The sequence below is a fragment of the Neoarius graeffei genome, chromosome 22, assembly GCF_027579695.1.
Source record: "Neoarius graeffei isolate fNeoGra1 chromosome 22, fNeoGra1.pri, whole genome shotgun sequence".
Taxonomy (NCBI): domain Eukaryota; kingdom Metazoa; phylum Chordata; class Actinopteri; order Siluriformes; family Ariidae; genus Neoarius; species Neoarius graeffei.
Window position 1 is genome coordinate 41,503,680 of NC_083590.1, and position 72,089 is coordinate 41,575,768.

The following is a 72,089-nucleotide window of genomic DNA, read 5'->3' on the forward strand; positions in this document are numbered from 1 at the left end:
TCCTAGGGTTTTCACTCCCTGGTGGTCTAGTGGCTAGGATTCGGTGCTTTCACCGCTGTGGCCCGGGTTCGATTCCCGGTCAGGGAAAAGTCATGTTGCTTATGACAGTCCATTTCATTTTCATGCTCTTTTAACAAGACATTGTTGCAAAGCAGCTTTACAGAAAATTAAAGGCTTTAAAAATCAGCTAATTCTATCACTAATTAACGAAAATACTGTTCCCTCTTACCCAGGGCGAACATTATTATTAAAATGTCAAAACAAACACATTCAAACCAGTGACCTAACGATGGCCATCAAAAGCACCTACAGTTCTCCATGCTACCAAATGAGCTGTCAAAGGAGTGAAGGAGTAAAGGTATCAATGCGCTGTTGAAGCGTGCAGAAGGTGTTAGTATGCCTGTCATTATAGTGCGGACTTTCCATAGCATAGAAAATCGCCACGTTTCAATTTGTGTAACTGAACTTTGTTTCATGTCACTGGTCATATAAACCTATGTAAACAGGAAAAACGTGGAAGAGTTTGGTCGCATCTAACTACAGCCCCAAAAAATACCATTGGCCATGCTGAGCCTAGCTACATTGCTAACAGGAGTAACAGCGCATCTGACTGACTGGGAGGTCGCACAAAGCTCGGAGAGGTACGGATCAGCTCGTCTCAATTCACAGAAGAACATATTTCATTATGGAAGTACGGTGGACTGTTCCTTTAAATTCTCCACTATTTTTTTTCCTGCTTCACCATGACGCAATACAAAATACTACGTCATGCATCACGTGGTGGTTTTTTTCCGTTCGTGCAAGGCATTGTGGGATACAAATTTGAAACAGGAGAGAAAAATGTTGGACGTGAGTGTGCGAATGAAACGTGAAAGACTCACTACAGTAACGGAAAGCGAGACGACGTTATGTTGCGAAAGAAATGCGGGACCAAACTAATAAATATCTGCGCTCAGCGAGCACCTCAGTGTGGTCAACTGTTCATTTAGTGACAGAATGATGGAACCGTCAACGCGCGGTCAAAGTAAACCTGCACATGTGCACACGGCCTTCCTCTGTCTGCTTGACTGCACGAAGCGAGCGATTTCATGCACGTTATTTGCTCAGGAATCCTCTCAAATTAAATAACTTCCCAGCCACAGAACAGTCTGGGTTTTGTTTTGTTAGATATTACAGAAATGTACATCACAATGACCAAATTTCAGAGGGAACTAAATTTCACTGATTTTATGAAATTGAAAGGCCGTCTACTTTTAATATAAACCTGAAACATAATCAGCACCTTCAGTGCTGTGGTATAACTCAAGTTAAGATGGGCGAGTTCTCATCATAAAGGGTTCTTTAACTACTGTTTATTACTAAAGAGTTGGTGTAATTAACCTTAAGTTATAATTGCATGCCCAGGTGGATTGGTTAAAATCCTTAACTAAAATTCAAAATTGCGTCAACTCATGTGAATACTAGATGACTTCATTTTGGACAGCTCATCTGTTTGTGATGTGTCCAGCAGACTTCCCAGCCAATCATGTCTACTCAGAGGTCAACATTAAAGGGCAGAGCAGAGATGACCCCATACCGGCTTCTCCGACACGCCGGGCCGGTACAACACTTACCTCTATCCCGTCCTCCACAAGACCTGTTCCAAGACTGCGACCAAGGTCTGCCCCTAGACCTGCCCATGCTCCAGTACGACCCGAGAGCAGTACTCAGGTATGACTCCACCTAGTCATCTCACACAAACAATAATACTCAGACCCAGTGGTTTAAACCGAGTCCAGAAAACAGACCAATGCCACCATTGAACTATTTTTCCACAGAATATCAGTGTTTCATCAATGAAGAATCCACCCCTCTAATCCGCGCAGCCGCTGGTGCAAAACTCCGAGTTTTCCATATATGAACAGATTCCAGAAAGGCCAAACAAATCCAGACCTCCACTGCCACCACCTCCGAACTCCAAATGCTGACTCCAGGTCACCACCAGCTGACGTCTAACCCTTTCTACTAACAAATACACCCGTTTTACACTGGATAAGACAGCTACTCACAGAAAGCGATAAATACCGATACCAAAAGCCTACAGGAATCATTCCATGTGATGCATATGGTACTGTACATTGCAAAGCTTACCTTATCCTGCACAGGTGCCACTTCAGCATTCTTTTATATTTTATTATTTTTTGATAGTTGACAAAGGTTGGATAGCATGTTTGGTGGCACAAAATATTCAGTATGAACTTTAATCTCTTGGATTGACAGCATGCCGAGTCTGATTCACCACTGTCTCTGACACAGACCTGTGTATAAAGAGGATTTATACTGTATCTACTATACAATGGAATTAATCAGTTGGAACATTAATAAACATTTTAAATGAGTTGTTATGGGTATTAAATTTTCAACTAGTCCATCTCAAAAAACAAACAAACAAACAAAAAAACCCTTTGACTCTTCTAATCAACTATGGGGTGGCACGGTGGTGTAGTAGTTCACACTGTCGCGTCATAGCAAGAAGGTTCCAGGCTCGAACCTCACAGCTGAGCGGGGCCTTTCTGTGTAGAGTTTGCATGTTATCCCCATGCCTGCATGGGTTTCTTCCAGGTGCTCCGGTCTCCTCCAAAGGCATGGTGAATCTTATCTTTGGCTCTCTCAGCCAGCACTGCCGCGGGCGAGCGGGGAGACTTGGGACAAGTTTTAATCAAACCAGAGCTAATCAAACGCAACTTCAGAAGTTGCACAGGTGCTTTACTCAGAGTTTCCTACAGCAGATTTTGCATCTAAATACACTGACATGTCAGAAAATTCTATTTTCTGGTTGTTAAATAATTTCTATTTACACAGGAGGCTGGGAAAGCCCTGCTTTTGGTCGTTACGTTTAGACCCTTCCATCTGTGTGTGTATAATAACACAAGTTGTAGAAGAGGGAAGACAAAAAAAAATCTTACTTTTAGCAGCAATACAAAACGATTTTATCATTTTGGCTCAATTAAAAATAAGTAAATAAACATATGTGTTAAGATAATACAACAGCTTTATTACATTTTCTTTATTGCTTATAAAATTCTGCACAAATCTGTACAATGACCCTTCAAAAGCCGAAGATTTTCTAAAAGAAACATGGCTTCCTTTGGCATTGAGAGGAATGAGGACTGGAATAATGTTTTTTAACCAACAGAGTTTGGACATTTTGGCTGGTCCTCACGTCTTCAAAGGGCTGTTTGAGGGTCAAGACTTAGTTTTAGGAATCAATTTAAGCATTTAGTTGTCACGGTTAGGGTAAGGGGTGAAGGAATGCATTAAGTCAATGAGAGTCACCACAAAGACAGAAAGATAGAGGAACGAACGAGTGTGCGTGTGTGGGGTAATCTTTGACATGATGTTTCAACACAGTGACTTGAGACACGCTTAAAGTGGAATGCATAAATGAATGAGTGGGTTTACAGAGTCTTATAGTGACTAAAGGTTAAGGCTAGTGCCCTTACCAAATTTACATTAAAAAATAATAATAAAGTGGACATTTCCAAAACACCAACTATATTCTAAAGGCACATTCAAAACCAACTAATTATGAAATTTCAGCTTATTACAACACGATCCATAATATGTAAAGGTTATCTGGATAGCAGCGAATGTGGCTCCAGTCATACCTGGTGCCCACATTGTAGAGGTTGTACTGCAGCGTGAGGTCTCGGCCCTCCACGGCGTACCGATTTAGTAGGGACTTGGAGGTGAGCAGGCGAGCTCCTTCCTCCCCCATCGCCGCCAGAGCCAGCGAGGCAAACACACAGCACCCTCATCTGTGGGGTAAGTGAGAAACAGAGAGAGAGAGAGAGACACAGACAGACAGAGACACAGTTCTTATACATTGCTCCAAGTTTAGACAATTTATGAAGGAAGATCTATAATCTAGCACTCAATATTCTCAAAGCAGTAGAGGTGTGACGATTAGATCAGGGCTCTATTATCGATCCACTTCAATCTGTGATTCAAAAATCGATTAAAATTTAATGAATCATGACTCACCAACAATACCTAATTTCATCCCGATAACCCTAGATGCATAACAAATTTCGACAAACGGCATAATTTTGATATTAAAAATTGATTCGGTGTCCGGAGCTGTACGTGGGCGCAACCATGTTTATGGCTGCTATAGCAATCTCACAAGAGCACATGTTGCTTTGTGAACAACATGGTAGACGACTCGGACTTCCTGAAGCCACCGGCTTTTAAAAGCCCAGTTTGGCGGCATTTCTTACTGCCTCGTGACAGAAAACAAGTGCTGTGTAAGCTGAGAGTCTAAGTCTCCTCATCGTGGCAATAAATTATTGCTATCTGTGAAAAATGACGAGGGATTGTAGCGCCATTTTTCACGGACATTTTTCACTATATGCATTCACGTACACTCAGACACTGCCCGACATTCAGAGACTCACTCATGCGCTAACACATACGCACACACGCAGCCGAGACATCTGTTAGTCCAAACATTCACATATTGGAACTTTTTTTGATGATGAATTTCACTGTGCTTGAAGTGTGCATGTGACAAATAAAGGTTTCTTCTTCTAAGCTGACAGTTAACATAATATTGACGACAATTTGCATCCGTTATAAAATAGAGGACCAAAAAAAAAGTGAATCGTGATTCAAATTGAATCAGAAGGTCAAATTGTAAAGAAATTGAACCGTCACACCTCAACAAAGCAGGGTCTGAGAAGCTTACCTTGACAGCTGCTTTAACTCTACCCTTTAATGACGACCCCGTGTATATCCCATAACGACGACATACGACGCCGGCGTGTATGCACCATAATGACGACATTTGACGACTCTGAATTTGCCTCTACATACAGTACGTATTTTACCCTTTTACAGGTATCCCAGGTGAATATTTATGATAAAATGTATGATTTTTGAAATGATAATTGAACGTTATATAAAGCATCTTTGTAAAGTTGCAGTAATCATTTATCGTACACCATTTGACATGAATTCTTCATGTAAAATGTGAAGATTGCTTTTCACACAGGTATTACTCACCTTTCAGAGTTGGTGAATGTTGAAACATAACTTTGACTGATTTTTGTATTCTGTGTCATGCCCTCTTTTCAAAAATGATATGAACAATTGATGGAGAAAACTGATACGAACAAAACCTTGTCTTTAGACTTTTTTCTTGTAAATATGTTCGAAGGGTGAACTGTATATACATATACAAGGGTGGCTGTAGCAACTGCTTTAAGGGGTAAAGAGCTTAAAAACAAACAAAAAAAAAACTAGTCATATTATCAAAAAAGTTATGAGTTTTTTTTTTAAATTAGTATCTTGCCCACACGGTGGTGTAGTGGTTAGCGCTGTTGCGTCACAGTAAGAAGGTCCGGGTTCGAGCCCCATGGCCAGCGAGGGCCTTTCTGTGTGGAGTTTGCATGTTCTCCCTGTGTCTGTGTGGGTTTCCTCCGGGTGCTCTGGTTTCCCCCACAGTCCAAAGACATGCAGATTAGGTTAACTGGTGACTCTAAATTGACCGTGAGTGTGAATGGTTGTCTGTGTCTGTGTCAGCCCTGTGATGACCTGGCGACTTGTCCAGGATGTACCCCACCTTTTGCCCGTAGTCAGCTGGGATAGGCTTCAGCTTGCCTGCGACCCTGTAGAACAGGATAAAGGAGATGAGATCTTGCCCACCTCTTTAACTGAATTGAATCCAAAGATCAATTAATCCAAGAAATAACCTATAAATAACAGCATTTTAATGCATTTTGTGGCTGGATAGTTTAACAAAAAAAAAAAAAAACTTTTGGCTTTTATTGGAGCCATAAGATCACTGTATAGATTTAAATGTCATTGAAAATTTGAACAGCTGGATCATGCACATCAAATTTATTTGTGCTGAGGAGGTCTTGGAATTATTATTATTAATTTTCTTAAGATGGGCAAAGCAAATGTCTTAGTGCCTAATAGGAACAGATCATTTAAACGACATTCAAGATATGTTAATTTACCAAGATGTCTTTTGTGCAGTGTATAGAGTTAAAATATATTTAAAATATAACCAAGATATTTATATTTCCACTTGGAGTTTGACACTGTGATTAGCAGCACCAGAGCACCCCAGGGCACGGCCCCTCTTCTCTTCACTCTGTACACCGCAGACTTCTGCTACAACTCGGAGCTGTGTCACATTCAGAAGTTTGCCGATGACACAGCCATCGTTGGGTGTATCAGTGACGACAGAGAGGAGGAGTATAGGAGCCTGGTGAGGGACTTTGCTGTTTGGTGCAACAGGAACCATCTGCAGCTCAACACCTTGAAGACCAAGGAGCTGGTCATTGACTTTGGGAGGTCCAGACCAAGGTCATGACCAGTTCTGATCGAGGGAGTCGAGGTGGAGGCTGTGAATTCCTACAAGTACCTCGGGCTGTGGCTGGACAGCAAGCTGGACTGGACTTGCAACATCAGCCAGCTGTACAGGAAGGGACAGAGCAGGCTGTACTTCCTGAGGAGGCTGCGGTCCATTAACATCTGCAGGAAACTCCTGTGGATGTTCCATCAGTCTGTGGTCGCCAGTGTCTTGTTTTACACCGTGATGTGCTGGGGGGGCAGCACATCCAAGAAGGACACATTCAGGCTGGACAAACTGATCAGGCGGGCCGGCTCTGTGGTCGGCATGAAGCTGGATTCTCAGAAGTCTACATTGGCTGATACAACCAATAAGAACTACATTTTAGTGAAAATACTTTGACTGGGACATTACTTAGCGAATAGAAGATAATATTGTGAAGGAAATAATCTTATAGAACACAATTTTAAACAGAGTTTCAACCATAAGTTTTAGTTGCAGCTCGAATAAAATAAACTTTTTCTAACTTTTTGTCTATGAAAGAAAAGGGGGAAATAGTCACATGTGAAATAACTTATTGGACAACATATAACTATAGAGCCCAATTCTATACTGGGTTACACTAACTGATGCAGTGAGTAGCTTCTCATTTCTTAACCGAACTTGTCGGAAGCCGTATCCCATGCTCATGGAAAAGATATCACTGTGTTTCAGAAGGTCAAATTATTGGTCTGCATCAAGCAAAGAAAACAACTAAGGAGATTGCTGAAATGACTGCAATTGGGTTAACAACTATGCAACACATTATAAATCTTGGCGGGATAGTGGTGAACCGTCAACTTCATGGAAAGAATGTGGTTGGAAAAAGATCCTGGCTGATCATGATTAGAGATCACTTAAACTAGATTAGATTAGATTTAGATTAGATAAAACTTTATTGATCCCTTTGGGCGGGTTCCCTCATGGAAATTAAGAAATGCTTGGTGAAATATAATCATAAAAAAAAAAGAGAGTAGAACTCACAGCTATGTTTAATAGTGAAGTTAAGAGCATTTCCACGCTCACAATGTGACAAGAACTCACGGGATTGGGATTAAACTGCTGTGTGGCCATAAGAAAACCACTTGTTAATGAGACTACTCAGGAGAAAAGGCTTTGATTTGTTAGGGAGCATAAAGATTGGACTCTGGAGCAATGGAAAATGATCATGTGTTTTGATGAGTCCAGATTGACCCTATTCCTGAGTGATGGGTGTGTCAGGGTAAGAAAAGAAGCACATGAAGTGATGCATAGTGTCCACTGTACAAGCCACTGGAGGCAGAGTTATGATCTGTGGTTGCTTCAGTTGGTCAGGTTGAGGTTCAGCAAAATTATGGGGCAATAAAATGAAGTCAGTTGATGACCTGAATGTACTGAATGACCAGGTTATCACATTAATGGATTTTTTCTTACCTGATGGCACAGGCATAACATTTGAGCTCAGAGTGTGAAAGAGTGGTTCAGAAAGCATGAGGATTCATTTTCACACATGAATTAACCACCACAGAGTCCTGACCTTAACCCTGTTGAGAATCTTTGGGATGTGCTGAAGAAGACTTCAGCAGTGGTTCAACTCTCCCATCGTCAATACAAATTAATACAACTCTGCACTGAAATAAAGGCCATGACATTACAGAAGTTTACTGAAACAATGCCACAGTGAATGCATGCCATAATTAAAGCTAAAGGCGATTCAACTACATATTAGAGTCCAAGACTTTTATTTATTTATTTATTTATTTATTTATTTAATATTTATTTATTTATTTATTTATTGGGGGAGGGGGGCAGTGTATATAATGTCTTTAAAAATGTGGCTTATAAGAACCTGAGTTCTAAGCATCGTGGTTACGATGCTTAGAACTCAGGTTCTTATTTTTGGCTTGGCTCATTAACCATAAAAGACATATGGTAAACCCAAGTAGGTTTTGGTTTGCCTAGGGGGTTCCCTAGGCAAACCAAAACCTACTTGGGTTTACCATATGTCTTTTATGGTTAATGAGCCAAGCCAAAAATAAACCACAGAACATCCTTATGACATCAGCAAGTGTCTATAAAAGGAATGGAAGCATTCTTATTTAATCCTTAACATCTTTGGCAAGACAGGCTAAATATAGTTCTTATTCTGCAAGACAGGCTAAATATGTCTCTTTTTGTGCAAGGCAGGCGAAATACATTTCTTTACCCATAATCCCTAACTTTGTTGACACATGTGAGACACTCTTCTTTCTCATCAGCCAAAGATGCAGGTGCAGGGGGGATTTCCCCATTCCAAACCAGTTTAAGTACAAAACACAAAGTTCACAGTCGAGCAGACAAAGCTTCAGTTTCCTAAGTCAGCCTGAGGAGTCGCTGGTGATCGTTGAGCTCCATGAGATTCTGCTGGTTGTCCTCACAAAGTGTCCTAAGATCCCTTCTTCTATTTCTGCGACACTTTCTGGGATGCTTCTCGGCTTCTCCTTTCTCCTACCTTTCTTCCTGCTTTTGGATCTAAATGCACACAATTCATGACAATAGTAATAATGTTCCCATGGGAAAGAGGTAAAAGTCTTCTTCCTGACTGAGAATCAAACCTGGGCTGTGGCAGTGAGGGTGCCTCTGAGTACTACTGAGGCCCATTAGTGGCTGGGTGCAATACTGTTAAGGCTCTGAAGAGAAATCACTATTTATAACAGATTTTCTAACTTATTTTATTGCGTTGTATATTATGACCGTGAGTTAGCCTAGTGTTCTTTAAATTCATTTATTAAGACAAGGAACTTGTCCTTGTCTTAAGAAACGAATTTAAAGAATAGTTTCAATAGGTAGACATAATGAACTTTCACTACATAGTTAGCCTAGTGTTAGCGTGTCTGCCTCCTGACTGGGAGATCATGATTTCTACTTGTGGTCGGACCAAAGACCATCATTAAAATGGTACCTACTACAGTCTGGCAAGGCACGCTGCAATACAGATGCAAGTGGGGAAGTCAAAGTGACCAGAGGACCAACCCCCACTGTAATCCTGGCTGTATACATGAGAGGCTGAGGGCTATCGAAATGGAGATTGGTGCTGCACCCATACACCTAGTACTGGGACAGGAGACTGCCTGGGAAGACCAGATTCTGGCATGAGAGGGACTTTGACTTTGTTGTATATTACATGTGCACATGAAATGGATTTGTACGTGAAGCCAGCTTGTGGGAAACAACTTTTCTAACCTAGGAAATAGTTTTGGTGTACAGCAATTTATATGCAATATATTAGAACAACGAGTTTTTCAAGTTTTTTTTTTTTTTTTTTTTGCTCATTTATCAAACATGCTCTTTGAGGCCCTCCTTTGACAGCTCATTTGGTAGCGTGGAGGACTGTAGGTGCTTTTGATGGCTGTCGTTAGGTCACTGGTTTGAATGTGCCTTGAAGAATGTGTTTGTTTTGACATTTTAATAATAATGTTCCCCCTGGGTAAGAGGGAACAGTATTTTCTTTAATTAGTGATAGAATTAGCTGATTTTTAAAGCCTTTAATTTTCTGTAAAGCTGCTTTGCAACAATGTCAATTGTTAAAAGAGCATGAAAAAGAAATGGACTATCATAAAGCAACATAGCTTTTCCCTGACCGGAAATCGAACACGAGCCGCGGCGGTGAGAGCGCCGAATCCTAGCCACTAGACAGCGAGAACCCTAGACTGTAGGCAAATTCTTTGCAGTACCACTGAGAGCCACCAGAGGTTGTGGGAAATATTTTCGAATTTGTCTGCCGAAAGTACCTCTGTGGTCCTCTAGTGGCTTGGTGCAGTATTTGTGAGGCATCTGCAAAAATAAAATGAGCCGACATTTTTTGTTACATCTTCACAAATTATTCTCGGGGAGAATCATAGTGTTCTGTCATGTTTACAAGTTTGATTGGCCTTGATATCTCGCCCAGTATTACTGTACTTTCTCTGATATGTTGCTCTTTCAGCCAGCTTATTGTACTGATATTATAACTCGCAAACAAATGAGTTCAGTGATGGCATTAACCACGGCAACTAACCCGAACTAAATTTCATACCAGTTGCCTATGGACTGCATGTCCTTATCTAACCCTCAAAGCACTAACTAACCTCAGCGAACGCTCAGAGAACCTAGCCGGAACATTGTCATCACATCACACACATCACATTATCTCTAGCCGCTTTATCCTTCTACAGGGTCGCAGGCAAGCTGGAGCCTATCCCAGCTGACTACGGGCGAAAGGCGGGGTACACCCTGGACAAGTCGCCAGGTCATCACAGGGCTGACACATAGACACAGACAACCATTCACACTCACATTCACACCTACGGTCAATTTAGAGTCACCAGTTAACCTAACCTGCATGTCTTTGGACTGTGGGGGAAACCGGAGCACCCGGAGGAAACCCACGCGGACACGGGGAGAACATGCAAACTCCGCACAGAAAGGCCCTCGCCGGCCCCGGGGCTCGAACCCAGGACCTTCTTGCTGTGAGGCGACAGCGCTAACCACTACACCACCGTGCCACCCGAACATTGTCATAGGTTTTCCAAAGTTTTCTTGTGTTGCAATAGCGAGGGGAACTTTAATACAACCAAACAGGAACATTCTCCAAAGGCTCTCCGAAGGTTCCTACTTTACAAATGTTCGAAGAACGTTCCATCAACCAACACGTGCAATCAAAAACTAACGTTATAGACACATAAAACTTCCTGTAAAGCCCAAGGACAACCAAACAAACCTTCTTTACTGAGTATGACAGTAATTATTGATCTGACTGTGTAAATCACAATGGTCATAATCGTGATATGCTGTCATGTGGTTATTCAGCAGTTAAAAGAAAAGTGTTAACATTTAAACTGTATGTCACTTCATTACCAGCAAAAGCTGACATCAATTTTCAGATCTTGATGATAATATTTGGGTATAATTACACGATTTGGCCACAAGATGTCAGTAAAATACCACAAGATGCTCCTGCGCTTGCACTGTGCCCTGACTGAGGAATCCTCTTCATGCTCTCATCTCTGTGAAAGCCACTGGGAAATATGTGTCGACAAAGGCTACAGCTTTTTACCATTTGAATCAGTCGGAATAGGAAATAAAACATCAAAGTCCGAAATACTAAGAAACCTTCTTCTGGCTGCTCCCGATTAGGGGTCGCCACAGCAGATCTTTCATCACCATTGCTCCCTGTCTTCCACATCCTTCTCTACCATACCTGCCACTTTCATGTCCTCTCTCACCACCTCCATCAGCCCTGTGATGACCTGGTGACTTGTCCAGGGTGTACCCCGCCTTTTGCCTGTAGTCAGCTGGGATAGGCTCCAGGTTGCCTGCGACCCTGTAGAACAGGAGTTCTACAGGGTCGCAGGCAACCTGGAGCCTATCCCAGCTGACTACAGGCAAAAGGCGGGGTACACCCTGGACAAGTCACCAGGTCATCACAGGGCTGATATGTAGACACAGACAACCATCTCATCTCATCTCATCTCATTATCTCTAGCCGCTTTATCCTTCTACAGGGTCGCAGGCAAGCTGGAGCCTATCCCAGCTGACTACAGGCAAAAGGCGGGGTACACCCTGGACAAGTCACCAGGTCATCACAGGGCTGATATGTAGACACAGACAACCATTCACGGTCAATTTAGAGTTACCAGTTAACCTAACCTGCATGTCTTTAGACTGTGGGGGAAACCAGAGCACCTGGAGGAAACCCACACAGACAACATGCAAACTCCACACAGAAGGCCCTCGCCAGCCATGGGGCTCGAACCCAGACCTTCTTGAGGCGACAGCACTACCCACTACACCACCATGCTGCCCCCAATGTGAACATAATGTAGTAAATTCAGCTATGTATTATTTTCATGGCTGAAGGAACAGCCTATTTTTTTTACATTTCCAACATTATTTATATTGAATTGAGGAGAACAGAGGAAATAAAGGGTTTGAAAGTCAACATTTTCAGGAGATTTTTCTGAGTGAGAATGAGAGATTAGTCATGTAACATTGTGCAATTTAATTTTTTTTTAGATAAGTAGTTCTTTAACAGTGTCTTAGAACGGAAAAAAATAATAATTTAAAATCAACTTTTGTGTTTGCTGTTAATTACAGCTCCAGTGAAAGAAAATCAAAAAACACAGAAATTGGAATTGGCTAATGAAACTGGAAATTGAATAATATTGTTAACGAGGGACACTCAAGTTACCATTAACCTTACAGGTGAGCAGGCTTGTGGTGATATCATGATGCTAACAGTGTTAGCTTCATGATATCACCACAAAACCAATGAGAACATTTTTATTGACAAGTTTTCTGAAAATGACTTAAAATATGCTAACAGGACATTGTCTTATTTAAATGTGCTAATTTACATACATTCAGAGCAAAAAAAAAAATATTGGATAAAGGCACAATCCTTGTTTTATTTTGTTCATATATTTGTGTCATAGTTATTTAATGAGGAAATTTTGGATATCTCTTATTGTTACACTGGAAAAAAAGACCTAGCAGCCATAAAAGTAACTTTTCTTTTTGGAATGAAATGTTGTTTAAATTGCGTTGTGAAATATTTTAACAAAAACATATCTGCCCCAGTGTTGGTTTGTTTTATTGGCAGTTATTCACTTTGACATTTTATCTTCACCAGGTGGTTCTTGAATCTCCACAAGAAGGCTACACTGAATGAAGGTATGTTCAAACATTTGGTTAATTGAGGTGGGGAAAGTGGGGCAACAGGTAGATTCATTCAGTTAGCTTATCAGCCAGAAGATGCGTCATACTTTCAGATGTCAAAGGTTTTGTTGTCCTGGATTTACTTTATGAAGCTCCGATGAATGAATATAAATTCTAATTCAATCCTGTTACCTGTGGCAAATTATCAGTATGTTTCCCTCATGAGGTTGAGCAGATACAGTGGTGCCTGAAAGTTTGTGAACCCTTTAGAATTTTCTATATTTCTGCATAAATATGACATAAAACATCAAGTCCTAAAAGAAGATAAAGAGAACCCGGTTAAACAAACGAGACAAAAATATTATACTTGGTCATTTATTTATTGAGGAAAATGATCCAATATTACATATCTGTGAGTGGCAAAAGTATGTTAACCTTTGCTTTCAGTATCTGGTGTGACCCCCTTGTGCAGCAATAACTGCAACTAAACATTTCCGATAACTGTTGATCAGTCCTGCACACCGGCTTGGAGGAATTTTAGCCCATTCCTCCATACAGAACAGCTTCAACTCTGGGATGTTGGTGGGTTTCCTCACATGAACTGCTCGCTTCAGGTCCTTCCACAACATTTCCATTGGATTAAGGTCAGGACTTTGACTTGGCCATTCCAAAACAGTAACTTTATTCTTCTTTAACCATTCTTTGGTAAAACGACTTGTGTGCTTAGGGTCATTGTCTTGCTGCATGAAGCACCTTCTCTTAAGCTTCAGTTCATGGACAGATGTCCTGACATTTTCCTTTAGAATTCGCTGGCATAATTCAGAATTCATTGTTCCATCAATGATGGCAAGCCGTCTTGGCCCAGATGCAGCAAAACAGGTCCAAACCATGATACTACCACCACCATGTTTCACAGATGGGATAAGGTTCTTATGCTGGAATGCAGTCTTTTCCTTTCTCCAAACATAACGCTTCTCATTTAAACCAAAAAGTTCTATTTTGGTCTCATCTGTCCACAAAACATCTTTCCAATAGCCTTCTGGCTTGTCGTGATCTTTAGCAAACTGCAGATGAGCAGCAATGTTCTTTTTGGAGAACAGTGGCTTTTTCCTTGCAACCCTGCCATGCACACCATTGTTGTTCAGTGTTCTCCTGATGGTGGACTCATTAACATTAGCCAACATGAGAGAGGCCTTCAGTTGTTTAAAGTTACCCTGGGGTCCTTTGTGACCTCGCCGACTATTACATGCCTTGCTCTTGGAGTGATCTTTGTTGGTCGACCACTCCTGGGGAGGGTAATAATGGTCTTGAATTTTCCTCCATTTGTACACAGTCTGTGTGGCTGTGGATTGGAGTCCAAACTCTTTAGAGATGGTTTTGTAACCTTTTCCAGCCTGATGAGCATCAACAATGCTTTTTCTCAGGTCCTCACAAATCTCCTTTGTTCGTGCCATGATACACTTCCACAAACATGTGTTGTGACAGACTTTGATCGATCCCTCTTCTTTAAGTAAAACAGGGTGCCCACTCACACCTGACTGTCATCCCATTGATTGAAAACATCTGACTCTAATTTCACCTTCAAATTAACTGCTCATGCTAGAGGGTCACATACTTTTGCCACTCACAGATATGTAATATTGGATCATTTTCCTCCATGAATAAATGACCAAGTATAATATTTGTGTCTCATTTGTTTAACTGGGTTCTCTTTATCTACTTTTAGGACTTGTGTGAAAATCTGATGATGTTTTAGGTCATATTTATGCAGAAATATAGAAAATTCTAAAGGGTTCACAAACTTTCAAGCACCACTGTACATTTCATAACTCACCTCAAAGGTTGTCAAATTTAAACTGTTTTATTTTCTCAGTTCCTGAGTCTCATATGCTCCAGCAAATCAAATCATTTGTGTTTTTGAGTTTTCTTTCATATTTGCATATAGGGAACTGTTTAAATAACACAAATATCCCATTGTATAAGTGTTCTGAAATCCTGATTAATCAACATAGATATGGTTGATAAGTGTTTTTGTTTTTTTGTTTCAGGCTCCAAGTGCATTTAGGCATTGAACTTTGCACAAGTGAAGTGTTTGGAAAAGGTCCTGTCAATTTGGTTTCGTCAGAGGAAGGAAACAGCTGATAAAGTTTGATTTTTGGCTGGGCTATGCCGTTAAGATATTTTTTAAATTTTAATTTTTTTTATTTGTTGTTGTTGTTATTTGCTTCCAGTTAAATTTAACTTTGAAGTGGTCATTCACATTTTGTATCCAAGCCAGTTTTTGTGATATTTTTTTTTCAACATAATAAAGCAAGATGTGGTACATCATAAAGTGAGACTCTTTGGCATCTTTTTTTTTTCCACTTTTACTATTATGCTGTAGTATCCACAGCCCCAGGAACACCAGGTAATGGCTTTGTGCTTGTTCACTGGTATTGCTATGGGAATGCACATGTAAATAGTAGGGTGCATCAGTTGCCCTCACTTTCATAAAATCTGATGCATTTTTGTTTGGGTGTTCCTTTTCACCAATAAAGACATCCTGTAAAATTTTTTGACCATATTCAAAAGTCTAATGGTGGCACCATGAGGTTCATTTTTTGCCAAAAAAATGCTTATTTTATGTTATTTTATGTTTTTTGGTTTGAATCACAATGTTGGACTCCATTTATTGATTTCTTGTGACCCAGAGATCATGTTAAGAACCTTTGCAAGGGATTGAGAAGCATTAATGTGATTCATAATACATTTGTATTGTTTAAAAGTAGTTGAACAATGATTCAATGAACAGCTAGAACTCAAACTGTGCTTGATAATATATTTAGAATATGTACTAAAAATGTGTATCTAAGATATTTGGTATACTCTATAAGGTGCCATAATGTTTCATGAAAAGTGATCGAAATTTTGTCATAAAAGTCATAAAATAGCAGCTTTTTCCATAACTTTGAGCTCCTGGTGCCACCATTAAACTTTTGAATTTTGTCAAAATATTTCACCCAGTGTGTTTTCTTACCAAAAAGAACATAAAAACAAAAATGCATCATGATCGGAGGAACTTTTCATTTTTAGGGGGCAACTGATGCACCCTAATGTTGGTACTACGTATATTGTAATTTTGTTCAATTCGGTCACATTTTACCTGAGTTACAGCCCTTGATTAACAAAATTATAATTTGACAATTTCATGAGAGAGAGTGTGTTTTCCTTCTGAAATCAACTCCTCCCACAATTTTTGGAGGAATTTCACGAAACTTGGTGTAGGTACACAGCCCGTCTCTTTAAGAAACTACATTTCCCATCAGCCAACTTCCGCGTTGACCTGTGTCACGCCGGGGCGGGATCACCAACATCACGTCCTCCATGAAAGCATAAATAACGGAACAACGCTTCCGCTCTCTCTCTTTTGGCGCCGTGATTTCAACACGGACACAGGGAGAAATCGTTCGCTCCACGAGTGAACCCAAAAAGACGTCTTTTTCTTTCTTTCTTGCAAGATCCACGAGTTAGCGCGATTTCTTTGTTTACCACTGGCCACAGTAGACTCTAAGATCGCGCGATTTTAAACTCAGTGAGTTACAACCGGTTTTGTTCATTAAGTACGTACGACTGCAGCTCAAAGCAGTTAATTTATAATTAGGAGCGACCAGAATTCCTCCTGATTGAAGTGCTGTGCACATTGTTTAATCAGAGACTTTCTTTTCATCACGAGCGACCACGAGCCGGACCAGGAAGTTCTCTGCGCTTTCTACAGAAGCGACTCACGTGTTTCACAACGGTGAAACTCCTAAAGTCTCGGAACATCTCTTCATAATCTTGCTAGAGGCAGGATACTAAGTAAGACTTGGCATTTTTGGTGTATAATTAAAGCTAGTCTTAGGAATTTGCTTTTATTGAAGTAGTGTGAATTTAAACTCAGGTTTAATTCTTTACACTGTTCGACATGCAGCGTGTTGAATTGTTGATTGTTCTGTTTTGTTTAATCTCTCAATTGTTTTATTAGATAGGCTGTGCATGCTTCTTTATTCCTCACTAACACTTTAATTTCCTTATCATACATCTTGATCTCATCAAGATTTCAGTGGATTTAGTAGTGCTATGAGCTAGCATTCCTTTGTCTTAGCTTAGCCACACGAGGTTAATCTTAAGGCCAATTTATGCTGACAACCCAGTCCTCGCAGACGGTGTCGCAGACAGCATCTGCGTAGCCCCCCCACCTTCGCAGACGCTCTGCGCGCACCTCCCAAAAATTGTGACCACCGCAGAAGCCTCACAGACAGCGTCGCAGACAAGAGGGCTCTGATTGGTCCACTCTACATCCGCTGTACACGCACTTTCGCTTCCCTACTTTCCCGGTTTGTTTTGTTTTCACGACCGCCATTTTTAAAAACATGAGCGAAGATGGAGCAGCATGAAGAGCTGTTGATTGAGGAAGTACGTACATCTATACTACTCCAGTTCTAGTCATTATATAAAAAAAAAGTTCTAGTCATTATAAGTAACCAGAGGATAAACACTCCACTAACCACACCCACCAACTACTCCTAGCGACTTCGCGCCCCCTTGCGTTGTGGCTGTGAATAACATCGCGCACGCCTATACTCCCCGCTCAACAATAAATTACAACTGTCTGCGAAAAGCTATCTGCGAAAGCCTTGTTGCAAGAGCATGCAGAGGCCTTAAGCCCACACACATGTGGTCACAGCCCCCACCAGGCCTGATAAACCACACCCTACTTAGCAACACAAAGCTAATCTAGGCCTCACCATGTGCTCAAACACACCTCAGTTAGCATCCCATGCTAGCTTCTTTCTTTTGCTTAACCACGTGGTCAACACCTCCCCCACAAACACACCTTTAGCTAGCAACCAGAGCTAAATCATTTGTTCTCAACCCACACGTGGTGACACACACACACCTTAGCTAGCATTCCTTTGTCTTAGCTTAGCCACACGAGGCTAATCTAGGGCCTTTCACACACACAGGCCACACACACAAGCACACATTAGCAACACGTGCTAATCCTTTTGTTCTACTGAGATAACATTCCTTTGTCTCAGCTAGCAACCAAGCTAGGCCTCCACCACGTACACATGCACACACACACACACACACACACACACACACCATATCATATTTGTATATAATGATTCCATCTGCTATTATCCATTTTTTATCTTTGTTATAATAAATTCATTTATTTTTGAAACTGTGTGTATTTATTTGTGTTCCAATATTTATGAAGTCACACAATCTCCCAAAGAATTCAGAAAGGTGCATATAAGTTATGTAATACGGTAAGTGATCATAATAATTTGGAATATACCATAATTTAGTTGTTTGGTAATTTATTATTAAGCACAAATTAATGGTATTAATTAATGAGACTGATTCCATGAGTGATTTATTGATAATATGAGACTGATTCAATTTAAACGATTCAAATGAGACTGATTCAATTTAATTATTAACCTTCAAATTTAATGAGACTGATTTAATGAGATTGATCACTTAATAATTACCAAATGTACCTACATTGGCATAAGGCATTGTTATATGGCGGTACTATGCGTATTGTTATTTTGTTAAATTTGGTTGCATTTTACCAAGTCAAGTCAGTTTATTTGTGTAGCGCTTTTAACAATAAACGTTGTCACAAAGCAGCTTTACAGAATTTGAATGACTTAAAACATGAGCTAATTTTATCCCTTATCTATCCCCAATGAGCAAGCCTGTGGTGACAGACGACATGAGGAAGAAACCTCGAGAGGAACCAGACTCAAAAGGGAACCCATCCTTATATGGGCAACAACAGACAACATGACTATAACATTAACAGTTTTAACATGAAGTCAGTTTCATTGATGTTATAACTGTTTACTGACGGAAACTTGAGTGCAAAACTGTTCATGACAACTGCAGTCCTAAAGTTAGCAAGTCAACTGTAGTCAGCCATAAAAGCATAACTGTAAGTGTCCAGAGCGTCTTCCAAGTGTGACTTTCAACTGTCCATATGGGGCAGTCCTCCACGGGAGCGATGTGATGAGACTCTGACCAGACATAGGGCATCAGGATGGATCAGGCAGGTCCAAGGAGCAGAAGAGGTCAGCATCTCGATCTCAGGATTGATATGTAACTCCGAGGGACAGATGGGGGGCACAGGTTGTTAGGTATGCCCAATGTCAACTGAATAAGTAGAAACAGTATACATTTTGCACTGAATAGAAGCAGGGACTCCGACAAAACTAACTAAGACAGCATAACTAAAAGGGGAGAGCCAGAAGGTAACACAGGCATGATGGAGCCCTGGGACATAAAGCAGCCAGCCACGACACCGTCAACAAACTCGAGTGAGCAAGTGAGTGGGGGACTGACAGCATCCATACATCCCAGTTTACCAAAACACTAGGGTGCATCAGTTGCCCTCACTTTCATGAAATCTGATGTATTTTTGTTTGGGTGTTCCTTTTCACCAATAAAGACATCCTGTAAAATTTTTTGACCATATTCAAAAGTCTAATGGTGGGACCATGAGGTTCATTTTTTGCCAAAAAATGCTTATTTTATGTTTTTTGGTTTGAATCACAATGTTGGACTCCATTTATTGATTTCTTGTGACCCAGAGATCAGGTTAAGAACCTTTGCAAGGGACTGAGAAGCATTAATGTGATTCATAATACATTTGTATTGTTTAAAAGTAGTTGAACAATGATTCAATGAGCAGCTAAAACTCAAACTGTGCTTGATATATTTAGAATATGTACTAAAAATGTGTATCTAGGATATTTGGTATACTCTATAAGGTGCCATAATGTTTCATGAAAAGTGATCAAAATTTTGTCATAAAAGTCATAAAATAGCAGCTTTTTCCATAACTTTGAGCTCCTGGTGCCACCATTAAACTTTTGAATTTTGTCAAAATATTTCACCCAGTGCGTTTTCTTACCAAAAGGAACATAAAAACAAAAATGCATCATGATTGGAGGAACTTTTCATTTTTAGGGGGCAACTGATGCACCCTAGTAAATAGTAAGTTAAGAATAACTACATGTTTGAATAATAACGATATCGCACATACAAGGAAAGTTCTTGATATAACTAATTAAGCTGTATCTATAGAAACCAGCTAACTTTGCAGATTTTATTTTAAATATAAAAAAGTAATTCATATTTTAATATTATGTTTGATGTGCAGAATAAAATAAAGTTGATCTTACATGCAAATGTCATTAATTATGTTAAAAAAATTAAAAAAGTATTTTTTAAACAAAATAGTTTTGTTTGATCTGCATTATACAACCAAGTTGGTTTTACTTTCAAATTTAATTTATAAAATTAAAAATTAAGTAATTCATACAAAGACAAACTTTGTTGAATCTAAAAAACAAAATTAAGTTCATATTACTTGGATTTTTTTTCATGTACACAAACAAATGAGTAGTTTATACAAAGAATAATCTGCTGTGATATACATCAATAAATTCTGCAAAAAGTTGCCTCAATTTGACACTTTATTTTTATCAGTGGCTGCTATTTATTTCAATATTTCCGAAAACAACTTATCTTGACAGCACGGTGGTGTAGTGGTTAGCGCTGTCGCCTCACAGCAAGAAGGTCCGGGTTCGAGCCCCGTGGCCAGCAAGGGCCTTTCTGTGTGGAGCTTGCATGTTCTGTACGTGTCCACGTGGGTTTCCTCCGTGTGCTCCGGTTTCCCCCACAGTCCAAAGACATGCAGGTTAGGTTAACTGGTGACTCTAAATTGACCGTAGGTGTGAATGTGAGGGTGAATGGTTGTCTGTGTCTATGTGTCAGCCCTGTGATGACCTGGTGACTTGTCCAGGGTGTACCCCGCCTTTCGCCCGTAGTCAGCTGGGATAGGCTCCAGCTTGCCTGTGACCCTGTAGAACAGGATGAAGCGGTTAGAGATAATGAGATGAGATATTTTATCTTAAAAATACCCCACATGTTAAATCTCCATTAGAAATGCGGTGCTCTTTATTAAAAATCAGAATGATGTCAATTCTACACATAAAAACCGCCTGCATTTGGAGCGCGCGCACCTCAGACCTGCAGCGCCGCGCTTGAGCTCATTAGGATTAATTGCCCACACGTGCCACTGACTCAGTGCACAGTCAAAGCTCGCGCATATAAGGCCATGTCTATCTGTATATATATGTGTGTGTCTGGATCAATAAAGATCACGCATAAAAGGCCATGTCTATCTGTATATATATGTGTGTCTGTATCAATAAAGCTCGCACATATAAGGCCATGTCTATCTGTATATATATGTGTGTCTGTATCAATAAAGCTCGCGCGTATAAGGCCATGTCTATCTGTATATATATGTGTGTCTGTATCAATAAAGCTCGCACATATAAGGCCATGTCTATCTGTATATATATGTGTGTCTGTATCAATAAAGCTCGCACATATAAGGGCATGTCTATCTGTATATATATGTGTGTCTGTATCAATAAAGCTCGCACATATAAGGCCATGTCTATCTGTATATATATATGTGTGTCTGTATCAATAAAGCTCGCACATATGAGGCCATGTCTATCTGTATATATATGTGTGTCTGTATCAATAAAGCTCGCGCGTATAAGGCCATGTCTATCTGTATATATATGTGTCTGTATCAATAAAGCTCGCACATATAAGGCCATGTCTATCTGTATATATATGTGTGTCTGTATCAATAAAGCTCGCACATATAAGGCCATGTCTATCTGTATATATATATGTGTGTCTGTATCAATAAAGCTCGCACATATAAGGCCATGTCTATCTGTATATATATGTGTGTCTGTATCAATAAAGCTCGCACATATAAGGCCATGTCTATCTGTATATATATGTGTGTCTGTATCAATAAAGCTCGCGCGTATAAGGCCATGTCTATCTGTATATATATATGTGTGTCTGTATCAATAAAGCTCACACATATAAGGCCATGTCAATCTGTATATATGTGTGTGTCTGTATCAATAAAGCTAGCGCATATAAGGCCATGTCTATCTGTATATATATGTGTGTCTGTATCAATAAAGTTCGCGCATATAAGGCCATGTCTATCTGTATATATATGTGTGTCTGTATCAATAAAGCACGCACATATAAGGCCATGTCTATCTGTATATATATGTGTGTCTGTATCAATAAAGCTCGCACATATAAGGCCATGTCTATCTGTATATATATATGTGTCTGTATCAATAAAGCTCGCGCGTATAAGGCAATGTCTACCTGTATTTATATGTGTGTCTGTATCAATAAAGCTCGCACATATAAGGCCATGTCTATCTGTATATATATGTGTGTCTGTATTAATAAAGCTCACACATATAAGGCTATGTCTATCTATATGTATGTCTGTATCAATAAAGCTCGCGGGTATAAGGCCATGTCTATCTGTATATATGTGTGTGTCTGTATCAATAAAGCTCGCGCATATAAGGCCATGTCTATCTGTATATATATGTGGGTCTGTATCAAAAAAGCTCGCGCATATAAGGCCATGTCTATCTGTATATATATATCTGTATCAATAAAGCTCGCTCATATAAGGCCATGTCTATCTGTATATATGTGTGTGCCTGTATCAATAAAGCTCGCGCATATAAGGCCATGTCTATCTGTATATATATGTGTGTCTGTATCAATAAAGCACGCACATATAAGGCCATGTCTATCTGTATATATATGTGTGTCTGTATCAATAAAGCTCGCACATATAAGGCCATGTCTATCTGTATATATATGTGTGTCTGTATCAATAAAGCTCGCGCGTATAAGGCCATGTCTATCTGTATTTATATGTGTGTCTGTATCAATAAAGCTCGCACATATAAGGCCATGTCTATCTGTATATATATGTGTGTCTGTATCAATAAAGCTCACACATATAAGGCTATGTCTATCTATATGAATGTCTGTATCAATAAAGCTCGCGGGTATAAGGCCATGTCTATCTGTATATATATGTGTGTGTCTGTATCAGTAAAGCTCGCGCATATAAGGCCATGTCTATCTGGATATATATGTGGGTCTGTATCAATAAAGCTCGCGCATATAAAGCCATGTCTATCTGTATATATATGTGTGTCTGTATCAATAAAGCTCGCACATATAAGGCCATGTCTATCTGTATATATATGTGTGTCTGTATCAATAAAGCTCGCACATATAAGTCCATGTCTATCTGTATATATATGTGTGTGTCTGTATCAATAAAGCTCGCGCGTATAAGGCCATGTCTATCTGTATATATATGTGTGTCTGTATCAATAAAGCTCACACATATAAGGCCATGTCAATCTGTATATATATGTGTGTCTGTATCAATAAAGCTCGCACATATAAGGTCATGTCTATCTGTATATATGTGTCTGTATCAATAAAGCTCGCACATATAAGGCCATGTCTATCTGAATATATGTGTGTGTCTGTATCAATAAAGGTCGCGCATATAAGGCCATGTCTATCTGTATATATATATATATGTGTGTGTCTGTATCAAAAAAAACTCGCGCATATAAGGCCATGTCTATCTGTATATTTGTGTGTGTGTATCTGTATCAATAAAGCACGCACATATAAGGCCATGTCTATCTGTATATATATGTCTGTGTCTGTATCAATAAAGCTTGCGCATATAAGGCCATGTCTATCTGTATATATATGTGTGTGTCTGTATCAATAAATCTCGCGCATATAAGGCCATGTCTATCTGTATATATATGTGTGTGTCTGTATCAATAAAGCTCGCGCATATAAGGCCATATCGATCTGTATATATATGTGTGTCTGTATCAATAAAGCTCGCGCATATAAGGCCATGTCGATCTGTATATATATGTGTGTGTCTCTATCAATAAAGCTCGTGCATTTAAGGCCATGTCTATCTGTATATATATGTGTGTCTGTATCAATAAAGCTCGCACATATAAGGCCATGTCTATCTGTATATATATGTGTGTCTGTATCAATAAAGCTCGCACATATGAGGCCATGTCTATCTGTATATATATGTGTGTCTGTATCAATAAAGCTCGCGCGTATAAGGCCATGTCTATCTGTATATATATGTGTGTCTGTATCAATAAAGCTCGCACATATAAGGCCATGTCTATCTGTATATATATGTGTGTCTGTATCAATAAAGCTCGCACATATAAGGCCATGTCTATCTGTATATATATATGTGTGTCTGTATCAATAAAGCTCGCACATATAAGGCCATGTCTATCTGTATATATATGTGTCTGTATCAATAAAGCTCGCACATATAAGGCCATGTCTATCTGTATATATATGTGTGTCTGTATCAATAAAGCTCGCGCGTATAAGGCCATGTCTATCTGTATATATATATGTGTGTCTGTATCAATAAAGCTCACACATATAAGGCCATGTCAATCTGTATATATGTGTGTGTCTGTATCAATAAAGCTAGCGCATATAAGGCCATGTCTATCTGTATATATATGTGTGTCTGTATCAATAAAGTTCGCGCATATAAGGCCATGTCTATCTGTATATATATGTGTGTCTGTATCAATAAAGCACGCACATATAAGGCCATGTCTATCTGTATATATATATGTGTCTGTATCAATAAAGCTCGCGCGTATAAGGCAATGTCTATCTGTATTTATATGTGTGTCTGTATCAATAAAGCTCGCACATATAAGGCCATGTCTATCTGTATATATATGTGTGTCTGTATTAATAAAGCTCACACATATAAGGCTATGTCTATCTATATGTATGTCTGTATCAATAAAGCTCGCGGGTATAAGGCCATGTCTATCTGTATATATGTGTGTGTCTGTATCAATAAAGCTCGCGCATATAAGGCCATGTCTATCTGTATATATATGTGGGTCTGTATCAAAAAAGCTCGCGCATATAAGGCCATGTCTATCTGTATATATATATCTGTATCAATAAAGCTCGCTCATATAAGGCCATGTCTATCTGTATATATGTGTGTGCCTGTATCAATAAAGCTCGCGCATATAAAGCCATGTCTATCTGTATATATGTGTGTGTGTCTGTATCAATAAAGCTCGCGCATATAAGGCCATGTCTATCTGTATATATATGTGTGTCTGTATCAATAAAGCACGCACATATAAGGCCATGTCTATCTGTATATATATGTGTGTCTGTATCAATAAAGCTCGCACATATAAGGCCATGTCTATCTGTATATATATGTGTGTCTGTATCAATAAAGCTCGCGCGTATAAGGCCATGTCTATCTGTATTTATATGTGTGTCTGTATCAATAAAGCTCGCACATATAAGGCCATGTCTATCTGTATATATATGTGTGTCTGTATCAATAAAGCTCACACATATAAGGCTATGTCTATCTATATGAATGTCTGTATCAATAAAGCTCGCGGGTATAAGGCCATGTCTATCTGTATATATATGTGTGTGTCTGTATCAGTAAAGCTCGCGCATATAAGGCCATGTCTATCTGGATATATATGTGGGTCTGTATCAATAAAGCTCGCGCATATAAAGCCATGTCTATCTGTATATATATGTGTGTCTGTATCAATAAAGCTCGCACATATAAGGCCATGTCTATCTGTATATATATGTGTGTCTGTATCAATAAAGCTCGCACATATAAGTCCATGTCTATCTGTATATATATGTGTGTGTCTGTATCAATAAAGCTCGCGCGTATAAGGCCATGTCTATCTGTATATATATGTGTGTCTGTATCAATAAAGCTCACACATATAAGGCCATGTCAATCTGTATATATATGTGTGTCTGTATCAATAAAGCTCGCACATATAAGGTCATGTCTATCTGTATATATGTGTCTGTATCAATAAAGCTCGCACATATAAGGCCATGTCTATCTGAATATATGTGTGTGTCTGTATCAATAAAGGTCGCGCATATAAGGCCATGTATATCTGTATATTTATATATATGTGTGTGTCTGTATCAAAAAAACTCGGGCATATAAGGCCATGTCTATCTGTATATTTGTGTGTGTGTATCTGTATCAATAAAGCACGCACATATAAGGCCATGTCTATCTGTATATATATGTCTGTGTCTGTATCAATAAAGCTTGCGCATATAAGGCCATGTCTATCTGTATATATATGTGTGTGTCTGTATCAATAAATCTCGCGCATATAAGGCCATGTCTATCTGTATATATATGTGTGTGTCTGTATCAATAAAGCTCGCGCATATAAGGCCATGTCGATCTGTATATATATGTGTGTCTGTATCAATAAAGCTCGCGCATATAAGGCCATGTCGATCTGTATATATATGTGTGTGTCTCTATCAATAAAGCTCGTGCATTTAAGGCCATGTCTATCTGTATATATATGTGTGTCTGTATCAATAAAGCTCGCACATATAAGGCCATGTCTATCTGTATATATATGTGTGTCTGTATCAATAAAGCTCGCACATATGAGGCCATGTCTATCTGTATATATATGTGTGTCTGTATCAATAAAGCTCGCGCGTATAAGGCCATGTCTATCTGTATATATATGTGTGTCTGTATCAATAAAGCTCGCACATATAAGGCCATGTCTATCTGTATATATATGTGTGTCTGTATCAATAAAGCTCGCACATATAAGGCCATGTCTATCTGTATATATATATGTGTGTCTGTATCAATAAAGCTCGCACATATAAGGCCATGTCTATCTGTATATATATGTGTCTGTATCAATAAAGCTCGCACATATAAGGCCATGTCTATCTGTATATATATGTGTGTCTGTATCAATAAAGCTCGCGCGTATAAGGCCATGTCTATCTGTATATATATATGTGTGTCTGTATCAATAAAGCTCACACATATAAGGCCATGTCAATCTGTATATATGTGTGTGTCTGTATCAATAAAGCTAGCGCATATAAGGCCATGTCTATCTGTATATATATATGTGTGTCTGTATCAATAAAGCTCACACATATAAGGCCATGTCAATCTGTATATATGTGTGTGTCTGTATCAATAAAGCTAGCGCATATAAGGCCATGTCTATCTGTATATATATGTGTGTCTGTATCAATAAAGTTCGCGCATATAAGGCCATGTCTATCTGTATATATATGTGTGTCTGTATCAATAAAGCACGCACATATAAGGCCATGTCTATCTGTATATATATGTGTGTCTGTATCAATAAAGCTCGCACATATAAGGCCATGTCTATCTGTATATATATATGTGTCTGTATCAATAAAGCTCGCGCGTATAAGGCAATGTCTACCTGTATTTATATGTGTGTCTGTATCAATAAAGCTCGCACATATAAGGCCATGTCTATCTGTATATATATGTGTGTCTGTATTAATAAAGCTCACACATATAAGGCTATGTCTATCTATATGTATGTCTGTATCAATAAAGCTCGCGGGTATAAGGCCATGTCTATCTGTATATATGTGTGTGTCTGTATCAATAAAGCTCGCGCATATAAGGCCATGTCTATCTGTATATATATGTGGGTCTGTATCAAAAAAGCTCGCGCATATAAGGCCATGTCTATCTGTATATATATATCTGTATCAATAAAGCTCGCTCATATAAGGCCATGTCTATCTGTATATATGTGTGTGCCTGTATCAATAAAGCTCGCGCATATAAGGCCATGTCTATCTGTATATATATGTGTGTCTGTATCAATAAAGCACGCACATATAAGGCCATGTCTATCTGTATATATATGTGTGTCTGTATCAATAAAGCTCGCACATATAAGGCCATGTCTATCTGTATATATATGTGTGTCTGTATCAATAAAGCTCGCGCGTATAAGGCCATGTCTATCTGTATTTATATGTGTGTCTGTATCAATAAAGCTCGCACATATAAGGCCATGTCTATCTGTATATATATGTGTGTCTGTATCAATAAAGCTCACACATATAAGGCTATGTCTATCTATATGAATGTCTGTATCAATAAAGCTCGCGGGTATAAGGCCATGTCTATCTGTATATATATGTGTGTGTCTGTATCAGTAAAGCTCGCGCATATAAGGCCATGTCTATCTGGATATATATGTGGGTCTGTATCAATAAAGCTCGCGCATATAAAGCCATGTCTATCTGTATATATATGTGTGTCTGTATCAATAAAGCTCGCACATATAAGGCCATGTCTATCTGTATATATATGTGTGTCTGTATCAATAAAGCTCGCACATATAAGTCCATGTCTATCTGTATATATATGTGTGTGTCTGTATCAATAAAGCTCGCGCGTATAAGGCCATGTCTATCTGTATATATATGTGTGTCTGTATCAATAAAGCTCACACATATAAGGCCATGTCAATCTGTATATATATGTGTGTCTGTATCAATAAAGCTCGCACATATAAGGTCATGTCTATCTGTATATATGTGTCTGTATCAATAAAGCTCGCACATATAAGGCCATGTCTATCTGAATATATGTGTGTGTCTGTATCAATAAAGGTCGCGCATATAAGGCCATGTCTATCTGTATATATATATATATGTGTGTGTCTGTATCAAAAAAAACTCGCGCATATAAGGCCATGTCTATCTGTATATTTGTGTGTGTGTATCTGTATCAATAAAGCACGCACATATAAGGCCATGTCTATCTGTATATATATGTCTGTGTCTGTATCAATAAAGCTTGCGCATATAAGGCCATGTCTATCTGTATATATATGTGTGTGTCTGTATCAATAAATCTCGCGCATATAAGGCCATGTCTATCTGTATATATATGTGTGTGTCTGTATCAATAAAGCTCGCGCATATAAGGCCATATCGATCTGTATATATATGTGTGTCTGTATCAATAAAGCTCGCGCATATAAGGCCATGTCGATCTGTATATATATGTGTGTGTCTCTATCAATAAAGCTCGTGCATTTAAGGCCATGTCTATCTGTATATATATGTGTGTCTGTATCAATAAAGCTCGCACATATAAGGCCATGTCTATCTGTATATATATGTGTGTCTGTATCAATAAAGCTCGCACATATGAGGCCATGTCTATCTGTATATATATGTGTGTCTGTATCAATAAAGCTCGCGCGTATAAGGCCATGTCTATCTGTATATATATGTGTGTCTGTATCAATAAAGCTCGCACATATAAGGCCATGTCTATCTGTATATATATGTGTGTCTGTATCAATAAAGCTCGCACATATAAGGCCATGTCTATCTGTATATATATATGTGTGTCTGTATCAATAAAGCTCGCACATATAAGGCCATGTCTATCTGTATATATATGTGTCTGTATCAATAAAGCTCGCACATATAAGGCCATGTCTATCTGTATATATATGTGTGTCTGTATCAATAAAGCTCGCGCGTATAAGGCCATGTCTATCTGTATATATATATGTGTGTCTGTATCAATAAAGCTCACACATATAAGGCCATGTCAATCTGTATATATGTGTGTGTCTGTATCAATAAAGCTAGCGCATATAAGGCCATGTCTATCTGTATATATATGTGTGTCTGTATCAATAAAGTTCGCGCATATAAGGCCATGTCTATCTGTATATATATGTGTGTCTGTATCAATAAAGCACGCACATATAAGGCCATGTCTATCTGTATATATATATGTGTCTGTATCAATAAAGCTCGCGCGTATAAGGCAATGTCTATCTGTATTTATATGTGTGTCTGTATCAATAAAGCTCGCACATATAAGGCCATGTCTATCTGTATATATATGTGTGTCTGTATTAATAAAGCTCACACATATAAGGCTATGTCTATCTATATGTATGTCTGTATCAATAAAGCTCGCGGGTATAAGGCCATGTCTATCTGTATATATGTGTGTGTCTGTATCAATAAAGCTCGCGCATATAAGGCCATGTCTATCTGTATATATATGTGGGTCTGTATCAAAAAAGCTCGCGCATATAAGGCCATGTCTATCTGTATATATATATCTGTATCAATAAAGCTCGCTCATATAAGGCCATGTCTATCTGTATATATGTGTGTGCCTGTATCAATAAAGCTCGCGCATATAAAGCCATGTCTATCTGTATATATGTGTGTGTGTCTGTATCAATAAAGCTCGCGCATATAAGGCCATGTCTATCTGTATATATATGTGTGTCTGTATCAATAAAGCACGCACATATAAGGCCATGTCTATCTGTATATATATGTGTGTCTGTATCAATAAAGCTCGCACATATAAGGCCATGTCTATCTGTATATATATGTGTGTCTGTATCAATAAAGCTCGCGCGTATAAGGCCATGTCTATCTGTATTTATATGTGTGTCTGTATCAATAAAGCTCGCACATATAAGGCCATGTCTATCTGTATATATATGTGTGTCTGTATCAATAAAGCTCACACATATAAGGCTATGTCTATCTATATGAATGTCTGTATCAATAAAGCTCGCGGGTATAAGGCCATGTCTATCTGTATATATATGTGTGTGTCTGTATCAGTAAAGCTCGCGCATATAAGGCCATGTCTATCTGGATATATATGTGGGTCTGTATCAATAAAGCTCGCGCATATAAAGCCATGTCTATCTGTATATATATGTGTGTCTGTATCAATAAAGCTCGCACATATAAGGCCATGTCTATCTGTATATATATGTGTGTCTGTATCAATAAAGCTCGCACATATAAGTCCATGTCTATCTGTATATATATGTGTGTGTCTGTATCAATAAAGCTCGCGCGTATAAGGCCATGTCTATCTGTATATATATGTGTGTCTGTATCAATAAAGCTCACACATATAAGGCCATGTCAATCTGTATATATATGTGTGTCTGTATCAATAAAGCTCGCACATATAAGGTCATGTCTATCTGTATATATGTGTCTGTATCAATAAAGCTCGCACATATAAGGCCATGTCTATCTGAATATATGTGTGTGTCTGTATCAATAAAGGTCGCGCATATAAGGCCATGTATATCTGTATATTTATATATATGTGTGTGTCTGTATCAAAAAAACTCGGGCATATAAGGCCATGTCTATCTGTATATTTGTGTGTGTGTATCTGTATCAATAAAGCACGCACATATAAGGCCATGTCTATCTGTATATATATGTCTGTGTCTGTATCAATAAAGCTTGCGCATATAAGGCCATGTCTATCTGTATATATATGTGTGTGTCTGTATCAATAAATCTCGCGCATATAAGGCCATGTCTATCTGTATATATATGTGTGTGTCTGTATCAATAAAGCTCGCGCATATAAGGCCATGTCGATCTGTATATATATGTGTGTCTGTATCAATAAAGCTCGCGCATATAAGGCCATGTCGATCTGTATATATATGTGTGTGTCTCTATCAATAAAGCTCGTGCATTTAAGGCCATGTCTATCTGTATATATATGTGTGTCTGTATCAATAAAGCTCGCACATATAAGGCCATGTCTATCTGTATATATATGTGTGTCTGTATCAATAAAGCTCGCACATATGAGGCCATGTCTATCTGTATATATATGTGTGTCTGTATCAATAAAGCTCGCGCGTATAAGGCCATGTCTATCTGTATATATATGTGTGTCTGTATCAATAAAGCTCGCACATATAAGGCCATGTCTATCTGTATATATATGTGTGTCTGTATCAATAAAGCTCGCACATATAAGGCCATGTCTATCTGTATATATATATGTGTGTCTGTATCAATAAAGCTCGCACATATAAGGCCATGTCTATCTGTATATATATGTGTCTGTATCAATAAAGCTCGCACATATAAGGCCATGTCTATCTGTATATATATGTGTGTCTGTATCAATAAAGCTCGCGCGTATAAGGCCATGTCTATCTGTATATATATATGTGTGTCTGTATCAATAAAGCTCACACATATAAGGCCATGTCAATCTGTATATATGTGTGTGTCTGTATCAATAAAGCTAGCGCATATAAGGCCATGTCTATCTGTATATATATGTGTGTCTGTATCAATAAAGTTCGCGCATATAAGGCCATGTCTATCTGTATATATATGTGTGTCTGTATCAATAAAGCACGCACATATAAGGCCATGTCTATCTGTATATATATATGTGTCTGTATCAATAAAGCTCGCGCGTATAAGGCAATGTCTATCTGTATTTATATGTGTGTCTGTATCAATAAAGCTCGCACATATAAGGCCATGTCTATCTGTATATATATGTGTGTCTGTATTAATAAAGCTCACACATATAAGGCTATGTCTATCTATATGTATGTCTGTATCAATAAAGCTCGCGGGTATAAGGCCATGTCTATCTGTATATATGTGTGTGTCTGTATCAATAAAGCTCGCGCATATAAGGCCATGTCTATCTGTATATATATGTGGGTCTGTATCAAAAAAGCTCGCGCATATAAGGCCATGTCTATCTGTATATATATATCTGTATCAATAAAGCTCGCTCATATAAGGCCATGTCTATCTGTATATATGTGTGTGCCTGTATCAATAAAGCTCGCGCATATAAAGCCATGTCTATCTGTATATATGTGTGTGTGTCTGTATCAATAAAGCTCGCGCATATAAGGCCATGTCTATCTGTATATATATGTGTGTCTGTATCAATAAAGCACGCACATATAAGGCCATGTCTATCTGTATATATATGTGTGTCTGTATCAATAAAGCTCGCACATATAAGGCCATGTCTATCTGTATATATATGTGTGTCTGTATCAATAAAGCTCGCGCGTATAAGGCCATGTCTATCTGTATTTATATGTGTGTCTGTATCAATAAAGCTCGCACATATAAGGCCATGTCTATCTGTATATATATGTGTGTCTGTATCAATAAAGCTCACACATATAAGGCTATGTCTATCTATATGAATGTCTGTATCAATAAAGCTCGCGGGTATAAGGCCATGTCTATCTGTATATATATGTGTGTGTCTGTATCAGTAAAGCTCGCGCATATAAGGCCATGTCTATCTGGATATATATGTGGGTCTGTATCAATAAAGCTCGCGCATATAAAGCCATGTCTATCTGTATATATATGTGTGTCTGTATCAATAAAGCTCGCACATATAAGGCCATGTCTATCTGTATATATATGTGTGTCTGTATCAATAAAGCTCGCACATATAAGTCCATGTCTATCTGTATATATATGTGTGTGTCTGTATCAATAAAGCTCGCGCGTATAAGGCCATGTCTATCTGTATATATATGTGTGTCTGTATCAATAAAGCTCACACATATAAGGCCATGTCAATCTGTATATATATGTGTGTCTGTATCAATAAAGCTCGCACATATAAGGTCATGTCTATCTGTATATATGTGTCTGTATCAATAAAGCTCGCACATATAAGGCCATGTCTATCTGAATATATGTGTGTGTCTGTATCAATAAAGGTCGCGCATATAAGGCCATGTATATCTGTATATATATATATATGTGTGTGTCTGTATCAAAAAAACTCGGGCATATAAGGCCATGTCTATCTGTATATTTGTGTGTGTGTATCTGTATCAATAAAGCACGCACATATAAGGCCATGTCTATCTGTATATATATGTCTGTGTCTGTATCAATAAAGCTTGCGCATATAAGGCCATGTCTATCTGTATATATATGTGTGTGTCTGTATCAATAAATCTCGCGCATATAAGGCCATGTCTATCTGTATATATATGTGTGTGTCTGTATCAATAAAGCTCGCGCATATAAGGCCATGTCGATCTGTATATATATGTGTGTCTGTATCAATAAAGCTCGCGCATATAAGGCCATGTCGATCTGTATATATATGTGTGTGTCTCTATCAATAAAGCTCGTGCATTTAAGGCTATGTCTATCTGTATATGTGTGTGTGTCTGTATCAATAAAGCTCGCGCATATAAGGCCATGTCTATCTGTATATATATGTGTGTGTCTCTATCAATAAAGCTCGCGCATATAAGGCCATGTCTATCTGTATATATGTGTGTGTGTCTGTATCAATAAAGCTCGCGCATATAAGGCCATGTCTATCTGTATATATGTGTGTGTGTCTGTAAGAGTAAAGCTTGCGCATATAAGGCCATGTCGATCTGTATATATATGTGTGTGTCTCTATCAATAAAGCTCGTGCATTTAAGGCTATGTCTATCTGTATATATATGTCTGTGTCTGTATCAATAAAGCTCGCGCATATAAGGCCATGTCGATCTGTATATATGTGTGTGTGTCTGTATCAATAAAGCTCGCGCATATAAGGCCATGTCTATCTGTATATATGTGTGTGTGTCTGTAAGAGTAAAGCTTGCGCATATAAGGCCATGTCTATCTGTATATATATGTGTGTGTCTGTATCAATAAAGCTCACGCATATAAGGCCATGTCTATCTGTATATATATGTGTGTGTCTGTATCAATAAAGCTCGGGCATATAAGGCCATGTCTATCTGTATATATATGTGTGTCTGTATCAATAAAGCTCGCGCATATAAGGCCATGTCGATCTGTATATATATGTGTGTGTCTATCAATAAAGCTCGCGCATATAAGGCCATGTCTATCTGTATATATATGTGTGTCTGTATCAATAAAGCTCGCACATATAAGGCCATGTCTATCAGTATATATATGTGTGTCTGTATCAATATGGCTCGCACATATAAGGCTATGTCTATCTATATGTGTGTCTGTATAAATAAATCTCGCGCATATAAGGCCATGTCTATCTGTATATATATATGTGTCTGTATCAATAAAGCTCGCTCATATAAGGCCATGTCTATCTGTATATATGTGTGGGTCTGTATCAATAAAGCTCGTGCATATAAAGCCATGTCTCTCTGTATATATGTGTGTGTCTGGATCAATAAAGCTCGCGCATATAAGGCCATGTCTATCTGTATATACTATATGTGTGTCTGTATCAATAAAGTTCGCGCATATAAGGCCATGTCTATCTGTATATATGTGTGTGCCTGTATCAATAAAGCTCGCGCATATAAAGGCATGTCTATCTGTATATATGTGTGGGTCTGTATCAATAAAGCTCGCGCATATAAGGCCATGTCTATCTGTATATACTATATGTGTGTCTGTATCAATAAAGTTCGCGCATATAAGGCCATGTCTATCTGTATATATATGTGTGTCTGTATCAATAAAGCTCGCACATATAAGGCCATGTCTATCTGTATATATATGTGTGTCTGTATCAATAAAGCTCGCGCGTATAAGGCCATGTCTATCTGTATTTATATGTGTGTCTGTATCAATAAAGCTCGCACATATAAGGCCATGTCTATCTGTATATATATGTGTGTCTGTATCAATAAAGCTCGCACATATAAGGGCATGTCTATCTGTATATATATGTGTGTCTGTATCAATAAAGCTCGCACATATAAGGCCATGTCTATCTGTATATATATGTGTGTCTGTATCAATAAAGCTCGCACATATAAGGCCATGTCTATCTGTATATATATGTGTGTCTGTAACAATAAAGCTCGCGCGTATAAGGCCATGTCTATCTGTATATATATGTGTGTCTGTATCAATAAAGTTCGCACATATAAGGCCATGTCTATCTGTATATATATGTGTGTCTGTATCAATAAATCTCGCACATATAAGGCCATGTCTATCTGTATATATATGTGTGTCTGTATCAATAAAGCTCGCACATATAAGGCCATGTCTATCTGTATATATATGTGTGTCTGTATCAATAAAGCTCGCACATATAAGGCCATGTCTATCTGTATATATATGTGTGTCTGTATCAATAAAGCTCGCGCGTATAAGGCCATGTCTATCTGTATATATATGTGTGTCTGTATCAATAAAGCTCACACATTTAAGGCCATGTCAATCTGTATATATATGTGTGTCTGTATCAATAAAGCTCACACAAATAAGGCTATGTCTATCTATATGTATGTCTGTATCAATAAAGCTCGCGGGTATAAGGCCATGTCTATCTGTATTTATATGTGTGTCTGTATCAATAAAGCTCGCACATATAAGGCCATGTCTATCTGTATATATATGTGTGTCTGTATCAATAAAGCTCACACAAATAAGGCTATGTCTATCTATATGTATGTCTGTATCAATAAAGCTCGCGCGTATAAGGCAATGTCTATCTGTATTTATATGTGTGTCTGTATCAATAAAGCTCGCACATATAAGGCCATGTCTATCTGTATATATATGTGTGTCTGTATCAATAAAGCTCACACAAATAAGGCTATGTCTATCTATATGTATGTCTGTATCAATAAAGCTCGCGGGTATAAGGCCATGTCTATCTGTATATATGTGTGTGTCTGTATCAATAAAGCTCGCGCATATAAGGCCATGTCTATCTGTATATATATGTGGGTCTGTATCAAAAAAGCTCGCGCATATAAGGCCATGTCTATCTGTATATATATCTGTATCAATAAAGCTCGCTCATATAAGGCCATGTCTATCTGTATATATGTGTGTGCCTGTATCAATAAAGCTCGCGCATATAAAGCCATGTCTATCTGTATATATGTGTGTGTGTCTGTATCAATAAAGCTCGCGCATATAAGGTCATGTCTATCTGTATATATATGTGTGTCTGTATCAATAAAGCTCGCACATATAAGGCCATGTCTATCTGTATATATATGTGTGTCTGTATCAATAAAGCTCGCGCGTATAAGGCCATGTCTATCTGTATATATGTGTGTGCCTGTATCAATAAAGCTCGCGCATATAAAGCCATGTCTATCTGTATATATGTGTGTGTGTCTGTATCAATAAAGCTCGCGCATATAAGGTCATGTCTATCTGTATATATATGTGTGTCTGTATCAATAAAGCACGCACATATAAGGCCATGTCTATCTGTATATATATGTGTGTCTGTATCAATAAAGCACGCACATATAAGGCCATGTCTATCTGTATATATATGTGTGTCTGTATCAATAAAGCTCGCACATATAAGGCCATGTCTATCTGTATATATATATGTGTGTCTGTATCAATAAAGCTCACACATATAAGGCTATGTCTATCTATATGAATGTCTGTATCAATAAAGCTCGCGGATATAAGGCCATGTCTATCTGTATATATATGTGTGTGTCTGTATCAATAAAGCTCGCGCATATAAGGCCATGTCTATCTGGATATATATGTGGGTCTGTATCAATAAAGCTCGCGCATATAAAGCCATGTCTATCTGTATATATATGTGTGTCTGTATCAATAAAGCTCGCACATATAAGGCCATGTCTATCTGTATATATATGTGTGTCTGAATCAATAAAGCTCGCACATATAAGTCCATGTCTATCTGTATATATATGTGTGTGTCTGTATCAATAAAGCTCGCGCGTATAAGGCCATGTCTATCTGTATATATATGTGGGTCTGTATCAATAAAGCTCACACATATAAGGCCATGTCAATCTGTATATATATGTGTGTCTGTATCAATAAAGCTCGCACATATAAGGCCATGTCTATCTGTATATATATGTGTGTCTGTATCAATAAAGCTCGCGCGTATAAGGCCATGTCTATCTGAATATATGTGTGTGTCTGTATCAATAAAGGTCGCGCATATAAGGCCATGTCTATCTGTATATATATATGTGTGTGTCTGTATCAAAAAAACTCGCGCATATAAGGCCATGTCTATCTGTATATTTGTGTGTGTGTATCTGTATCAATAAAGCACGCACATATAAGGCCATGTCTATCTGTATATATATATCTGTGTCTGTATCAATAAAGCTTGCGCATATAAGGCCATGTCTATCTGTATATATATGTGTGTGTGTCTGTATCAATAAATCTCGCGCATATAAGGCCATGTCTATCTGTATATATATGTGTGTCTGTATCAATAAAGCTCGCGCATATAAGGCCATGTCGATCTGTATATATATGTGTGTGTCTCTATCAATAAAGCTCGTGCATTTAAGGCTATGTCAATCTGTATACAGTAAATCCTCTAATACTGGCCTGTATTCCATTACTGGCCGGGACTCTAATATTGGCCGGTCTCGCTGTCGGAGGAGGTAAATAATGGCCGGACTCTAATACAGGCCGGGGCTATAACCAACGATGTTTCTGAGATCATAGTGGCCTTACACAATCGTTCCGATCTGAAAGACAATTGTGATCAGTGGCGCCGCCAGGCGTATGGCCGTACGCACTAGGCGTACCTTTGGGAGAGAGATTTTTTTTTTTTTAATTATAATTGTTACCTGAATGCTTTGGCAATGCAACATAATTTGAGAAAGAGAGAGAGAGAGAGACGTGTGTGTGCCGGCGCATTTGTGTGCTTCAGGAGTGGGCGGGGTGTGCGTGACCAAGAAAGCTCATTGGTCAATGCAGATATACTTTTCTTGCACCACTGAGATTCTCTCCAGTTTTGAGAAACAGAGACGGACAATCGTCAGTAGTCAGAGCTTGTGCGAGAATTTATTGAGAAGCGAGTCAAAAATGAGTAAACGAACCCTGAAACAAACGAGCTTGTTTCAGACTTTTACGAAAAAGTCCAAAAGCAGTGATCCAGGGGTGTCATCTGCTTGCCAGTCCTCTCCAGTATCAGCTAGTAACACGGCACCGGCAGCTTCCACTCCTCCGCAACCGAGCAGCAGTACGCTGCAGCTGGATGCTAGCTCAGTTCCTTTGAGGGAATTGCCTTCATCTACCTCTGAGTTTGAAACTAGCCATACATCCAGTGAATTTCATATAAGAACACCTACATCTCCCCATGTCCCTTACGATCAGAAGTAGATGGTTGCTCCACCTTGCTGACAAATGAGCCATCAGATAGCTTTACTAATGAGCCACGAGTCAGCCCGCTATCACTGACATCAGATTTATCAGACATAGGGAAACTTCAACCAGATGCCTTAAAATGTGCACCGGACTCTGTAAAGCTCAATGTCCTACAGAACCGCTTCAAACCAGACAGAGGGTGGGTGGCTCCTTCTACTCTGATTTTCGGTAAACTCAGAAAAATACCCGAGGGGTTTTTCAGCGAGTCTCTGTACCCCACGTTGCGCTACAGTGTGTGTCAGAGTCGTGCGTGCGGTAGTGCTGAGCAAGTTCACTAGATTCTAATTGAGGCTATAAAGAGTTTATTGTTTATTGTCGTGTGTAGTTCACATATGTTGTTCAAATATCAGCCTGTGTTCATGGAAGGCTATTGTTCAATTTCAAGTTAAAGTTATATCGTTTTGTGTATAAGCCTATAGATCGACTCTTCATAGAAACTGCAGCACGCAAGCGGTTTTTTTTTGGGGGGGGGGGGGGGGATTACACCGCTAGTGCGTTCCTTACAGTTCAACCCTGCAGGCGCCCCTGATTGTGATTACCGGTAGGTCTGGTGGTAACCAGACAACCAAGCATCAACCTATTTTATAGGTTCAAATAGACACAAAATCTCGTTTTTATTCATTCCACTGGTAGTCTGTTTTGCTCAAATAGAAATAGAGGCCTGCCTCTAATTCTGGCCTCCTTCCAATAATGGCCTGGACCAAGATGCACTTGAGTGAAATAAAGGCCCCGGCCTATATTAGAGGATTTACGGTATATGTGTGTGTGTCTGTATCAATAAAGCTCGCGCATATAAGGCCATGTCTATCTGTATATATGTGTGTGTGTCTGTAAGCGTAAAGCTTGCGCATATAAGGCCATGTCTATCTGTATATATATATGTGTGTGTCTGTATCAATAAAGCTCACGCATATAAGGCCATGTCTATCTGTATATATATATGGGTGTGTCTGTATCAATAAAGCTGGGGCATATAAGGCCATGTCTATCTGTATATATATGTGTGTCTGTATCAATAAAGCTCGTGCGTATAAGGCCATGTCGATCTGTATATATATGTGTGTGTCTATCAATAAAGCTCGCGCATATAAGGCCATGTCTATCTGTATATATATGTGTGTCTGTATCAATAAAGCTCGCACATATAAGGCCATGTCTATCTATATGTGTGTCTGTATAAATAAATCTCGCGCATATAAGGCCATGTCTATCTGTATATATATGTGTGTCTGTATCAATAAAGCTCGCTCATATAAGGCCATGTCTATCTGTATATATGTGTGGGTCTGTATCAATAAAGCTCGCGCATATAAAGCCATGTCTCTCTGTATATATGTGTGTGTCTGGATCAATAAAGCTCGCGCATATAAGGCCATGTCTATCTGTATATATATATATATCTGTATCAATAAAGCTCGCTCATATAAGGCCATGTCTATCTGTATATATGTGTGTGCCTGTATCAATAAAGCTCGCGCATATAAAGCCATGTCTATCTGTATATATGTGTGTGTCTGTATCAATAAGGCTCGCTCATATAAGGCCATTTCTATCTGTATATATATGTGTGTGTCTATCAATAAAGCTCGCGCATATAAGGCCATGTCTATCTGTATATATATGTGTGTGTCTATCAATAAAGCTCGCGCATATAAGGCCATGTCTATCTGTATATATATATATCTGTATCAATAAAGCTCGCTCATATAAGGCCATTTCTATCTGTATATATATGTGTGTGTCTGTATCAATAAAGCTCGCGCATATAAGGCCATGTCGATCTGTATATATATGTGTGTGTCTATCAATAAAGCTCGCGCATATAAGGCCATGTCTATCTGTATATATATATATCTGTATCAATAAAGCTCGCTCATATAAGGCCATGTCTATCTGTATATATGTGTGTGTCTGTATCAATAAGGCTCGCTCATATAAGGCCATTTCTATCTGTATATATATGTGTGTCTGTATCAATAAATCTCGCGCATATAAGGCCATGTCTATCTGTATATATATGTGTGTCTGTATCAATAAAGCTCGCTCATATAAGGCCATGTCTATCTGTATATATGTGTGGGTCTGTATCAATAAAGCTCGCGCATATAAAGCCATGTCTCTCTGTATATATGTGTGTGTCTGGATCAATAAAGCTCGCGCATATAAGGCCATGTCTATCTGTATATATATATATCTGTATCAATAAAGCTCGCTCATATAAGGCCATGTCTATCTGTATATATGTGTGTGCCTGTATCAATAAAGGTCGCGCATATAAGGCCATGTCTATCTGTATATATATATGTGTGTGTCTGTATCAAAAAAACTCGCGCATATAAGGCCATGTCTATCTGTATATTTGTGTGTGTGTATCTGTATCAATAAAGCACGCACATATAAGGCCATGTCTATCTGTATATATATGTCTGTGTCTGTATCAATAAAGCTTGCGCATATAAGGCCATGTCTATCTGTATATATATGTGTGTGTCTGTATCAATAAATCTCGCGCATATAAGGCCATGTATATCTGTATATATATGTGTGTGTCTGTATCAATAAAGCTCGCGCATATAAGGCCATGTCGATCTGTATATATATGTGTGTCTGTATCAATAAAGCTCGCGCATATAAGGCCATGTCGATCTGTATATATATATGTGTGTGTCTGTATCAATAAAGCTCACGCATATAAGGCCATGTCTATCTGTATATATATGTGTGTCTGTATCAATAAAGCTCGCGCATATAAGGCCATGTCGATCTGTATATATATGTGTGTCTGTATCAATAAAGCTCGCGCATATAAAGCCATGTCGATCTGTATATATATGTGTGTGTCTCTATCAATAAAGCTCGTGCATTTAAGGCTATGTCAATCTGTATATATGTGTGTGTGTCTGTATCAATAAAGCTCGCGCATATAAGGCCATGTCTATCTGTATATATGTGTGTGTGTCTGTAAGCGTAAAGCTTGCGCATATAAGGCCATGTCTATCTGTATATATATATGTGTGTGTCTGTATCAATAAAGCTCACGCATATAAGGCCATGTCTATCTGTATATATATGTGTGTGTCTGTATCAATAAAGCTCGGGCATATAAGGCCATGTCTATCTGTATATATATGTGTGTCTGTATCAATAAAGCTCGTGCATATAAGGCCATGTCGATCTGTATATATATGTGTGTGTCTATCAATAAAGCTCGCGCATATAAGGCCATGTCTATCTGTATATATATGTGTGTCTGTATCAATAAAGCTCGCACATATAAGGCCATGTCTATCTATATGTGTGTCTGTATAAATAAATCTCGCGCATATAAGGCCATGTCTATCTCTATATATATGTGTGTCTGTATCAATAAAGCTCGCTCATATAAGGCCATGTCTATCTGTATATATGTGTGGGTCTGTATCAATAAAGCTCGCGCATATAAAGCCATGTCTCTCTGTATATATGTGTGTGTCTGGATCAATAAAGCTCGCGCATATAAGGCCATGTCTATCTGTATATATATATATCTGTATCAATAAAGCTCGCTCATATAAGGCCATGTCTATCTGTATATATATGTGTGTGTCTGTATCAATAAATCTCGCGCATATAAGGCCATGTATATCTGTATATATATGTGTGTGTCTGTATCAATAAAGCTCGCGCATATAAGGCCATGTCGATCTGTATATATATGTGTGTCTGTATCAATAAAGCTCGCGCATATAAGGCCATGTCGATCTGTATATATATGTGTGTGTCTCTATCAATAAAGCTCGTGCATTTAAGGCTATGTCAATCTGTATATATGTGTGTGTGTCTGTATCAATAAAGCTCGCGCATATAAGGCCATGTCTATCTGTATATATGTGTGTGTGTCTGTAAGCGTAAAGCTTGCGCATATAAGGCCATGTCTATCTGTATATATATATGTGTGTGTCTGTATCAATAAAGCTCACGCATATAAGGCCATGTCTATCTGTATATATATATGTGTGTGTCTGTATCCATAAAGCTCGGGCATATAAGGCCATGTCTATCTGTATATATATGTGTGTCTGTATCAATAAAGCTCGCGCGTATAAGGCCATGTCGATCTGTATATATATGTGTGTGTCTATCAATAAAGCTCGCGCATATAAGGCCATGTCTATCTGTATATATATGTGTGTCTGTATCAATAAAGCTCGCACATATAAGGCCATGTCTATCTATATGTGTGTCTGTATAAATAAATCTCGCGCATATAAGGCCATGTCTATCTGTATATATATGTGTGTCTGTATCAATAAAGCTCGCTCATATAAGGCCATGTCTATCTGTATATATGTGTGGGTCTGTATCAATAATGCTCGCGCATATAAAGCCATGTCTCTCTGTATATATGTGTGGGTCTGTATCAATAAAGCTCGCGCATATAAAGCCATGTCTCTCTGTATATATGTGTGTGTCTGGATCAATAAAGCTCGCGCATATAAGGCCATGTCTATCTGTATATATATCTGTATCAATAAAGCTCGCTCATATAAGGCCATGTCTATCTGTATATATGTGTGTGCCTGTATCAATAAAGCTCGCGCATATAAAGCCATGTCTATCTGTATATATGTGTGTGTCTGTATCAATAAGGCTCGCTCATATAAGGCCATTTCTATCTGTATATATATGTGTGTCTGTATCAATAAAGCTCGCGCATATAAGGCCATGTCGATCTGTATATATATGTGTGTGTCTATCAATAAAGCTCGCGCATATAAGGCCATGTCTATCTGTATATATATGTGTGTCTGTATCAATATGGCTCGCACATATAAGGCTATGTCTATCTATATGTGTGTCTGTATAAATAAATCTCGCGCATATAAGGCCATGTCTATCTGTATATATATGTGTGTCTGTATCAATAAAGCTCGCTCATATAAGGCCATGTCTATCTGTATATATGTGTGTGTCTGTATCAATATGGCTCGCACATATAAGGCTATGTCTATCTATATGTGTGTCTGTATAAATAAATCTCGCGCATATAAGGCCATGTCTATCTGTATATATATGTGTGTCTGTATCAATAAAGCTCGCGCATATAAGGCCATGTCTATCTGTATATATATGTGTGTCTGTATCAATATGGCTCGCACATATAAGGCTATGTCTATCTATATGTGTGTCTGTATAAATAAAGCTCGCGCATATAAGGCCATGTCTATCTGTATATATATGTGTGTCTGTATCAATAAAGCTCGCTCATATAAGGCCATGTCTATCTGTATATATGTGTGGGTCTGTATCAATAAAGCTCGCGCAGATAAAGCCATGTCTCTCTGTATATATGTGTGTGTCTGGATCAATAAAGCTCGCGCATATAAGGCCATGTCTATCTGTATATATATATATCTGTATCAATAAAGCTCGCTCATATAAGGCCATGTCTATCTGTATATATGTGTGTGCCTGTATCAATAAAGGTCGCGCATATAAGGCCATGTCTATCTGTATATATATATGTGTGTGTCTGTATCAAAAAAACTCGCGCATATAAGGCCATGTCTATCTGTATATTTGTGTGTGTGTATCTGTATCAACAAAGCACGCACATATAAGGCCATGTCTATCTGTATATATATGTCTGTGTCTGTATCAATAAAGCTTGCGCATATAAGGCCATGTCTATCTGTATATATATGTGTGTGTCTGTATCAATAAATCTCGCGCATATAAGGCCATGTATATCTGTATATATATGTGTGTGTCTGTATCAATAAAGCTCGCGCATATAAGGCCATGTCGATCTGTATATATATGTGTGTCTGTATCAATAAAGCTCGCGCATATAAGGCCATGTCGATCTGTATATATATATGTGTGTGTCTGTATCAATAAAGCTCACGCATATAAGGCCATGTCTATCTGTATATATATGTGTGTGTCTGTATCAATAAAACTCGCGCATATAAGGCCATGTCGATCTGTATATATATGTGTGTCTGTATCAATAAAGCTCGCGCATATAAAGCCATGTCGATCTGTATATATATGTGTGTGTCTCTATCAATAAAGCTCGTGCATTTAAGGCTATGTCAATCTGTATATATGTGTGTGTGTCTGTATCAATAAAGCTCGCGCATATAAGGCCATGTCTATCTGTATATATATGTGTGTCTGTATCAATAAAGCTCGCACATATAAGGCCATGTCTATCTATATGTGTGTCTGTATAAATAAATCTCGCGCATATAAGGCCATGTCTATCTGTATATATATGTGTGTCTGTATCAATAAAGCTCGCTCATATAAGGCCATGTCTATCTGTATATATGTGTGGGTCTGTATCAATAAAGCTCGCGCATATAAAGCCATGTCTCTCTGTATATATGTGTGTGTCTGGATCAATAAAGCTCGCGCATATAAGGCCATGTCTATCTGTATATATATATATATCTGTATCAATAAAGCTCGCTCATATAAGGCCATGTCTATCTGTATATATGTGTGTGCCTGTATCAATAAAGCTCGCGCATATAAAGCCATGTCTATCTGTATATATGTGTGTGTCTGTATCAATAAGGCTCGCTCATATAAGGCCATTTCTATCTGTATATATATGTGTGTGTCTATCAATAAAGCTCGCGCATATAAGGCCATGTCTATCTGTATATATATGTGTGTGTCTATCAATAAAGCTCGCGCATATAAGGCCATGTCTATCTGTATATATATATATCTGTATCAATAAAGCTCGCTCATATAAGGCCATTTCTATCTGTATATATATGTGTGTGTCTGTATCAATAAAGCTCGCGCATATAAGGCCATGTCGATCTGTATATATATGTGTGTGTCTATCAATAAAGCTCGCGCATATAAGGCCATGTCTATCTGTATATATATATATCTGTATCAATAAAGCTCGCTCATATAAGGCCATGTCTATCTGTATATATGTGTGTGTCTGTATCAATAAGGCTCGCTCATATAAGGCCATTTCTATCTGTATATATATGTGTGTCTGTATCAATAAATCTCGCGCATATAAGGCCATGTCTATCTGTATATATATGTGTGTCTGTATCAATAAAGCTCGCTCATATAAGGCCATGTCTATCTGTATATATGTGTGGGTCTGTATCAATAAAGCTCGCGCATATAAAGCCATGTCTCTCTGTATATATGTGTGTGTCTGGATCAATAAAGCTCGCGCATATAAGGCCATGTCTATCTGTATATATATATATCTGTATCAATAAAGCTCGCTCATATAAGGCCATGTCTATCTGTATATATGTGTGTGCCTGTATCAATAAAGGTCGCGCATATAAGGCCATGTCTATCTGTATATATATATGTGTGTGTCTGTATCAAAAAAACTCGCGCATATAAGGCCATGTCTATCTGTATATTTGTGTGTGTGTATCTGTATCAATAAAGCACGCACATATAAGGCCATGTCTATCTGTATATATATGTCTGTGTCTGTATCAATAAAGCTTGCGCATATAAGGCCATGTCTATCTGTATATATATGTGTGTGTCTGTATCAATAAATCTCGCGCATATAAGGCCATGTATATCTGTATATATATGTGTGTGTCTGTATCAATAAAGCTCGCGCATATAAGGCCATGTCGATCTGTATATATATGTGTGTCTGTATCAATAAAGCTCGCGCATATAAGGCCATGTCGATCTGTATATATATATGTGTGTGTCTGTATCAATAAAGCTCACGCATATAAGGCCATGTCTATCTGTATATATATGTGTGTCTGTATCAATAAAGCTCGCGCATATAAGGCCATGTCGATCTGTATATATATGTGTGTCTGTATCAATAAAGCTCGCGCATATAAAGCCATGTCGATCTGTATATATATGTGTGTGTCTCTATCAATAAAGCTCGTGCATTTAAGGCTATGTCAATCTGTATATATGTGTGTGTGTCTGTATCAATAAAGCTCGCGCATATAAGGCCATGTCTATCTGTATATATGTGTGTGTGTCTGTAAGCGTAAAGCTTGCGCATATAAGGCCATGTCTATCTGTATATATATATGTGTGTGTCTGTATCAATAAAGCTCACGCATATAAGGCCATGTCTATCTGTATATATATGTGTGTGTCTGTATCAATAAAGCTCGGGCATATAAGGCCATGTCTATCTGTATATATATGTGTGTCTGTATCAATAAAGCTCGTGCATATAAGGCCATGTCGATCTGTATATATATGTGTGTGTCTATCAATAAAGCTCGCGCATATAAGGCCATGTCTATCTGTATATATATGTGTGTCTGTATCAATAAAGCTCGCACATATAAGGCCATGTCTATCTATATGTGTGTCTGTATAAATAAATCTCGCGCATATAAGGCCATGTCTATCTCTATATATATGTGTGTCTGTATCAATAAAGCTCGCTCATATAAGGCCATGTCTATCTGTATATATGTGTGGGTCTGTATCAATAAAGCTCGCGCATATAAAGCCATGTCTCTCTGTATATATGTGTGTGTCTGGATCAATAAAGCTCGCGCATATAAGGCCATGTCTATCTGTATATATATATATCTGTATCAATAAAGCTCGCTCATATAAGGCCATGTCTATCTGTATATATATGTGTGTGTCTGTATCAATAAATCTCGCGCATATAAGGCCATGTATATCTGTATATATATGTGTGTGTCTGTATCAATAAAGCTCGCGCATATAAGGCCATGTCGATCTGTATATATATGTGTGTCTGTATCAATAAAGCTCGCGCATATAAGGCCATGTCGATCTGTATATATATGTGTGTGTCTCTATCAATAAAGCTCGTGCATTTAAGGCTATGTCAATCTGTATATATGTGTGTGTGTCTGTATCAATAAAGCTCGCGCATATAAGGCCATGTCTATCTGTATATATGTGTGTGTGTCTGTAAGCGTAAAGCTTGCGCATATAAGGCCATGTCTATCTGTATATATATATGTGTGTGTCTGTATCAATAAAGCTCACGCATATAAGGCCATGTCTATCTGTATATATATATGTGTGTGTCTGTATCCATAAAGCTCGGGCATATAAGGCCATGTCTATCTGTATATATATGTGTGTCTGTATCAATAAAGCTCGCGCGTATAAGGCCATGTCGATCTGTATATATATGTGTGTGTCTATCAATAAAGCTCGCGCATATAAGGCCATGTCTATCTGTATATATATGTGTGTCTGTATCAATAAAGCTCGCACATATAAGGCCATGTCTATCTATATGTGTGTCTGTATAAATAAATCTCGCGCATATAAGGCCATGTCTATCTGTATATATATGTGTGTCTGTATCAATAAAGCTCGCTCATATAAGGCCATGTCTATCTGTATATATGTGTGGGTCTGTATCAATAATGCTCGCGCATATAAAGCCATGTCTCTCTGTATATATGTGTGGGTCTGTATCAATAAAGCTCGCGCATATAAAGCCATGTCTCTCTGTATATATGTGTGTGTCTGGATCAATAAAGCTCGCGCATATAAGGCCATGTCTATCTGTATATATATCTGTATCAATAAAGCTCGCTCATATAAGGCCATGTCTATCTGTATATATGTGTGTGCCTGTATCAATAAAGCTCGCGCATATAAAGCCATGTCTATCTGTATATATGTGTGTGTCTGTATCAATAAGGCTCGCTCATATAAGGCCATTTCTATCTGTATATATATGTGTGTCTGTATCAATAAAGCTCGCGCATATAAGGCCATGTCGATCTGTATATATATGTGTGTGTCTATCAATAAAGCTCGCGCATATAAGGCCATGTCTATCTGTATATATATGTGTGTCTGTATCAATATGGCTCGCACATATAAGGCTATGTCTATCTATATGTGTGTCTGTATAAATAAATCTCGCGCATATAAGGCCATGTCTATCTGTATATATATGTGTGTCTGTATCAATAAAGCTCGCTCATATAAGGCCATGTCTATCTGTATATATGTGTGTGTCTGTATCAATATGGCTCGCACATATAAGGCTATGTCTATCTATATGTGTGTCTGTATAAATAAATCTCGCGCATATAAGGCCATGTCTATCTGTATATATATGTGTGTCTGTATCAATAAAGCTCGCGCATATAAGGCCATGTCTATCTGTATATATATGTGTGTCTGTATCAATATGGCTCGCACATATAAGGCTATGTCTATCTATATGTGTGTCTGTATAAATAAAGCTCGCGCATATAAGGCCATGTCTATCTGTATATATATGTGTGTCTGTATCAATAAAGCTCGCTCATATAAGGCCATGTCTATCTGTATATATGTGTGGGTCTGTATCAATAAAGCTCGCGCAGATAAAGCCATGTCTCTCTGTATATATGTGTGTGTCTGGATCAATAAAGCTCGCGCATATAAGGCCATGTCTATCTGTATATATATATATCTGTATCAATAAAGCTCGCTCATATAAGGCCATGTCTATCTGTATATATGTGTGTGCCTGTATCAATAAAGGTCGCGCATATAAGGCCATGTCTATCTGTATATATATATGTGTGTGTCTGTATCAAAAAAACTCGCGCATATAAGGCCATGTCTATCTGTATATTTGTGTGTGTGTATCTGTATCAACAAAGCACGCACATATAAGGCCATGTCTATCTGTATATATATGTCTGTGTCTGTATCAATAAAGCTTGCGCATATAAGGCCATGTCTATCTGTATATATATGTGTGTGTCTGTATCAATAAATCTCGCGCATATAAGGCCATGTATATCTGTATATATATGTGTGTGTCTGTATCAATAAAGCTCGCGCATATAAGGCCATGTCGATCTGTATATATATGTGTGTCTGTATCAATAAAGCTCGCGCATATAAGGCCATGTCGATCTGTATATATATATGTGTGTGTCTGTATCAATAAAGCTCACGCATATAAGGCCATGTCTATCTGTATATATATGTGTGTGTCTGTATCAATAAAACTCGCGCATATAAGGCCATGTCGATCTGTATATATATGTGTGTCTGTATCAATAAAGCTCGCGCATATAAAGCCATGTCGATCTGTATATATATGTGTGTGTCTCTATCAATAAAGCTCGTGCATTTAAGGCTATGTCAATCTGTATATATGTGTGTGTGTCTGTATCAATAAAGCTCGCGCATATAAGGCCATGTCTATCTGTATATATGTGTGTGTGTCTGTAAGCGTAAAGCTTGCGCATATAAGGCCATGTCTATCTGTATATATATATGTGTGTGTCTGTATCAATAAAGCTCGGGCATATAAGGCCATGTCTATCTGTATATATATGTGTGTCTGTATCAATAAAGCTCGTGCATATAAGGCCATGTCGATCTGTATATATATGTGTGTGTCTATCAATAAAGCTCGCGCATATAAGGCCATGTCTATCTGTATATATATGTGTGTCTGTATCAATAAAGCTCGCACATATAAGGCCATGTCTATCTATATGTGTGTCTGTATAAATAAATCTCGCGCATATAAGGCCATGTCTATCTCTATATATATGTGTGTCTGTATCAATAAAGCTCGCTCATATAAGGCCATGTCTATCTGTATATATGTGTGGGTCTGTATCAATAAAGCTCGCGCATATAAAGCCATGTCTCTCTGTATATATGTGTGTGTCTGGATCAATAAAGCTCGCGCATATAAGGCCATGTCTATCTGTATATATATATATCTGTATCAATAAAGCTCGCTCATATAAGGCCATGTCTATCTGTATATATGTGTGTGCCTGTATCAATAAAGCTCGCGCATATAAAGCCATGTCTATCTGTATATATGTGTGTGTCTGTATCAATAAGGCTCGCTCATATAAGGCCATTTCTATCTGTATATATATGTGTGTCTGTATCAATAAAGCTCGCGCATATAAGGCCATGTCGATCTGTATATATATGTGTGTGTCTACCAATAAAGCTCGCGCATATAAGGCCATGTCTATCTGTATATATATGTGTGTCTGTATCAATATGGCTCGCACATATAAGGCTATGTCTATCTGTATATATATGTGTGTCTGTATCAATAAAGCTCGCTCATATAAGGCCATGTCTATCTGTATATATGTGTGTGTCTGGATCAATAAAGCTCGTGCATATAAGGCCATGTCTCTCTGTATATATGTGTGTGTCTGTATAAATAAATCTCGCGCATATAAGGCCATGTCTATCTGTATATATATGTGTGTCTGTATCAATAAAGCTCGCTCATATAAGGCCATGTCTATCTGTATATATGTGTGGGTCTGTATCAATAAAGCTCGCGCATATAAAGCCATGTCTCTCTGTATATATGTGTGTGTCTGGATCAATAAAGCTCGCGCATATAAGGCCATGTCTATCTGTATATATATATATATCTGTATCAATAAAGCTCGCTCATATAAGGCCATGTCTATCTGTATATATATGTGTGTCTGTATCAATAAAGCTCGCGCATATAAAGCCATGTCTATCTGTATATATGTGTGTGTCTGTATCAATAACGCTCGCGCATATAAGGCCATTTCTATCTGTATATATATGTGTGTCTGTATCAATAAAGTTCGCGCATATAAGGCCATGTCTCTCTGTATATATATCTGTGTCTGTATCAATAAAGCACGCACATATAAGGCCATGTCTATCTGTATATATATGTGTGTCTGTATCAATAAAGCTCGCACATATAAGGCCATGTCTACCTGTATATATATCTGTGTCTGTATCAATAAAGCTCGCGCGTATAAGGCCATCTCTATCTGTATTTATATGTGTGTCTGTATCAATAAAGCTCGCACATATAAGGCCATGTCTATCTGTATATATATGTGTGTCTGTATCAATAAAGCTCACACATATAAGGCTATGTCTATCTATATGTGTGTCTGTATCAATAAAGCTCGCGGGTATAAGGCCATGTCTATCTGTATATATGTGTGTGTCTGTATCAATAAAGCTCGCGCATATAAGGCCATGTCTATCTGTATATATATGTGGGTCTGTATCAATAAAGCTCGCGCATATAAAGCCATGTCTATCTGTATATATATGTCTGTCTGTATCAATAAAGCTCGCACATATAAGGCCATGTCTATCTGTATATATATGTGTGTCTGTATCAATAAAGCTCGCACATATAAGGCCATGTCTATCTGTATATATATGTGTGTCTGTATCAATAAAGCTCGCGCATATTAGGCCATGTCTATCTGTATATATATATCTGTATCAATAAAGCTCGCTCATATAAGGCCATGTCTATCTGTATATATGTGTGTGCCTGTATCAATAAAGCTCGCGCATATAAAGCCATGTCTATCTGTATATATGTGTGTGTCTGTATCAATAAAGCTCGCGCCAATAAGGCCATGTCTATCTGTATATATATGTGTGTGTCTGTATCAATAAAGTTCGCGCATATAAGGCCATGTCTATCTGTATATATATGTGTGTCTGTATCAATAAAGCACGCACATATAAGTCCATGTCTATCTGTATATATATGTGTGTCTGTATCAATAAAGCTCGCACATATAAGGCCATGTCTATCTGTATATATATGTGTGTCTGTATCAATAAAGCTCGCGCGTATAAGGCCATGTCTATCTGTATTTATATGTGTGTCTGTATCAATAAAGCTCACACATATAAGGCTATGTCAATCTATATGTATTTCTGTATCAATAAAGTTCGCGGGTTTAAGGCCATGTCTATCTGTATATATATGTGTGTCTGTATCAATAAAGCTCGCACATATAAGGCCATGTCTATCTGTATATATATGTTTGTCTGTATCAATAAAGCTCATACATATAAGGCTATGTCAATCTATATGTATGTCTGTATCAATAAAGCTCGCGGGTTTAAGGCCATGTCTATCTGTATATATGTGTGTGTCTGTATCAATAATGCTCGCGCATATAAGGCCATGTCAATCTGTATATATATGTGGGTCTGAGTCAATAAAGCTCGCGCATATAAAGCCATGTCTATCTGTATATATATGTGTGTCTGTATCAATAAAGCTCGCACATATAAGGCCATGTCTATCTGTATATATATGTGTGTCTGTATCAATAAAGCTCGCGCGTATAAGGCCATGTCTATCTGTATATATATGTGTGTCTGTATCAATAAAGCTCACACATATAAGGCCATGTCAGTCTGTATATATATGTGTGTCTGTATCAATAAAGCTCGCACATATAAGGCCATGTCTATCTGTATATATGTGTGTGTCTGTATCAATAATGCTCGCGCATATAAGGCCATGTCAATCTGTATATATATGTGGGTCTGAGTCAATAAAGCTCGCGCATATAAAGCCATGTCTATCTGTATATATATGTGTGTCTGTATCAATAAAGCTCGCGGGTTTAAGGCCATGTCTATCTGTATATATATATGTGTCTGTATCAATAAAGCTCACACATATAAGGCCATGTCAGTCTGTATATATATGTGTGTCTGTATCAATAAAGCTCGCGCGTATAAGGCCATGTCTATCTGTATATATATGGTTTGTCTGAATCAATAAAGCTCGCGCGTATAAGGCCATGTCTATCTGAATATATGTGTGTGTCCGTATCAATAAAGGTCGCGCATATAAGGCCATGTCTATCTGTATATTTGTATGTGTGTGTCTGTATCAATAAAGCACGCACATATAAGGCCATGTCTATCTGTATATATATGTCTGTCTGTATCAATAAAGCTTGCGCATATAACGCCATGTATATCTGTATATATATGTGTGTGTCTGTATCAATAAATCTCGCGCATATAAGGCCATGTCTATCTGTATATATATGTGTGTGTCTGTATCAATAAAGCTCGCGCATATAAGGCCATGTCGATCTGTATATATATGTGTGTCTGTATCAATAAAGCACGCACATATAAGGCCATGTCTATCTGTATATATATGTCTGTGTCTGTATCAATAAAGCTTGCGCATATAACGCCATGTATATCTGTATATATATGTGTGTGTCTGAATCAATAAAGCTAGCGCGTATAAGGCCATGTCTATCTGAATATATGTGTGTGTCCGTATCAATAAAGCTCGCGCATATAAGGCCATGTCTATCTGTATATTTGTGTGTGTGTATCTGTATCAATAAAGCACGCACATATAAGGCCATGTCTATCTGTATATATATGTCTGTGTCTGTATCAATAAAGCTTGCGCATATAACGCCATGTATATCTGTATATATATGTGTGTGTCTGTATCAATAAATCTCGCGCATATAAGGCCATGTCTATCTGTATATATATGTGTGTGTCTGTATCAATAAAGCTCGCGCATATAAGGCCATGTCGATCTGTATATATATGTGTGTCTGTATCAATAAAGCTCGCGCATATAAGGCCATGTCTATCTGTATATATATGTGTGTCTGTATCAATAAAGCTCACACATATAAGGCTATGTCTATCTATATGAATGTCTGTATCAATAAAGCTCGCGGGTATAAGGCCATGTCTATCTGTATATATGTGTGTGTCTGTATCAATAAAGCTCGCGCATATAAGGCCATGTCTATCTGGATATATATGTGGGTCTGTATCAATAAAGCTCGCGCATATAAAGCCATGTCTATCTGTATATATATGTGTGTCTGTATCAATAAAGCTCGCACATATAAGGCCATGTCTATCTGTATATATATGTGTGTCTGTATCAATAAAGCTCGCACATATAAGTCCATGTCTATCTGTATATATATGTGTGTGTCTGTATCAATAAAGCTCACGCGTATAAGGCCATGTTTATCTGTATATATATGTGTGTCTGTATCAATAAAGCTCACACATATAAGGCCATGTCAATCTGTATATATATGTGTGTCTGTATCAATAAAGCTCGCACATATAAGGTCATGTCTATCTGTATATATGTGTCTGTATCAATAAAGCTCGCACATATAAGGCCATGTCTATCTGTATATATATGTGTGTCTGTATCAATAAAGCTCGCGCGTATAAGGCCATGTCTATCTGAATATATGTGTGTGTCTGTATCAATAAAGGTCGCGCATATAAGGCCATGTCTATCTGTATATATATATGTGTGTCTGTATCAATAAAGCTCGCACATATAAGGTCATGTCTATCTGTATATATGTGTCTGTATCAAAAAAACTCGCGCATATAAGGCCATGTCTATCTGTATATTTGTGTGTGTGTATCTGTATCAATAAAGCACGCACATATAAGGCCATGTCTATCTGTATATATATGTCTGTCTGTATCAATAAAGCTTGCGCATATAAGGCCATGTCTATCTGTATATATATGTGTGTGTCTGTATCAATAAATCTCGCGCGTATAAGGCCATGTCTATCTGTATATATATGTGTGTGTCTGTATCAATAAAGCTTGCGCATATAAGGCCATGTCGATCTGTATATATATGTGTGTCTGTATCAATAAAGCTCGCGCATATAAGGCCATGTCGATCTGTATATATATGTGTGTGTCTCTATCAATAAAGCTCGTGCATTTAAGGCTATGTCTATCTGTATATATGTGTGTGTGTCTGTATCAATAAAGCTCGCGCATATAAGGCCATGTCTATCTGTATATATGTGTGTGTGCCTGTAAGAGTAAAGCTTGCGCATATAAGGCCATGTCTATCTGTATATATATGTGTGTGTCTGTATCAATAAAGCTCACGCATATAAGGCCATGTCTATCTGTATATATATGTGTGTGTCTGTATCAATAAAGCACGGGCATATAAGGCCATGTCTATCTGTATATATATGTGTGTCTGTATCAATAAAGCTCGCGCATATAAGGCCATGTCGATCTGTATATATATGTGTGTGTCTATCAATAAAGCTTGCGCATATAAGGCCATGTCTATCTGTATATATATGTGTGTCTGTATCAGTAAAGCTCGCACATATAAGGCCATGTCTATCAGTATATATATGTGTGTCTGTATCAATATGGCTCGCACATATAAGGCCATGTCTATCTATATGTGTCTGTATAAATAAATCTCGCGCATATAAGGCCATGTCTATCTGTATATATATGTGTGTCTGTATCAATAAAGCTCGCTCATATAAGGCCATGTCTATCTGTATATATGTGTGGGTCTGTATCAATAAAGCTCGCGCATATAAAGCCATGTCTCTCTGTATATATGTGTGTGTCTGGATCAATAAAGTTCGCGCATATAAGGCCATGTCTATCTGTATATATATATCTGTATCAATAAAGCTCGCTCATATAAGGCCTTGTCTATCTGTATATATGTGTGTGCCTGTATCAATAAAGCTCGCGCATATAAAGCCATGTCTATCTGTATATATGTGTGTGTCTGTATCAATAAAGCTCGCGCATATAAGGCCATGTCTATCTGTATATATATATGTGTGTCTGTATCAATAAAGTTCGCGCATATAAGGCCATGTCTCTCTGTATATATATCTGTGTCTGTATCAATAAAGCACGCACATATAAGGCCATGTCTATCTGTATATATATGTGTGTCTGTATCAATAAAGCTCGCACATATAAGGCCATGTCTACCTGTATATATATGTGTGTCTGTATCAATAAAGCTCGCACATATAAGGCCATGTCTATCTGTATATATATGTGTGTCTGTATCAATAAAGCTCGCACATATAAGGCCATGTCTATCTGTATATATATGTGTGTCTGTATCAATAAAGCTCGCGCATATTAGGCCATGTCTATCTGTATATATATATCTGTATCAATAAAGCTCGCTCATATAAGGCCATGTCTATCTGTATATATGTGTGTGCCTGTATCAATAAAGCTCGCGCATATAAAGCCATGTCTATCTGTATATATGTGTGTGTCTGTATCAATAAAGCTCGCGCATATAAGGCCATGTCTATCTGTATATATATGTGTGTGTCTGTATCAATAAAGTTCGCGCATATAAGGCCATGTCTATCTGTATATATATGTGTGTCTGTGTCAATAAAGCACGCACATATAAGGCCATGTCTATCTGTATATATATGTGTGTCTGTATCAATAAAGCTCGCACATATAAGGCCATGTCTATCTGTATATATATGTGTGTCTGTATCAATAAAGCTCGCGCGTATAAGGCTATGTCTATCTGTATTTATATGTGTGTCTGTATCAATAAAGCTCGCACATATAAGGCCATGTCTATCTGTATATATATGTGTGTCTGTATCAATAAAGCTCGCGCGTATAAGGCTATGTCTATCTGTATTTATATGTGTGTCTGTATCAATAAAGCTCGCACATATAAGGCCATGTCTATCTGTATATATATGTGTGTCTGTATCAATAAAGCTCACACATATAAGGCTATGTCTATCTATATGTATGTCTGTATCAATAAAGCTCGCGGGTATAAGGCCATGTCTATCTGTATATATGTGTGTGTCTGTATCAATAAAGCTCGCGCATATAAGGCCATGTCTATCTGTATATATTTGTGGGTCTGTATCAATAAAGCTCGCGCATATAAAGCCATGTCTATCTGTATATATATGTGTGTCTGTATCAATAAAGCTCGCACATATAAGGCCATGTCTATCTGTATATATATGTGTGTCTGTATCAATAAAGCTCGCGCGTATAAGGCCATGTCTATCTGTATATATATGTGTGTCTGTATCAAGAAAGCTCACACATATAAGGCCATGTCAGTCTGTATATATATGTGTGTCTGTATCAATAAAGCTCGCACATATAAGCCCATGTCTATCTGTATATATGTGTCTGTATCAATAAAGCTCGCACATATAAGGCCATGTCTATCTGTATATATATGTGTGTCTGAATCAATAAAGCTCGCGCGTATAATGCCATGTCTATCTGAATATATGTGTGTGTCTGTATCAATAAAGGTCGTGCATATAAGGCCATGTCTATCTGTATATATATATATGTGTGTGTCTGTATCAAAAAAGCTCGCGCATATAAGGCCATGTCTATCTGTATATTTGTGTGTGTGTATCTGTATCAATAAAGTACGCACATATAAGGCCATGTCTATCTGTATATATATGTCTGTGTCTGTATCAATAAATCTTGCGCATTTAAGGCCATGTCTATCTGTATATATATGTGTGTGTCTGTATCAATAAATCTCGCGCATATAAGGCCATGTCTATTTGTATATATATGTGTGTGTCTGTATCAATAAAGCTCGCGCATATAAGGCCATGTCGATCTGTATATATATGTGTGTCTGTATCAATAAAGCTCGCGCATATAAGGCCATGTCGATCTGTATATATATGTGTGTGTCTCTATCAATAAAGCTCGTGCATATAAGGCTATGTCTATCTGTATATATGTGTGTGTGTCTGTATCAATAAAGCTCGCGCATATAAGGCCATGTCTATCTGTATATATGTGTGTGTGTCTGTAAGAGTAAAGCTTGTGCATATAAGGCCATGTCTATCTGTATATATATGTGTGTGTCTGTATCAATAAAGCTCACACATATAAGGCCATGTCTATCTGTGTATATATGTGTGTGTGTCTGTATCAATAAAGCTCGGGCATATAAGGCCATGTCTATCTGTATATATATGTGTGTCTGTATCAATAAAGTTCGCGCATATAAGGCCATGTCGATCTGTATATATATGTGTGTGTCTATCAATAAAGCTCGCGCATATAAGGCCATGTCTATCTGTATACATATGTGTGTCTGTATCAATAAAGCTCGCGCGTATAAGGCCATGTCTATCTGTATTTATATGTGTGTCTGTATCAATAAAGCTTGCACATATAAAGCCATGTCTATCTGTATATATATGTGTGTCTGTATCAATAAACCTCACACATATAAGGCTATGTCTATCTATATGTGTGTCTGTATCAATAAAGCTCGCGGGAATAAGGCCATGTCTATCTGTATATATGTGTGTGTCTGTATCAATAAAGCTCGCGCATATAAGGCCATGTCTATCTGTATATATATGTGGGTCTGTATCAATAAAGCTCGCGCATATAAAGCCATGTCTATCTGTATATATATGTGTGTCTGTATCAATAAAGCTCGCACATATAAGGCCATGTCTATCTGTATATATATGTGTGTCTGTATGAATAAAGCTCGCACATATAAGGCCATGTCTATCTGTATATATATGTGTGTCTGTATCAATAAAGCTCGCGCGTATAAGGCCATGTCTATCTGTATATATATGTGTGTCTGTATCAATAAAGCTCGTGCATATAAGGCCATGTCTATCTGTATATATATGTGTTTCTGTATCAATAAAGCTCGCGCATATAAGGCCATGTCTATCTTTATATATATGTCTGTCTGTATCAATAAAGCTCGCACATATAAGGCCATGTCTATCTGTATATATGTGTGTGTCTGTATCAATAAAGCTCGCGCATATAAGGCCATGTCTATCTGTGTATATGTGTGTGTGTCTGTAAGAGTAAAGCTCGCACATATAAGGCCATGTCTATCTGTATATATATGTGTGTGTCTGTATCAATAAAGCTCACGCGTATAAGGCCATGTCTATCTGTATATATATGTGTGTGTCTGTATCAATAAAGCTCGCGCATATAACGCCATGTCTATCTGTATATATATGTGTGTCTGTATCAATAAAGCTCGCGCATATAATGCCATGTCGATCTGTATATATATGTGTGTGTCTATCAATAAAGCTCGCGCATATAAGGCCATGTCTATCTGTATATATATGTGTGTCTGTATCAATAAAGCTCGCTCATATATGGCCATGTCTATCTGTATATATGTGTGGGTCTGTATCAATAAAGCTCGCGCATATAAAGCCATGTCTATCTGTATATATGTGTGTGTCTGTATCAATAAATCTCGCGCATATAAGGCCATGTCTATCTGTATATATATGTGTGTCTGTATCAATAAAGCTCACGCGTATAAGGCCATGTCTATCTGTATATATATGTGTGTGTCTGTATCAATAAAGCTCGCGCATATAACGCCATGTCTATCTGTATATATATGTGTGTCTGTATCAATAAAGCTCGCGCATATAAGGCCATGTCTATCTGTATATATATGTGTGTCTGTATAAATAAATCTCGCGCATATAAGGCCATGTCTATCTGTATATATATGTGTGTCTGTATCAATAAAGCTCGCTCATATATGGCCATGTCTATCTGTATATATGTGTGGGTCTGTATCAATAAAGCTCGCGCATATAAAGCCATGTCTATCTGTATATATGTGTGTGTCTGTATCAATAAAGCTCGCGCATATAAGGCCATGTCTATCTGTATATATATATCTGTATCAATAAAGCTCGCTCATATAAGGCCATGTCTATCTGTATATATGTGTGGGTCTGTATCAATAAAGCTCGCGCATATAAAGCCATGTCTCTCTGTATATATATGTGTGTCTGTATCAATAAAGCTCGCACATATAAGGCCATGTCTATCTGTATATATATGTGTGTCTGTATCAATAAAGCTCGCACATATAAGGCCATGTCTATCTGTATATATATGTGTGTCTGTATCAATAAAGCTCGCGCGTATAAGGCCATGTCTATCTGTATGTATATGTGTAGGTCTGTATCAATAAAGCTCGCACATATAAGGCCATGTCTATCTGTATATATATGTGTGTCCGTATCAATAAAGCTTGCGCTTATAAGGCCATGTCTATCTATATGTATATGAGTGTCTGTATAAATAAAACTCGCGCATATAAGGCCATGTCTATCTGTATATATATGTGTGTCTGTCTCAATAAAGCTCGCGCGTATAAGGCCATGTCTATCTGTATATAACTGTGTAGGTCTGTATCAATAAAGCTCGCGCGTATAAGGCCATGTCTATCTGTATATATATGTGTGTCTGTATCAATAAAGCTCGCACATATAACGCCATGTCTATATATATGTGTGTCTGTATAAATAAAGCTCGCGCGTATAAGGCCATGTCTATCTGTATGTATATGTGTGTCTGTATAAATAAAGCTCACACATATAAGGCCATGTCTATCTGTATATATATATATATATATATATATATATATATATATATGTGTGTGTCTGTATCAATAAAGCTCGCACATATAAGGCCATGTCTATCTGTATATATATGTGTGTCTGTATAAATAAAGCTCACACATATAAGGCCATGTCTATCTGTATATATATGTGCATGTCTGTATCAATAAAGCTCGCGCGCATAAGGCCATGTCTATCTGTATATATATGTGTGTCTGTATCAATAAAGCTCGTCCATATAAGGCCATGTCTATCTATCTATCTATCTATCTATCTATCTATCTATCTATCTATCTATCTATCTATCTATCTATCTATATGTGTGTGTGTGTGTCTGTATCAATAAAGCTCGTGCGTATAAGGCCATGTCTATCTATATGTGTGTCTGTATAAATAAATCTCGCGCATATAAGGCCATGTCCATCTATATATATTTGTGTGTGTCTGTATCAATAAAGCTTGCGCGTTTCAGGCCATGTCTATCTGTATATATATGTGTGTGTGGCAGCGGGGGCGTGGTCAAGCGCCGGTCTGTGACAGGAGGGCGGAGTCAGGGAAGGTAAGTGACAGAATCACTTCACCTGAGAGCAATTAACCTGTGTTTGTGTGTCTTCCCAGCAACCACGCCCTATATAAGGAGAGAGAGAGCAGAGGAAGTGAGCACTCTCCTGCACCAGACGACTTGTGTGTGTCTCTGGGTGACTGGGAGTGTGTGTAACTGAAAAGGAACACAATAAATAGTTTTTTTGAACTCAGTTCCGTCCTGCCGTACTTCTGTGCTCCACCCACCTGCTCTGACCTCTACAGTGGTGCCGAAACCCCGGATCTGAGCACAGCAGCCTCTCAGCCCCATGCAGTCCTCCCCGTTTGCTGAACTGGTCCACGCCCTTGCCACGGCCCAGCAAAGCCAGCACCAGGCGCTACTCACCCTCCGAAAGGAGCAAGAAGAGCGGTTCGAGGCCCTGGTGTTGGCCCAACAAGAAGATCGACAGGCGTTCTGGCACCTCCTCGTGTCGGCGGGGTCCACCAGCGCTCCTGCCGCGGGCCCGTCTCCCCTCACTGTCACCAAGATGGGCCCGCAGGATGACCCCGAGGCGTTCCTCACGCTCTTTGAGCAAGTCGCCGAAGCCTCGGGGTGGCCGGTGGAGCAGCGCGCGGTGCGCCTCCTCCCCCTGCTCACGGGAGAAGCACAGCTGGCCGCGCTACAGCTCCCCGCCGACCGCCGGCTGGCCTACGCGGACCTCCGCTGGGCCGTCCTCCAGCGTGTGGGGCGCACTCCAGAACAGCAGCGCCAGTGCTTCCGCGCGCTGCGCTTGGAGGAAGTCGGCCGGCCGTTCGCGTTTGGCCAGCAGCTCCGGGATGCCTGCTGGCGGTGGCTGAGGGCCAACAACTGCGACGCCGAAGGAATCCTCGACCAGGTGGTGCTGGAAAAGTTCATCGCTCGCTTGTCAGCATGAACTGCGGAGTGGGTCGGTGCCACCTCCCGGCGTCGCTGGATCAGGCAGTCGAGCTGGCGGAGGACCATTTAGCGGCTGTCCTGGCGGCAGGACGGCAGAGGGCATCTTCTCTTCTCTCCTCTTCTCTCTCTCTCTCCCCCTCCTCCTGTGTCCCGTCCTCGCCCCATTCCCCCACCGCGGAGGCGGGGGCTGGCCCCACCCCAGCCGGCCCGCCGCACCCGCGGTGCCCTCCCGTTTCTCCCTTCTGTGTCTGTCTCTCCCCCACCTCAGGTGAGTGAACCCCAGATCACCGGTGCAGAGGGAACGCCCGGGCCGGTTGGCTGGCGCTGCGGGGAGCCGGGCCACCTTCAACAGCAGTGCACGACAATGGAAGTGGGCGCGGTGGTTCGGATCCCCGACGCGCCAGAGGCCACCCTCGATCGGGCCGGAGCGTATCGCATACCGGTGAGTATCCAAGGGGCTACATATCAGGTGTTGGTGGATTCTGGTTGTAATCAGACCTCAATTCACCAAAGCCTGGTTCAAAACGAGGCATTGGGGGGACCACAAGGGGTGAGGGTGTTGTGTGTGCACGGGGATGTTCACCACTACCCTTTGGTGTCGGTCCACATTATTTTCAGAGGGGAAAAATTTATAGTGAAGGCGGTGGTTAATCCTCACCTTACCCACTCTTTAATTTTGGGGACTGATTGGCCAGGATTTCGGGGTTTAATGACACACCTAGTAGAGAGTGGGTCCTGCCATTTGACAGGGGGAGGTCCCGGTGTTGCTTTGGCGGGAGCAGCTGTCACAGAGCAGTCTACGTCATCTCCGCGTCAGAGTGAGGAGCCGCCGGCTCCTCCTCTCTCTATTGGGGAATCTCTCGTGGATTTCCCATTAGAGCAGTCGCAAGACGAGACTCTGCGGCATGCATTTGACCAAGTGAGAGTAATCGATGGTCAAACGCTCCAGCCGAACGCCACCCCGTCCTTCCCCTACTTCGCGATTATGAAGGATAGATTATACCGAGTGACGCAGGACACTCAAACTAAAGAGCGAGTCACGCAGCTTTTGATTCCACAGAGCCGCCGGGAATTGGTATTCCAGGCGGCTCACTTTAATCCCATGGCTGGACACTTGGGGCAGGATAAAACACTAGCCCGAATAATGGCCCAATTCTATTGGCAGGGGATTCGCGGCGATGTCCGTAGGTGGTGTACGGCATGCCGCGAATGCCAGTTAGTAAACCCAGCGGCCATTCCAAAAGCGCCTTTGCGCCCTCTACCATTAATTGAGACCCCGTTTGAGAGAATTGGGATGGATCTCGTCGGGCCATTAGATCGGTCAGCACGAGGGTACCGCTTTATATTAGTTCTGGTGGACTATGCAACGCGATACCCGAAAGCAGTGCCTCTGCGCAATATCTCAGCACGCAGTATTGCAGAGGCACTCTTCCGTGTCATCTCCCGAGTTGGAATCCCGAAAGAGATTCTGACTGACCAAGGCACTACGTTTATGTCACGAACACTGCGCGAGCTGTATGGGTTATTGGGGATTAAGCCGATCCGCACCAGCGTATATCACCCACAAACGGACGGTTTAGTGGAACGGTTCAACCGCACCCTCAAGAATATTATTAAGAAATTCGTAAGTGAGGACGCACGTAATTGGGATAAGTGGCTCGAACCCTTGCTGTTATCAGTGCGAGAGGTCCCCCAAGCCTCCACGGGGTTCTCCCCGTTCGAATTATTATATGGGCGTAAGCCGTGCGGCATCCTGGACGTGCTGCGGGAAAATTGGGAGGAGGGACCTTCACAAAGTAAGAACGAAATTCAGTACGTTATGGACCTGCGCGCAAAACTCCACACGCTCACCCACATAACTCAGGAGAATTTGCGGCAGGCCCAGGAACGGCAAGCCCGCCTGTACAACAAGGGTACGTGCCTTAGAGAGTTCACACTGGGAGATAAAGTACTCGTACTGTTGCCCACGTCGAGCTCCAAATTGATCGCCAAGTGGCAAGGGCCCTTTGAGGTCACACGGCGAGTTGGGGACGTCGACTATGACGTGAGGCGAACAGACAGGGGTGGGGCGCTACAGATCTACCACCTCAATCTGCTAAAACTCTGGATCGAGGAGGTCCCCGTGGCGTTGGTGTCGGTAGTTCCGGAGAAGGCGGAGCTAGGGCCGGAGGTTCAAAAAGCATCACGTTGTCCATCACATTGGCATCACGTACCTCTCCAGTCCCCTGTGGAGACCACCTCTTCCCGACCCAACTCACGGAGGTCGCCCAGTTGCAGGCCGAGTTTTCAGACGTGTTCTCGCCCCTGCCCGGTCGCACTAACCTCATAGAACACCACATAGAGACGCCCCCAGGGGTGGTAGTGCGTAGCCGCCCTTACAGGCTACCTGAACACAAAAAAAAGGTGGTTCGGGAAGAACTTCAGGCCATGCTCGAAATGGGCATCGTCGAGGAGTCCCACAGTGACTGGAGCAGCCCGGTGGTCTTGGTTCCCAAGGCCGACGGCTCGGTCCGGTTCTGTGTGGACTATAGAAAAGTCAACGCGGTGTCTAAATTCGACGCGTACCCAATGCCTCGTATTGATGAGCTGCTCGATCGACTAGGCACGGCTCGCTTTTACTCGACACTGGATTTGACGAAGGGATATTGGCAGATCCCCTTGACTCCATTATCCCGGGAGAAAACGGCTTTTTCCACACCGTTCGGCTTACACCAGTTCGTCACACTTCCGTTTGGGCTGTTTGGGGCACCCGCTACGTTTCAGCGGCTGATGGACAGGGTCCTCCGGCCCCACGCCACCTATGCGGCCGCGTATTTAGATGATATTATCATTTATAGTAATGACTGGCAGCGGCACCTGCAACGCCTGAGGGCCGTCCTTAGGTCGCTGAGGTGGGCAGGACTCACTGCCAACCCAAAGAAGTGTGAGATTGGGCGGGTGGAAGTACGGTATCTGGGCTTCCACTTGGGCAATGGGCAGGTGCGTCCCCAAATTAATTAGACAGCAGCGATTGCGGCCTGCCCGAGGCCCAAGACCAAAAAGGGGGTGAGACAGTTCCTGGGGCTGGCTGGCTACTATCGTAGGTTTATACCTAATTATTCGGACGTCACCAGCCCGCTGACTGACCTCACTAAAAAGGGGGCGCCAGATCCGGTCCAGTGGACGGAGCAGTGTCAGCGGGCTTTCTCTGAGGTAAAGGCTGCACTGTGTGGGGGGCCACTTTTACACTCCCCTGACTTCTCTCTCCCTTTTACGTTACAGACGGATGCGTCAGAGAGAGGGCTGGGGGCCGTTTTGTCCCAGCAGGTGGAGGGGGAGAACCGCCCGGTCCTGTACATCAGTCGGAAGCTGTCAGTGCGTGAGGGGCGCTACAGCACGATTGAGAAGGAGTGCCTGGTGATCAAGTGGGCGGTCCTCGCCCTCCGTTACTACCTGCTGGGGCGCCGTTTCACCCTCTGTTCGGACCACGCGCCTCTCCAATGGCTCCACTGCATGAAGGAAAACAGTGTGGGCTTTATAGATAATTGGGCTAATTTTGAGGGCACTGCTGGCCTGTTAGGGCGGGACGGTATCCATCCCACTCGGGAAGGTGCTGCTCTCATTTCCTGCAGCATAGGTCATAGTCTCAGAACAGGCCTAGTTAATTTCTGACAATCCAGAGCCAAGGCCAGGGAGCAGACGAACAGGCTAAACCGACTGTCTGCTAGCTGCACAGAGTCGTCACTCAGGGTCCACTACATCGAGACTGTGTCTGTTCCCCGAGCTCAACAAAAAGGTAGAAATTTTCAGAGAGTTTGTTCCAGTAACCTAATCAATATAAAATTAGATCAGACTGACTGTACAGCTGCTGCCAGCACCTTTGATCTAAAGGTGGGGCTATTAAATATTAGATCTCTTACATCTAAAGCGCTAATGGTTAATGAACTCATTACTGATCAGGAGTTTAATGTACTGTGTTTAACAGAAACATGGATTAAGCCAAATGAATATATAGCATTAAATGAAGCGAGTCCTCCTGGATACAGTTATATACACCAGCCTCGTCTAACTGGCAGAGGAGGAGGCGTCGCGGTTATTTATAACGATTATCTAGGTGTAACACACAAATCTGGTTATAAATTTAATACATTTGAAGTTCTTCATACTCATATAATGTATGTAGCCTCGAAAAATAAGTCTACCCAGTTAATTCCATTGCTTATTATTTACAGGCCCCCGGGGCCATATTCTGAGTTTCTTTCTGAATTTGCAGATTTTATCTCAGATCTGGTTATTTCCTTAGACAAAGCTTTAGTTGTCGGAGATTTTAATATTCACTTTGATAACCCAGAAGACCCTTTAAAAACAGCGTTTGTGTCCATCTTAGATTCAGTCGGGATTAAGCAGAATGTCATAGGACCGACCCATAATGGTGGTCACACCCTTGATCTAATACTAACATTCAGATTAAACGTAGACAATATAGTCATACTTCCACAGTCTGATGTTATCTCAGATCATTGTCTCATCTCATTCAAAATATGTCTGAGTAATAATATATGCACCTCACCACGCTACTGTATTAAACGTACTTTCACGTCAACTACTGCACAGAGCTTTATAAATGATCTCCCAGAGCTGTCAACTTTGATTGGGTCACTGTCAGCCCCTGCAGAACTCGATCAGGCAACTGAATGCTTAGAGTCAACATTCCGCCATACTTTAGATAATGTAGCTCCTCTAAAAAGGAAAATGGTCAGAGACAAAAAATTAGCACCCTGGTATAATGATGACACTCGCACATTAAAACAGACCACTCGAAAATTGGAACGTAAATGGCGTCAAACAAAATTGGTAGTGTTCAAATTGGCGTGGAAGGAGAGCTTCCTGAAGTATAAAAAAGCTCTTAGTGCTGCGAGATCAACATATCTCTCCTCCCTAATAGAAGATAACAAAAATAATCCTAGATTCCTATTTAATACTGTAGCAGAATTAACCAGGAATAAGTCCACTATCAACACATGCACACCTGCAGTATGTAGTAGCAACGACTTCATTAATTTTTTTAATGACAAAATTGAGAATATCCGACAAAAAATTCAAACTACTAATTTAAGGTTAGACAATGAAAGTGACCTTGTAGTTAACAATATAACTGTATCAGATCATCAGTTAGAATGTTTTACTCCCCTAAAAGAAACTGAATTACTCTCATTAATCTCTACATCAAAAGCCTCAACTTGTGTACTAGATCCCTTACCGACACGTCTATTCAAACAGATAATGCCTGGAGTAATTGAACCGCTTCTAAAAATAATAAATTCTTCTCTTACGATTGGCTATGTACCCAAATCCTTTAAACTAGCAGTTATCAAACCCCTGATTAAAAAACCTGACCTTGATCCCTGTCAGCTGTCCAATTATCGGCCAATATCAAACCTCCCCTTTATCTCCAAGATCCTTGAAAAAGCTGTGGCACAGCAGTTATGCTCATATTTACATAGGAATAACATCCATGAAATGTATCAGTCAGGATTTAGACCTCATCATAGCACAGAGACAGCACTGGTTAAAGTAGTAAACGACCTACTGTTGGCGTCTGATCAGGGCTGTGTCTCGCTACTTGTGTTGCTTGACCTTAGTGCAGCATTTGATACCATTGATCATTCCATTCTCCTGGATAGACTAGAAAATGTTGTGGGAGTTAAGGGAATGGCCCTCTCCTGGCTCAGGTCTTATCTAACTGATCGTTATCAGTATGTCGATATAAATGGTGATATTTCTAGACGTACCGAGGTAAAGTTTGGGTCCACTGCTTTTTTCTCTATATATGTTACCTCTGGGCGATATTATTCGTAAACATTGTATTAGTTTCCACTGTTATGCTGATGACACACAGTTGTATGTTTCTGCAAAACCTGATGAGAGACACCAGCTTAATAAAATTGAGGAATGTGTTAAGGACATTAGACACTGGATGCTTATAAATTTCCTTCTGCTTAACTCTGACAAGACTGAAGTACTTGTGCTAGGACCACATACAGCTAGAAGTAAGTTTTCTGATTACACAGTAACTCTGGATGGCCTTTCTGTTTCTTCACGTGCAGCAGTAAAAGACCTCGGAGTGATTATTGACCCCAGTCTTTCATTCGAAACTCACATTGATAACATCACCCGGATAGCTTTCTTTCATCTCAGAAATATTGCAAAGATAAGAAATTTAATGTCATTGCATGATGCAGAAAAACTAGTCCATGCTTTCGTTACCTCCAGGTTGGATTATTGTAATGCCTTACTGTCTGGATGTTCCAATAAGTGCATAAACAAGCTCCAGTTAGTTCAAAATGCCGCAGCAAGAGTCCTTACTAGAACTAGAAAATATGACCACATCACGCCTGTCTTATCCACACTGCATTGGCTCCCAATCAAATTTCGTATTGATTATAAAATACTACTATTGACCTTTAAAGCACTAAATGGTCTCGCACCACAGTACCTGAGTGAACTTCTGCTCCTCTATGACCCGCCACGCCTACTTAGATCAAAAGGTGCAGGCTATCTGCTGGTACCTCGTATAGTGAAGGCTACATCAGGGGGCAGAGCCTTTTCTTACAAAGCCCCACTGTTATGGAACAGCCTTCCAAGTAATGTTCGGGAATCAGACACAGTCTCAGCATTTAAGTCTAGGCTGAAAACATATCTGTTTAGTCAAGCCTTTTGTTAATGGTGTTTGAGGTAAAGGAGTAGATCTGGAGGGTCCTCAGACATAGAGTGTTTTGGTAAACTGGGATGTATGGATGCTGTCAGTCCCCACTCGCTTGCTCACTCGAGTTTGTTGACGGTGCAGTGGCTGGCTGCTTTATGTCCCGGGGCTCCCTCATGCCTGTGTTACCTTCTGGCTCTCTCCTTTTAGTTATGCTGTCATAGTTAGTTGCCGGAGTCCCTGCTTGTACTCGGTGCAATATGTATACTGTTCCTACTTATTCAGGTGACATTGGGCATACCTAACCACCTGTGTTTTCTTTCTCTCCCCCCCCCACCCCAAATCTGTCCCTCTGAGTTACATGGAGTCAACAGGAAATCTTTTGGTGGAGACGGTGGGGACCTCGACTGGCTATCGTAGCCTGCAGGGAATCGGCCGTCAGACATTCTGTCGCATGTCCCAGACCCGGTTAAATGTAACTGAATTGTCTTGGCCAGGCCTAACGGTCCCATCTGCATCTCATCATTGCTGAGGAGTGTGCTCCCATCACCCAATCAAGCATCCAGCCAGAGCAGGTCATGATATATTTTTTACCATATTAACATGCCATTGTGCGTCATGCCTGATGTAAAGACTCTCGTCTCTGCGAGCCTACCACACAGATTTAATACTTGTCATTTTTAGGGCATACCTAACAACGTGTTTTCTTTCTCTCCCCCCCGCCCCCCCATCTGTCCCTCTGAGTTACATATTGATCCTGGGATTGAGATGCTGGCCTCTTCTGCCCCTCGGACCTGCTTGATCCATCCTGGTGCCCTGTGTCTGGTCGGAGTTTTATCGCCCCACTCCTGTGAAGGACGGCCCCATGAGGACAGTTGAGGGTTATACCTGTTAAAACTGTTAATATTATAGTCAGGCTGTCTGTTGTTGCCCAAATGAGGATGGGTTCCCTTTTGAGTCTGGTTCCTCTCGAGGTTTCTTCCTCATGTCGTCTGAGGGAGTTTTTCCTTGCCACCGTCGCCACAGGCTTGCTCATTGGGGATAGATTAGGGATAAAATTAGCTCATGTTTTAAGTCGTTCAAATTCTGTAAAGCTGCTTTGCGACAATGTTTATTGTTAAAAGCGCTGTACAAATAAACTTGATTTGATTTGAAGGATGCCAACGCGCGGATCACCCGTTGGTATCTGGCACTCCAACCCTTCAACTTCAAGGTGGTCCACAGGCCGGGGGCGCAGATGGTCGTGGCGGACTTCCTCTCCCGTCAAGGGGGGGGGGGGAGTCGGCTGCAGGCCGGACGGACGCCCGGCCTGAGTCGGGCGCTGGGGGTATGTGGCAGCGGGGGCGTGGTCAAGCGCCGGTCTGTGACAGGAGGGCGGAGTCAGGGAAGGTAACTGACAGAATCACTTCACCTGAGAGCAATTAACCTGTGTTTGTGTGTCTTCCCAGCAACCACGCCCTATATAAGGAGAGAGAGAGCAGAGGAAGTGAGCTCTCTCCTGCACCAGACGACTTGTGTGTGTGTGTGTGTGTGTGTCTCTGGGTGACTGGGAGTGTGTGTAACTGAAAAGGAACACAATAAATAGTTTTTTTGAACTCAGTTCTGTCCTGCCGTACTTCTGTGCTCCACCCACCTGCTCTGACCTCTACAGTGTGTGTGTCTGTATCAATAGAGCTCGCGCGTATAAGGCCATGTCTATCTGTATATATATGTGTGTGTGTATCTGTATCAATAAAGCTCGCGTGTATGAGGCCATGTCTATCTATATATATATGTATGTGTCTGTATCAATAAAGCTCGCGCATATAAGGCCATGTCTATCTGTATATATATGTGTGTGTCTGTATCAATAAAGCTCGCACGTATAAGGCCATGTCTATCTGTATATATATGTGTGTGTCTGTATAAATAAAGCTCGCGCGTATAAGGCCATGTCTATCTGTATATATATGTGTGTGTCTGTATAAATAAATCTCGTGCATATAAGGCCATGTCTATCTATATATATATATGTGTGTGTGTCTGTATCAATAAAGCTCGCACATATAAGGCTATGTCTATCTATATGTGTGTCTGTATAAATAAATCTCGCGCATATAAGGCCATGTCTATCTGTATATATATGTGTGTCTGTATCAATAAAGCTAGCGCATATAAGGCCATGTCTATCTGTATATATATGTATGTCTGTATCAATAAAGCTCGCACATATAAGGCCATGTCGATCTGTATATATATGTGTATGTCTGTATCAATAAAGCTCGCGCGTATAAGGCCATGTCTATCTGTATATATATGTGTGTCTGTATCAATAAAGCTCGCACATATAAGGCCATGTCTATCTGTATATATATGTGTGTCTGTATCAATAAAGCTCGCGCATATTAGGCCATGTCTATCTGTATATATATGTATGTCTGTATCAATAAAGCTCGCGCATATAAGGCCATGTCTATCTGTATATATATGTGTGTCTGTATCAATAAAGCTCGCGCATATAAAGCCATGTCTATCTGTATATATGTGTGTGCCTGTATCAATAAAGCTCGCTCAGATAAGGCCATGTCTATCTGTATATATATGTATGTCTGTATCAATAAAGCTCGCACATATAAGGCCATGTCTATCTGTATATATATGTGTGTCTGTATCAATAAAGCTCGCGCATATAAGGCCATGTCTATCTGTATATATATGTGTGTCTGTATCAATAAAGCAGTTAAAAGTTAAGAAGCGTTTGAATCCTTTTTTATCTCAAAAGCGCTGTGCATCTTATTCTGATCAGAGACTTTTCCTCACGAACGCTGAAGTTCGGACCAAGAATCCTCTGCTTTCCACGGGAACCACCCAAGTGATCCGCTGGACCAGAAAGCTCTCTGTGCCTTCTACACGAGCGGCTCACGTGCTTCATGAACAGCGAAGCTCTACAACGGCGAACATCATCTCAGAACCTTGCTAGAGGCAAAATATTAAGTAAGATTTTGGCATTTGGGCATAATTAAGATAGTCTTAGGAATTTAGCTTTATTGAAATAGTGTGAATTTAAACCCAGGT

At 39.5% G+C, this 72,089-nt stretch overlaps 1 non-coding gene across 1 annotated transcript; it reads left to right on the forward strand.

Annotated features, from left to right (window-relative positions):
* Positions 1-15: 15 nt before the first annotated feature.
* Positions 16-87, forward strand: trnae-uuc (transfer RNA glutamic acid (anticodon UUC)). Its single transcript has one exon. It is a non-coding gene; the product is annotated as a tRNA-Glu (tRNA).
* The last annotated feature ends 72,002 nt before the right edge of the window (positions 88-72,089 follow it).